Source organism: Pyrgilauda ruficollis, unplaced genomic scaffold (genome assembly GCF_017590135.1).
Source record: "Pyrgilauda ruficollis isolate IOZ18807 unplaced genomic scaffold, ASM1759013v1 scaffold42, whole genome shotgun sequence".
Lineage (NCBI taxonomy): Eukaryota > Metazoa > Chordata > Aves > Passeriformes > Passeridae > Pyrgilauda > Pyrgilauda ruficollis.
In genome coordinates this window covers 4,151,462-4,223,550 of record NW_024525712.1, presented here as the reverse complement: position 1 = coordinate 4,223,550, position 72,089 = coordinate 4,151,462, and positions in this window count along the sequence as shown.

The window sequence follows — 72,089 nt, the reverse complement described above, 5'->3', positions numbered from 1 at the left end:
ACCACCAACAGGCTTTGGGAAATATATTCAGAAAGCTTAAGGCTTTCTTTTAAAGCCTTAATATAATTAATTGTTGAATGTTAATTATTGAATGGCTCCAAGTTCAGACAGCATCTCCAAAAACCTCTTTTACTCTAGCACTCAGAAGGTCTCTGTCAAACATCCAGAGCAAAGACATCTGAAGACATCGGATGACACTGTTGTATAAACCAGTCTGAGAAACACATTTGGAACTAAATAAAGAAGGAAGAAGGCAATCTCTAAAAATACAGAAATTTAGAAGTCTAAAAGGTTGCAGAATATATTTTTCATCTGTCGCACAGACACACAATCAAAAATGAGCTAGCAGAGGGGGATGTGTGTGTGTATTTTGACCCTCAAAACATCCAGTTGTGATATTTTTTGATTCTAGATATCAAAGAAGCAGTGGTTCTTGTATTTTCTGATATAATTAATTAAATTTTGCTGATCCGAATTAGCATTGCAGAAGAAAAGCTGAGGCATTTTTACTTATTTTCAATATTTTGAGTGAAGGACTTCTACCAAGTAAGTGAAGAGAATTTAAAGTAGAAATGTGATGTTTATCAAGGAAACTAAGACTAGAGAGAAAAGGCTTACCATGAACTATGTCATATGATCAGTCATAATATTACATTTTATATGCCTTTTTTTTTTTTCCCTTTAGTTTTTTTTAATTTTGGATTTGGAAAGTGGCTAAATTTTAACCATCAAAGACTGACCTAAGCTCATTGATAACAGACCTAAATAATTACTTAATACTATATCAAGAAGGTATACTTCAAAAATAAATGGTGCTGCTTTCAAGTGAGATTGGCAATAGTATTAACAGCTACAAGTGCCTCAAAGATATTGTGTTTTGAAAAGGAAGCAGCTTAGACAGCATGTGCAAATGGTTTACATATTCAACTTCTTCCAGGGTACCCTTAGTACTTGGTTAAACCTTTGCAAAAAGCAGTCTAAAATTGTCAGGGTGTCTCAGTGACCTTTTATAAAGTTCTGGGAGATTTTGTAGAACTGATTTTAAAGAAATCACGTTTCAGACTTCACTCCTGTTTCTGAATATGCCTGCTCAGGTCCGAATGTTATAGCTCACAACTGCGCCTGCAGAAACAGCGAGCAAAACAGAGTCTCTTAAGAACTCTACCCTGGGTTTTTCCTGCAAGTTTCCTGCAAATTTGCCTGTGCTGTAGTAGTCCGCATCAGCAGTTTTTGCAGACAAAACAGACTGAGCAATGACATAAAAACTGGTAATTATGGGCAACTGAGTCATATCCTTCCTATGTAAACTGTCCTTAAGCTTCCTCCAACTGAAGTTCATCCACTAAAACATAAAGTGGAACAAAATGAGGCCATGTGGGATGTGATCCCTATTCCCTTGTGCACTAACTATGCATAGACCGTGAAAAAATATTGTATAGGCATTTTGTAATGATTGTGCATAAAAAGTGTGGGTTTGAGATTGCAGCAGTGATCACAGCTGGTACATGATTTCCAGAAGTGGTGAACTTGCAAAAAGCATATGTGAGTTAAAATATCCTGCAATAGTTCTGGGTAGTCAAATCCTTGTACTTCTGCCTACTGATTTGCTCAAGGAGAAAACTAAAAGCAAAACCTTTGACATATTGTCTACTTTTCCTGAGAGATGACTCTTACAGCAGCAGGGTGCTGGCTAATGCACTAATATTGATTCATGGATCTACCACATTGCTCTGTAATTTTAAGATGCTTTGACAGCTGACATAGGTCAAGGATCTTTCTATTACCTGGCAAAGATGGGTGTAGACTACACAAGAAGACTACATAGAAGCTGTTTTTCTAAGTTACCTACTGTTATACTTCATAAATGATTCTTGCTACCTTTTCATTTAAAGTCTTACAGGTGCAAGGTTTTGCTGCCAAAAGAAATCCCCTTAGGCTTAACAAGAAGTAAAGGGGTGAATTTTTAATGCTGTGATTATTTAGTGAGCTTCTGCTGAGTTTTCTATCATCATTACTTTAGTTTGCTCTCCTTGGCATGCTTTGGCAGTGGTAGAAATAATGGCTAAATATAGGAACATCCAGAGGCTGGATTTGTATTACTGCCAGAGCAGCAGTAGAAGCAGCAACAACAGGCTATTGAAAGTTCTCAGGATTTGCTGAGGTATGACAGAAGGGAGAAGAGCAGACAACTCTTCTTTCTTCAGTCACATTTTTATTAAATCTGTCCTAAGTAATAATAAAACAAGCCAATAAGCAGTAACATTGACCATTGTTTGCGGTTGTCTGTGTTTTTAGCAGGGATGTCACCTCACAAAGTTGTGCCTTGTGACAATTATCATCCTTCCACACCAAGCTTAGACATGGGTTTTGGTGAGAGCACACACCAAGATTTCTTCTCAACAGGCAGTGCAACGGGTGTCACCTCTTCCTGAGGAGGACATAGCTTAGCCATGGAGATGCAGGCTATGCTGTGACAGGACAATAGAATAATATGTCTCCCGTTTTATTTCTGGTACAGATGAAGCCTTGGAAGGTACCAAATGGCATAGGAATGTTTTTGGCTATTCCATACCCTGCAAATTACTTCTCTCCATTAAACTCTGGCATAAAGGTTCATTCCAGTTTTCTGGTTAAGGGAACACAAAGGGATGAAGACCTTTCAGAAGTGAGGAAAGGGAAGGAAAGGCAACAGCTAATTTTATTCTTCGATTTACCTTCTTTTTCAGGCATACATGGGCATCTCAGCCTGTGTAGAGGTTTTTCAGCTTTGTACAGTAATGGAAATAGACTTAGGTGTACAGAGCAAGAGAAGAAGCAGAGGACAGAGAGCTGGTCATGCTGTGCTCTCACTTAAATAGCAGCCTACTTTGAGTGGCAGTGTACTAGAATAAGACTCTGTCACAGCTGTCTTGCAGTGCTGAAAGTTCAGGAGAGAAGGATATCAGCAATGAATGTCAGGGATGGGATGAGGTTTAACACAATCAAGTTTTCCTCTTAGCACTAAAAAAAAAAAAAAGGAAAGGAAATTCATGTATAATCATAAAAATACTTTTTTTCCTCACCTTCCATAATCAAGCATATGAAGATTAGGATATGTCTCTAGCTTTTGTACTTCTTGAACACATTAAATTTCTCTGTGGGTCATATACCATCTTTTCCACAGGATCCATCTCTTCTCTGCTCAGTAGAGCTGTACAAGTGAGCAAATGAGTTGCCTACATGAAAAACAAGCTTGGTATTTCTTAACTTTTAAATTATTCAAGTTGCCAGCATTCATCACAAATTATTTAACTTTACAGTAGCCTTTTCTGTACACAGTCTTTATACATCTGTTAAATACAGTGATCCTGCTTTAGAAACAGCTTTTAAAGGGATATAAATTAGATTTTCTTCACTTTAAATCTCACTCCATCTCTACCCATGTGTTAAGAAGGCTCAGTCTAAATGGCATGCTGAGGAGATATAGAGAAATGGAAATTAAGTAACCAATCTCTTTTATGTTACACCTCCTTCCGGCTTCTAAGCATGTAAATTATAATGAGATTACGTTTCACATCAGTAAAGTGGCTGTAATTAGACCTAAGTGACTGCAAGCAAGCCTGAGTCACAGTTCCTCATGCATTGCTTCTTAATTTGGCCCACTTTCAAATTTATCTGATCATCACATCTAAGCTTCATATCATTACATCTAGACATTGCACAAGAGCTACAAAAAAAGCTGAACCATACATGAAGCTTTCAATTATGTTTGCCCTTAGCTGTAGAGAAACAACTCTTTCCCTTCCCCACACAAGAGATAACAGAGGTACAGATTAGGTAATACTGTGGCCTTGGAAATAGGGCCCAAAAAAGATTTAGTGACCACATTTTAATGGCAAAAAGAAATAAATTGTGAATTATAGGACCACAAGAAAGTAGTTTGTCCTAAAAAACCAAAAGAATGTAAAATATTCTGCTTTTCTGCTGCTTTTTGCTATGCTGATGGATCTATTGCACATTGTCCTGGAGACAGACTCAATGAATTATGTGAACTACAAAAGGGCTCCCCAAAGTGGTTGTATTTTGTTTGGGTAGTTTCATTTTTCTGGTTTATAATGTGTTCCTACAAAGAAGTGCAGTGGGCTGGGCAGATGTCACAATGGAGGGAGGATAGTGGTTAAAGCAGTTTATTGCTAAGTACAAAAAACAAGAATGCAGAAGAATAAAATTTTATTCTCCAGAATTGTACCCTGTCCTCAAAGATTTGCAAACTTATTTCATTGCTGATGTCCATGTGATATTTTTTTCTCTTTAGTCAATTCTTCTTTCTTTAAGGTTGGGTTTGCTCAGAGAAGGTCTGATTTAGCCCATGTAAAAAGTGGAGATGTGCAGCTGTGGTGCATGACTGGCAGCCCAGATGACCTTACTTGCCTATGAAAACATCGGGGTCTCTCAGGACTTCACGGGTTTAAATTTTTGACCTAACACATTTGAAGTTTTATTTAGTGACCTAACTCATCCTTTTGTATTCCAATCCAAGTTCTTGGTTCAATATTTCAAAATACATTAGTGTATACACTAACCAAACATAATACTGAATCAGAAACTCAACTTTAAGAAGATACAGCCATCCTTTCCAAACTGGAATATTCCCAATTTACTTCAGTCTGTTTTGCATTAGTTCTTGAGTGTTCCACTGTCTCTAATGCAGAATAAAACATTTCTCCAACCAACTTTTTGGAAGGGTAAATATGTAACTTGAAAAAAGCCCACATACAGAATCTTCAAAGTTCACCAAGTCTTCTTTATGTGTTGATATTTATTAACATCTAAATCCTTTTGGATTAATATCATGATTCTAAAACACAATTTATCCTAATTCTTTTACAATCCTTAATTCTTTTAACAAAAATGTTGCATTGTCTCTTACTGATACCACTGTATTCACATTTCTGTGTTGAAGTTATTGTTTCAATTTGCTAAAACTATTTTTTCTAGATTCAGGCATTCATGTTCTCTTTTAAGCCAGAATCTGGGCGTTTTTTTTGTTGTTGAAATTTTGTTAAAATAGGGATTTGGATAGTTTACTGACTAAATTATAATTTAGACGAGTAGTGCTCACTGTTTTATGATCTCAAATCTCTCAAGATAGTTTTTTTTTTTTTTTTCTTTTGACTTTGATAGAAAAGAGGTTTGTTTTTGTTAGTCACTGATAACAGGTTACTTGCTTTGCAACACATACAGCAGCTTCCTTGAAATGTAGTGGGAAGAACAAAAGTTTGTGGTGGACATCATGTGACAGGAAATTCAATTTTGATCTGCCTTTTAAGTGCATGAGGGAGAGAAGAGAACCTCTGATTTTAGCAATCCCAGAGTCTCTAATAGCTGTCAGAAAAAATGATACTAATTAAAATTAACTATGTTCCTTGCCAAGTGGTGAGGCATATGACTGCACATTAGTCAGGAAATGGATGATTGTGTACATTAAAGGCTTCCCTTCTATTTCCATCTCTGTAGACTGGTTTCACATTGGAGTAGCTCTATTTTCTGGGTTGGAAAAACATGTGATTTTCGCTGACACAGTCTTACATGGGTGAACATCACAAATAACACCTGAATAGTCCAGTCCTTTGGAAACATAAGTAGGAATCTTCTCTGTGACAGTACAGCTGCACTACTGTAAAACAGCAGTTAGAGGTATGACATTTATTTTCCTGTGAAACTCTTGCAATTCTCTTGCCTAAAAAGCAGGGCGTTTTCTCTATTACCTTCCTTTTTTATCTGCTACAACACAGGGAAATTTATGGAAACAATACAGAGCTCTGGAAACTGAGATTCAAGCAGCACAGGTTTTAAGAGAAATAAATAGTTCCTCTTTTCATTTATATTTGCAAATACATATCCTAAGAAGAGAGCAAGGGGAAAGGAGAGAGATGATGTCTTCCTGATGACAGCTTTCTGGATGGAATCTAAAGTCTAAAGCACAAGAAAATTTTCATTAACATTCAGATTGCATGTCATTTTGATTCACACTCCCTAAGCAAGTTAATTTGGGCTGCAGCCAACCTTCTTACAGTGTGATGACAACACAACAAGCTTCACCGCCTCTTTTCATTGCTAATGATTCCTTGAGTGACAGTCGTGGTCTCTGAGCGCGGCACGACTCTTCACCCTGCAGCGACCTGCAGTGGCAGAGCTGCCTCTGCCCTTGGCCCCCGCTGGGCTCTCTGCAGCAAGGACATTCTACCATGTCAGGACGACAGCAAAAAGGGGGAAGGTCTGCTCAGGACTGCACTCAGAGAATCTGTGCTTTCTGTGCGTGTTGCTGTGGCATAAAAGCCACAGTGGGTCATCTGATCTGCTCCCAGTGCCTCCACCCTTGCAAACTAAACAAAAAAGGGACAAAGCAAAAAAATCTTCACCTCAACACTAGCTTCTTTGTTAAAACTGTAACTGTGACTTGCTTCCCTCTCAAAAGGAACTATGGAAGCTTAACACTCACCAAATATTGCAAATTGTTGATTGCCACTTCAAGATTTACTAGCATGGGAAATATTTTACCCACTTGCTCTCGTGTGTAGGTGCTGTAATGTCTGATCTGTTTCAATCCCTTGCCTTTACAGTAACAGTTTATTCTAGGGTCTATTTATCTGTCTATATGTAAGGTGTAGTTATTCTAATAATTCTTGAACTCACATTCATAAAGAACAAGGACTATTTTGGAAATCCTAAATATATGATTGCTTATTGAGAAAAGCTGGGCATCATCTTCTCAGGGTTTGGGAAATTTAAATTTATGTGTAGGTTATAAAGAACTCTGTAAAACTATCCCTCAAGGGATTGAGTCTTACTGGAGAGCTGCTGCAGTACCCTCAAAGTCAGTGGAAATGTATGGGCTATTTATGATCTTTGGATTGATTACACACCTATAATGGCCCCCAAATCTCATTAATTTCAATGGACTAATACTGTAAGCATGAAAAGAAAGTCTCTAGATCTGCAAATATTCAATACTATGTGGGAATATATACTTGGTTGATAATTTTTCTACTGTGTTGAGAGTTCTGGTGACATGAATAGAGACTTCACTAGAGCTCCAGCAAAGCAGTGATGAAATAAGAAATATGTTCACACTCATAGCATCTGTAAAAATGAAAAACACTTGTTTAAGACTCTTCTCCCTGACATTCTTATTGGTTGTTCTACTTCTGAAACCCAAATATTATATGTTTACTAGTAAACCAAGTTGTATTTGGACTTATTCTCTGGCCCTAATAATAATTGCTTTATTACTATAGTCCATCCTATTTTTCCTTCCACAATATGAGTAATCTGCATATCCCTGCTAAACATGGTCCTTGGGCCATGCTTAAGTCACCATATGTGCCAAAGAAGAGGGTGCAAGTAGCAAGTAGTCCACAAAACAGTGAGGTGATGCTCTAACAATTTAAGCATACAAAAAAAAAAAAGAATTCTAGTACTCTTAGGGATATTGGTACAAGGGAATTTGCTTATGTATATGTGTGTGTGTATACATACATGCAGAGATGCATACTGATAAAGGTGAAAGCAATGAGGACAATAAAAAAGGAGCTTTGTAAAGGTGAGGACAATGTGCATATCTCGGTTTAGTGTCATGTCTGAGGGATCTCTTCCACTTGTTGGGGAGTATGAGTCCTCCTGTGTCCGTGGAAGCATCCAAGCTTGTGATGCACTGTCAGTAATAGACAGACAACCAGACCATTTTTTCCTCTGGTTGCTGTTACTATGAATTTCCCTAATGGCATGACTGGTTTCACAAGTTACAGGCAGCTTTAGAAACTGTGTCTGTTTGCTTACAAAAGCAAGGGACTAAGTATTATGTAGAACACCCACATGAACTACCTGGGAGGTCCACTGAGAGCCAAGGACTTGTATTTAAGTATAAAAATACCTTGAGCACTGACTTTGTAAATACGGGCAAATGAAAGAGCAATGGAGACTCATGAGATCATATTTTTGCCATGTGGAACACAATCATGTTTCAAAACCTTTGCTTTTCCAAGCAGGAGTGTGCTGCCATCCTTCTATTGCCTTTGCTTCTTTTATATCTGGCATTAACAGCAGGATGTTTTGGCTTCATATCTGGAAGAAGAAGCAAAGGTGGAGCAGCTCCAGTGTCAACATCCAGAGCCAGATTCAGCACTCAGAACTGTTACAATTTATAGTCCTTTCTAGCACAAAGCAAGATCTGTGGAGCAGCTGATTATACATTATTTTTCAGTCATAAAATACTACTGATAAAAATACTCTGTTAATAGTGAATGAAATATATTGTTTTGCATGTAATAAGAATTGTGTTTTATTTGCAGTTGAGGAAGGAAAGCCAGAAAGGAGTCGTTTGGACATTTTCACTGTTCCTAGGCAAGGTCATGATTTTTCCACATATAATATCTGCTAGGTAAAAGTGACTGTTCTTACTACATTTGGCCCTGCTCCAATCTTTGCTGTGCAGTTTTCTTATTTAGAATTGGGGGTTTAATTTTGCAGCTTCTTTAATTTCCTTTTTGATGCAAATATGCATAAGCCATTTCTGTGCGCACAAGAATTTTAGCATAATAAAAGCCAATAGGGTGAATCTCTAGTTACTAAACAGACCACAGATTTCATCCATTTCATATCAAGATCTGAAGTGCGGATTGCTTAAAAATGCATTTATTAAGTCTGACCTACTTTTTAATCTTCAATATTTCACGTGGTTTCTTTACAATGTGGGGAGCTCCAGGATCTGCGTGCTCCTGCCTGCTTGAACTGAGGTTGCTTTAGTCAGTATAGGGAAACAACGTTCATTTCCAGTAGGCAATATGTCTCAGTAGACTGTCCTCAAGGCTGGAAACTGGCAATTCTTCAGTCCAAATTTTGTTGGTAATGCTGTCTTAGGAGGGTTGGTCATCTTTTCTGAATCTTTCTATTTGCAAGCTTCGTGTTTCAAGTGCTTATATTTACAATGGTACTTAGAAAAACTGATTCTGGCTAATGCTTGTCATGCTCAATCTCTTCTCAAACCAAAAATGTGCAGAAACTGATTTACTGTTATCTCAAAATAGTAGCAGCTTTCATAAGTCTTACAAAAAATAATTGCAGTATGAATGAGACAAGTACTGGAATTATTGAGAGAGGAAATTAATATTGGCAGTCCTTTGCCTAGTTATTAAAAATCAAACAGAAGTAATAACCAAAATTTATAAAGTGTGACTAGAAAAAGGAAAACAGTAATCAAGATTAAAGAAAAACACAGTATTTAAGGTGATGAAATAGCAAACAAAAGAAAGAAAAGAGAGACAAGATTGCTATTTGCTACTAAATGTGACGCAAAAGCAAAGTTCAGCAAAATAGTATGCTAATTTGAGACGTGTCTTGGACATTTAAGTAATAGGAAGATGGCACCTCTTAAACAAAATATATTTTAAGCACTTAAGCCTGTACATTTTTAAGCACTCTGAATTATATCACTTTGCCTAAAAACTGAAAGATTCTTACTGGATTTATGCATTTCACAATGACAGTAGCTGATGCAATGTTGCTTCTCCTTTAATCAAAAATTATGATAGAATGATAGTCTTTATTAGTAATGAACAGATGGAGAAAACATTTTTTGAAATTAGTTTGAAAGAATATAGCCAAGATGCCTCTATATATAAGATCTGAGGTTTACCAGTGTAGATACTTAAGAGAAGCAAATTTCAAATTTACACACAAAAACTATATTTGTTGAAACCATTTCTTGAAGTCTTAGACAATCCCAGATTACCATATTACCCGCTTAGTATAAGCATATATGTATTTGAGATATAATCCCATTACTCTCTGAAACCAGCACTGGTTTTATGAAATGGAAAAAACTCCCTTACTTTGTTCACTACAACTCATCTGTCTTTGTCTTGCATATTCTCCCCGTATTTCCATGTATCTGATATCTGGAAAAAAAAAAAAAAAAAAAAAAAAAAAAAAACCCAACAACTAAGAAGCTTCTTAAGAGGATGTACCTACTGTTAGAGCAAATTGGTTTTGAAAGAAATCTGAATTCAGGTGATTCAATTTGCCCTTAAGGTCAATAAGGGCAGGTAGAGCTAGATCTGAGGAACATGCTGAACCTCAACTCTCTTCCTACTCTTCCTAGAATTTGTTACTTCAGCAAAGGTGAGCTGTGGGCAATGGTGCACTTTTATGCAATAGCATTGGTGTTACATAAACAATGGCCCCTTTTGCAAAAAAAAGCCCTCAAACACAAATACTGACCTTCAAGAACATTGAGCAAATATCCCTATATCCCTAAAGAGAATGAATCTATAACATTGAAATATAGCAACAATGTAGACAAATATTTTCAAATGGCTATTATGCATATGTAAATAATACTTATGGAAAAAAAATAGAAAATTGAGTACCATTTATGTTGTATAAACTATCTGAAGACACTCTTCACTCAACACTGCTGTTTTATTGCCCATAAATTTTGGAAGTATAATAGCCCAAAAAAGTTGTTAACTTGGTACACAAGCTGGTATGCAAAAAAAGTATTGAAAGTCTTTTTTAATTTATCTGATTTTGTTTCATTTTCCCTGTCTCCAGCTGTTATTAGCAGGCTGGCCTGCCTGGATTTTAGATGGTGACAGTTGAGAATAGTTTGTTCTTAGCCTTGCATTGCAGGGCTGACAATATTGTTCACTATGTGAGACACTGTCAGCCTTATTTCCACCATTCTGTTGGTGAGTGCTTAATGTCTTGTGGATCAGCAACAGTGATGTCAGCTGCTAACCACATCTACTTTTCTGGCTGTTGCTTGTTTTCTCGCTGATCAAAGACTTTATTTGAATCTCTGCTTGACAGGACCAAGCCAAGAAATGAAGTTAAAGCTCTGTGCTGCCTCAGAAGTAATATGATATTTCCCTTAGATATAGTGCTATCTCTAGCTCTCATGGGTACATTTGTTTTCACAGAAGAAGCGCTGCAGTCAAAAAAAATACAGGGTTTAACTATCATGGTGAGATATAAAACCCAATATAGGACATATGCTGAACTAGAAAGAGGTTGCACTGTAGCACATATATTTAAATAGACTGAGAGTTCATTCTCATGAAACTGCTGTTCATTGGGGCTGCACGATAACAACATATGCAACCATCAAAGCACTTCTCAGCTTGTTCATTCTGACATGGGGTATGTGGCAAAGATGCAATCTGGTCCATAGTAAAAGTCAATGTATTTGCTAGGATGCAGACATAGCAGTTTGGTTATGACTGCATGCTTCATTGTTCACAGAAGAAACGTGTCAAGTGTGATTGCATTCTTCATGCCTACTGTGAAGTGTTCAATACTTGAAATACGTTTATTTCTTTTTATGGTCTTATAATAGAATAGGGTGTTTTTATATTTTAGTATAGAATGAAAAACTTTTGCTCTTTGTATCATTATTTTATAGCTACTAGTGAATTTTGAAGTAGACAGCTGTGTGTTTATTGCAGTACAGGCCATGGTACTGCAGTTGAGTGGTAATTAGCAAGCAAACTTCTTCATTCTCATAACTAAAAATCTATTTCACAATGACCCTGATGAGATGATATGATTCCTTGAAAAATTACTTTTGTTGGTGTCTCATATTTTTTCTAAGCCAATAAACCAATACTTGGTGTTAAACTCTTTTTTAGAACTGTTTCTGAACCAATAATTTTACAGTTTGCTTTCTACATTTATGACTGAGATAAATCAATGTCATGTGTTGCATACACACAAGTGGAAAAGATTATATATTAATGGAACCAGGGATTATATATTAATGGAAGCAAAGAGATTGCCTGAACTTGAAAGCAATGTACCATTAAGGGCAGAATTAAGACCCTGATTTCAAGCATGTACTTTGCTGTGGTTTTAAGAATTCATTCAGTGTTTATGTCAGGACCTTGAGAATGATTAATAGTTTATTTGCTTTCTGTTATGCCAATAATTTTGTATTAATAGTAATTTTGATACCTTGAAAGACCTTTTTTTTGGAGGTACAGATCCATGAAAGTGTATAAGCCTGGGACTGTATGACTGTCAGGCACATGTACTATTTTGTATAAATCAGGAAGTGAATGGCCTAATTTTATAGTTTCTGTCACAAAATAGTATAGGATATATTACCTCAATGTTGCATAATTTAGCCATTTATCCATTCTTTACATTAATACCTTTTTACATATAGCTCTCCATGTTATCTTTCCTTTATTAAAAGCCTCTACTTTGCACATGAAAGTTTCTATATAATTTTCAGGTTTTTTTAATAAATCTTGAGTAGTTCTCATTACTTGAGAGTTTGCAACTTTGATTCTTGCTCACCAGACTGTCACAGTACAACAGCAGAAGCCTGACTAGCAGCAGAGGCTGTTGTTTCTTATTTGAAATGTGACTCAAAAAGATTTTGTCAGTGAAAAGGCTGAAAATGGAAAGTTGCATTGGAAATCTTCTTCCACAAATAGAATAATATAGACTTCATTAAAGGGATAAGCATCCAGAGCTGTTGCTATGTTTCTCTTAAGAGACCAGCAGGAAGAGGAAGACAACTTAATTATGTGACAGTGCTCTTCACCCAGTATCCAACGAGAAGGAAACAAATACACACACATTCTATTTTTTTTCCCATGAATTCATCAGTCTTGTACCACCCCTTGATTTTTGTTAGAAGCCCTTGTGGGAAATTGCGTTTTAAATTATTTCTCAAGCATAAAACTGGGATAGTTGAAAGTTCTGCTCAACAGAATATGCCCTAGACTTCAAAAAGTTAGGATCAGTGGTGCTGTTTTCATGCACAGGTGGTACAGAAACACATTTACTTTATCCCAAGAAGGTCAGTGGACTGATGATGGAGGGTGTTGGGGGAAAAGGTCCCCTATTGCTTCTTGGTGGATCAGAGTAGTTACAGAAATATAATCCTCCTGAGATCTAATATGTGGTCAGTACTGGGGAAGAGAGAAGGATTTAGTAGATTTACAGCTCCTGTATCTCAAAACACTGCTGTCTTGGACAGTTTGTAAAAGATGCACATAATAAAATGAATCCCTTCCCCTGGCACCTGCTTCAAGTCACTGGTTCTTTGCTCAAGGCCATGCTAAAAGTCACAGCCTTAACCTCAGTAAACTTCAAAATAAATTGCTCTAATAGGAATGTAGTCCTCCTTTCTAAGAAACCATTCTCAAATTCAGGAGAATGTCCTTCAGGTCTGAAAACCTTCCATTGTGAAGATTTTTCTGCTTTGTTATGGTATGAGGAATATGAGTGGGAGGTTCAGGCTGTAGAACAGAAGTTTCCAAGCTCCTAGTAGATTAAAAGCTGATTTGTAGTAAATGTGTCCAGAAAGTAAGGGGAAAGAAAAACAAACTAAACAAAACCATATAAACTATTTTTAAACACAAAAGTAAATAGAAATAATATCTCCTCAGAAGCTGTGTAGAGTTTCAGCTTCCACTTGCTCAGAATCTCTGTCTAATCACTTACTAAAACTGCTAAGCACTGGAAACCTCATTTGCAGGAGCGCAGCTGTAAAGGAAATAGCAAAAAAAAGGAGAGCTTAAAAGACAGTAGAGTTTGTGCTTGAAACTTTGGCTTCCAGTTGGCTTCTTGGGTCACTTTACTTCTGTCTAGTATTCAGGTCACAATATGTTAAGGTGATAGCAGCAAAAAATCCTCCTTTGTTCTTGACAATGATTTCTTTGCAAACAAGCTATTTTGCATCTATACCAGCGAAAAACATGCCAAGGAAGCAGAAAGCTAATTGACAACCAAATAGGCTAATTTGAGTATGGGGTACCCAGAATAGTGTTATGCTCTTTACTCTTTGCTTGCTGATTATGAAGAATTCTACAAACAAGAAGACTGAAGTTGACCTTCTCTTCTGCTAGGACCCACACCTCAATGCCTTAATTCCTTATCTGAACCAACTCTGAAGAAAGATATTACCAAAAAGAAACTGAGAAGCATGGTTTTCATACAGGTCAACTAACTCCCTAGACACTCATTTCTAAAGGCAAACAGTCTCTTGAACTTGCCTATTTAAAACAAATAATAGCATAGCTGATATTATTTTAAGGGGTATATTAAAGAGCTGGATAAAAGGTGTATCTTTAATTAAGATGTACCTGAGCCACACAGAGGGGTTAGATCCCTAGATTTAGTAGAAATAGTACACGTTTTCCTCAAAAGGCCTTGCATTCATCACTCTCTCCCAAAGGAGGGATGTGACCACAACACGTCTCATTGTGACCTGACAGAAAAGAGAATAGTGAGAAAAATTCTTATTCTATATGCTTTTCTGAAATAGTCATGACCCTTAAACACAGCTCTAACATGAGTGTATATGTCCACATGTCTTCAAGGAGCAATCTTGAATCTTTCACTGAATTGATCCAGTCCCAATTATTTTAATCCTTCCTCACCCCCTGAAAATCAACCATGAATGAAATGCCTTTGTAAAAGTGCTTTCCCTATAGATTGAATTTGATTGGTATTTTATTGGTCTGAGAAAGAGTAAAGATAGACAGAAATCAACATATACATTCCATCAGGCATCCAGATATTCTGTGCCACTAATTAAATTTGGTTTAAAATGCTCACCATTGGCACAGTCATGCTCATCATCTTTGATGCCCAGCAAAGGCACAGTCTGCCCTGATCCTGTTCAGAGACAGTGTGTATGACACATTTTAATCTAGAGACTACAAATTTTTAACCTAAATAATTTTATGACTCTGTACTTCTGTGATTTTAAATCAGACATGGACACATGTAATTTGGTGGTAACTGATCCAGGATTTCTCAAGTGGTTAAAAACCTTCATGTCAAACACATATGAGATAATTTGATAATTTAATCTCAAATTAATAAATACAAAATAAATCAGAAAAATATATTTTTAAAAAATCTCTAATGCCTCCTTAACTATTAAATCCTGTAGTAACAAGTCAAATGCAAGTTCAGATCCACAAGCTTAGTTACCAGTGGGAACCAAAAGAAAAAGACAGAGAACAGGGAGGAAGGAAGGAAGGAAGGAAGGAAGGAAGGAAGGAAGGACCATTGTCACACATCCTTCATTAGTTAATATCTATTTATCAAATAAATCAATAAAATATTACTGAAAAAATATTTTCATGATCACCCTTTTTGTTATATATTAGGCCTGAAAGGTAATAATTATTTACAAAAAGATTCAAATATGAGTTCCACAGCTTGTGCTAGTTGGCTGAACTTCTTAAAGAAGAAGAAGAATTAATGTTCTAATATAGTTATTAAAAATACTCTGTGGTCTGATAGTCTTTCTCTACTTCAGAGGCAAATCTTTAAGTCTTGTTTTAGTCAGGGGAGCTTTTTGAAGTTATTCAAAGTACAGATACACATAATGTATTGCACATAATGTATTGCGCATAATGTATTTTTTAGCAATAAACAAGCTTTTTAAAATTCAATGAAGGAAAAATACATTAAATGAAAACTGAACAGATGAAAAACAGAAGCAGTTACAACAGTTGAAAGCAGCCTTTGTTATATTTTTGGAATTTTGTGATGACTTTAAAAAGAACTATATATTTGGCCAGAATAACTCCAAAATGTCTGTATATATGCTTACCAATTATTTAAAACCATTGCATGTCTTTTAAATTGCTTCTACCTACAAATATGCAAAGTGGTGTTGGACACAGTGGTAGAATCTGAAGACAAGCAGATTGAAATACAGCCAAACACTAAAATAAGTCTCTGCTTCCAGGGAAAATATGTATCTTTTGATGCTTACTCAAGTCTTTTATGTTCTCACACCAGTGAAAAAAATTAATTACCAAACATTTTCTTATCTTAGACACACACCTCAGGTTTAAAATGCTTAAAATATAAACAGGAAAAGGAGATGTGCTGCATATTACAAAAATATTTTACCCAGTAGCAAAACATGGTGAATGTAGCCAGAAGACTGAAACAAAAACCAAAAAGGCAGAATGTAAAATAAAATATTTTTCTGTCATTTTCCTGTGTATGGGATCAGTGTTTTATCATGGCAAATTGTTGGTTTGTGGTCCTATTTCTCAAGTTTAACTTCAGCTAGAATTTAAAGTCCAGTGCTGTTATCCTGTCAGTGATGGAGGCCAGCAGCATGCTGGCTTGTGTCTTCATGGGCACAGCCAGTGTATGAGGTAGGGCTTGCCCTTCCATCACTTGCCACTTAGACCACACCTGGGAGCTGGTTTGGGCCCCCAGTTCAAGAAGGTCACTTTAAAACGGGAGCACAACAGAGGGCACCAAGACGTTTGGGAGTCTGGAGCATTTATCTGGTGAGGAGAGTCTGAGAGAGCTTGACTTGTAGAGCCTGGAGCAGAGAGGGGCTTCAGGGGACCTAAGAGGAGCTACCCAGCAGCAATGGGGAGGATATCAAGAAGGCAAGTATTTAGTGAAGTGCATAGCAGGAAAAAAAAAAATCAGCTATTAAAAACTGAAATAAGGGGAAGTTCTGAGAGTAAATACAGAAAAATTTTCACTATGAGCATGTTTAGACAAGGGACCAGGCAACCCAAGGAGCTCCCGGATCTCTGCTCTCAGAGGTTTCCAGGACATGGCTAAAACAGCTCTAGGTAGCATAGTCTGAATTTGGTGCTGGTCTTGCCTGAGGAAACACTGGAACTAGTTGAGTTCCCAATGTCCCCTACAACATGAATGGTCCTCTGTCTGTTTCTAGATCTGCTGCTTCTTTCAGGATTGCTGTAAAATATGCTGCTACATTTTGCATAATACTTCCTTAATACATTAAGTCCCTGGAGTAAGGAACATAATTCAGATTTCCCTCAGTCCCTTGAGGTTGCTCTGTGCTCTTGAGGGAAAGGGACAGTTATCCAAAAGACATATTAAGATAACTATGTAACTAAAGTCAGTGATTTAATGCAGGCTTTCACATTGATTTCCATAAGAAACCATGTTTTTTCTTGAATTCCTATTGTGTTATTTTAATATCACTATTTAATCTCACCTTTTTGTATTCAACTTCTATGTTGTTGAAGCAGAAAAGCCTAAGACCAGATATTATGGAATATCCTGAGTGAACTGTGATTTTGCAAGAGGCCATCAGTCTCCTAGCACAGCCCTTCGATCCTTCAGCCAGTCAGAAGGGTGGTTTTGGTGTCAGCCGCAAGGAGGTGGTGACACAGGTTTCACCACTGGGTTTTGCAGGGCTTCACTGAGAGCAAAGAAACAATGATACTTTGAACAGCAGCAAACCTCACATTTGGAAAATGCTAAATCCATATGCCAGAAAAGTGGCAGCTTTATCTTAATGAGGATATGATTTTCACAGCATAACAGGGGTTTGAATACTGGGTGTCCCCAGCTTCTGTTTTGGAAACAGTGGTATTCTTTTGTTGAAAGCTTTCAGTAGCCCTGTTTTTGAGGCTCCAGGGGAAATCTTTGAATACTCCAAGTGCAAAAAGTAAGAACCAAATCCCAGGATTTTACAATGGGAAATTTTAGACAGTATTAGCAACACTGACTCCACCTTCAACGTAAAAGGCTAAAGAGATAATGTGCAAAAAGATGGCATTACTTATATGCAATACTGTTTCAGAGTCTTGTGCCAGCTAAATATCTTCATGAAAACTGTACAAGAATTCTCTACTGTGGGTTTTACAACTGCTTCTGACAATTTTCATTGTTAATGTTAATGACATTTTTTCTTTTCACTGACAATCTAAGCCTATACAATATTAGGACTTGGTTATGATAGGTGTTTTACACTCCCCAAATAATGCATTAGGTGAGAGAAAGGGAGAATATGGGGGAGTGGAGCAGGAGCGGATAACAATAGAATGTGAACATTTCTTTTAGTGACTGGCTCACCAGAGAGACATACAGTCTCAGTGGATGAATTTTAGCCCTAATTAGGATGTTGTCAGTGGAATAGTTACTGTCCTAATCAGGAACTGTGGCAGACAAGTGGTTTGTTAGACAGGTTGTAAAAGATAGACAATGCATAATAAAGTCACCAGAGACCAGACAAGGTATTGATGATGATCCCAGTGCTCTTTCCAATGCTGCTCTTTGCATTGAAATTTTGGGCTTATTCTTCTGATAAATGTGCTCCTTTCTGTATGACTATGACCTTTGAATGCCTTTGTTAACATACAACACACTTACATTTGATGCCAGGATAGCACAAAGAGCCTTACAGGAAGACTGGTGTTATTATGTATTGTCATCTGCAGAATAATCATGCAAGTGTGCCAATGACTGTAATTGTTGAGTGGTTTATAGCGTGACCACTTGGACTCGGTTTTACAAGTGGTTTTGTGCTATATTTCAATTTAGGAAGATTGTAGGTATCTCACAGTAATAGAAAAACAAGAAAAACAAACAAACCCCAAAAATCAACCATTAAAATGGTTCCAATGCCCATGGCAATAGTATTTTTATGAAGTTTCCTTAGGCAGAACTCTTTAAGTCTGGGTGCACCAAGATTCTGGGGAGTAGCAGACAGGAAACCTTAAATCTTCTACCTAAGGCTGCCTGAGATTTTTCAAATAGATCTTACAGCTGAGCTCTCTAATGGCCTAATGTACTCAGAGCTTGCTTAACCACCTAAGGGTAGGAAACCTCTACAGACAGACCCAGACAGACTCCATCAGTGGGCTGAGGACAACTGCAGGAGGTTCAATAAGGCAAAGTACCAGGTCGTGTGCTTGGGTCACAACAAGCCCAGGCAGTGCTGCAGGATGGGGGAGGAGTGGCTTGAGAGCTGTTCAGTAGAAAGGACCTGGGGGGGCTGCTGACAGATGGCTGAACATGAGCCAGTGTAGGCCTGGGTGGGCAAAAGGGCAATGCCATCTTGACCTGGACCAAGAGCAGTGTAACCAGCAGGACCAAGGAAGTGGTCATCCCCCTGTACTTGGCAGTGAGGCTACACTGCATTTACTTTTGGATCACTCACTTCAAAAGGGGTATTGAGGTACTGGAGCATGTCCAGAAAAGGGCAACAAGGCTTGTGAAAGGACTAGAGAACATGTCCTGTGATGAAGAGCTGAAGGAGCTCATTTTGTTTAGTCTTGAGAAGAGAAGGCTCAGGGGGGACCTCATCGCTCTCTGCACCTCCCTGAAAAGAGGTTGCAGTGAGGTGGGGGTCGGTCTCTTCTGCTGTGCCTGCAGTGAGAGGACAAGAGGAAATTACCTTAAGCTGAGACAGGGGAGATTCAGATTAGTTATTAGAAAAGAAATGCCACTATTAGAGTGATCAGGCATAGGAATAGATTGCCCAGGGATGTGGTAGAGTAACCGTCCCTGGAGATGTTTAAGAGGTGCCTGGATCTGGCACTGGGTGATGTGTTTTTGTGCTCTAGGGATTAAAATGGCAGTGCTGGGTTGACAAACTTGATGATATTAAAGGTCAGTTCCAACTTTGATAATCCTATGATTCTAACATACAAAAATAATGGTAATTGCAGCAATTGTGGCAGTGAGAAAACTCAATTAGTAATATGTGCCAAGGAAAGTGGGTTCATGCACTTTTTCATGTCAAGAACAATTATTCTGCAGCTACCTAAAACAGAAACAAAGGAAATTATCTGGGTAAAAAAAAAATCCATAGGAAATAGTTTTTATCCTGACAGTATTGCTGTGAACATTTCCCATCTTTCCCTCTGTACATAGAAGGGATGTGTACTTGTTAGGAAGGCAGAATTTAGGTTAGGAAGTTTGTGGCCTTTAAGGCATGCCGCTCATGAAGACTAGACTCCCATATCCCATCTCATCATATAAGGGCATTTCAGGAGCTTACACCTTTAATTGGTAATGGTAAAACACATGGCAAATACTATTTCAGGTAGGGTCATTCATCATAACTGGGAATATGGCCACATGGAATGTTGTCATCCTCTGAACAAGAATGAATGAATTAATTAAGGTGGACTTTTTAAATCCTTCAGTATCCAAGAACATTGATCTACTTTGCCTTGCTTTATTTCTGAAATTCTGTATCAAATAATGTATGAAATTATTTCCTGTTTTCCTTATTTTGTAGTTGCTTCATTACCCATTTTCCCTGCACTGCATTAATAAAACTGCTGCTTGACCTTCTGTCTTGATGCTCAGACCTGTGGGAAATCAGCAAATTGCCTAGCATGACAGCAGACCATCCACTAACATAGAGGAAGCCCTAGGTGAAATAAATTCAGCTTCTGATACCTGACCTGGCTCACATCCATCAAAAATGATGTGCAGAGAGTGTGGTCTTGCAGACAGATGAGTCCAAGGTGGTGGAATCATTTTAGAAACAATTCTTCTGAGATAAATTACACCAAGGACTGAATGAGAAACCATATGTTGTTAGGATTACGGAAGGCAGACATGGAACTGGGAGCCACTTTTCCAGTCTGTGAGACTTATACTGCTAGCAGATGGGAGCTGAGAAATATGAAGTGGAAGTTGGTAGACCATCTTTCTCAGACTGATATCATCAAAGGTGTTAGGTGTGGATGTGTCCAGGACTCACGGTCCAAGTCCTGCATCCACACAAGGAGAAGTGCACAGTGATTTTCACACTGAGATGGATTCAGACAAAAGGCTACAAGGATTATCTGGAACATAGAAAACTTGTCTTTATTGTGAGAAATTGAGGAAGACCAGTGTATTTTGTCCTCTTGTATTTTGAAAAAATAATTTACTAAGGGTCCACAAATCTCTCTTCTTTCCATTCAAGTATTCTGCCCTGGAAATCAAAAGTGTTTGTGTCTAAGAAGATTAAAGGTTTCTGATATGGGACATATTTTTAAAACAGGATTGTGATAGTGCCAAGTCTGACATCTGGCTATCTGACACTAGAACAAATTCAAACAGAAGTAACTTCAAACTTGTCGACATTGGGAAAGTAATATTTTTCAATCAAGGTTGACTCAGTAAATTTCTTAAGATTCTGTTCTAAGTTAAACATAATTAATTCAGACTCTGTAGGCAAAATCCTAGATGGTTGAAGACTGATGGTAAAGTCAGTATTACAAATATATAATTGATAAATAATTAATCTGCTAATTTTTACTAGCTGAAAGTAAAAAGTAGTAGAAGTAGTTAGCTGCCAGCCTGCCCCTGCCTACCAAGCACCCACAAGTGGTCCCATGAAATCCTCCCATTAATGCCTCCTTCAGGTATTATTAAAAAAAGCAGTGTATAGGTCCAGTGGAGGAAAAAATTAAGTCCTGCATTATCTCCAGAGTTAATGGTCAAACAGATCTTATCATGGAAGGTGACAACATCACCACTGTGAGTGACAGACTGTTGTTATTTACATACAGCTCATTTCTGCCTGGTGAAAACCCTGACATGGTGGTGAAGGTCTTCTACTGGCTCAGTTGCTAAGAGATAGGAGGATTTGCTTTGATGCAGATAATAAACAGCTGTTTACACAGTATGTTTGCACATGCTTTAAAAGGATCACTTTGATTATCTGGGTTTTTTCTTACTGGTTGCACTGTGTTAACATCTGTCAAACAATAAATCGCATTACCTGAAATGCATTAATATTCATGAAGATGCTATTTTCATCATGGGAAGGACATGAAAGTAAATCTCATTAAAAAAAATTTTAATATCTTTTCTCTTTTGAGGAAGTTTACCTATTCCTCACATGATTTCTTCACCCATATGTGTTTATTACTGATTTTATCCCTTAACTCAAAATCAGACTAAGCGTGAATAACTCATAAATGGCTTCATGGATTTCTTAAGCCTTGAGGCCACAGGTTATGATTGTGCTGCACACAAGCCACACAATTTCATTAATTAGTTAATGGAATTGACATATTTATGTCTTTTGAGTGATCTAAAGCAAGTCTTTTGAGAATGGTACAGCCAATCTGGTATGAAAGGTCTTAAGTGAGAAAGAAAACACTGTATCTATAAGAAGTTATTCCTGTGCTTAATCACACTTAAAATTTAAAAAATGTACATCTTAACTGCAGTATTAACTTAGCTTTGCTTTCAGACACTGAACAAGTTTTAGTGCCTTGATCTGACAAGTTAGAGCACGTGGTATGTGGCAATAAAATTGGAGATACACCATCTTTGTGCAGCTTTCTGGTATTGCTTAGCAAGTTTTAGAATTATACTCTCCTCCAAAAATTTACTTGGAATCCTAGTGCAGCTATACATACCCTGTGAACAGTGGGTCACTGAATTTCTTTCTGGATGTCTTATCTTTGCTTCACCATCACCATTTTGGCAGTATTATTTCTCCTGGATACTGTGGCTATCAGCCTTTGGCCAATATTTATTTGTTGTATGTCAAGTAGAAATGTGCACTTGATTGCAATAGTTTTTGCCCATTTGGAGCTTTACACGAGCAGTTTAACAATACTCCTGCTTCAATGACTTAAATATAAAAGCCTGATTCTGTAATTCTCTGCTTCTAATGGATAAAAAAAAAAAAAAAAAGCAAAGTGTGTTCTCTTAAAAACAGCTATCAGTAGTAATTTAATATTGTACACAGTAAAAATGTAAAATTATCTTAGTGTTCTATAACATTAATAGTTTCCAGGGCTGACAGACCTAAAGTAAGTAAAACAACAGCTCTTTCCAGTTTTCATATGAAAGCTTCAGCTTTTTATTCCCATTGCCTATTTACATTATTCTTTTTAGCAGAAAATAATTGGTTTTCAGCATACTAGTTTTTTTTTTTCCCACAAGCCTACTAAACTGTAATTCATGAATACTTACTGCAGAGAAGTTGATGCTTTTAATTTTAATTCAAAAGAAAATTTGATGTCAATGAGAAGGATTTTTTATCATTGAAAAGAATGCACATATTCTATAAATGGATAAAAAAAATCTCAGTCTTTTCTCAGTCTCATAATTTAGTTTTCTGATAAAGATCACTGGAATTTTCAAAGAACTATTGGAGATTATAATTAATACTGTTTTCCTGAGCACATCTCTTTACTGTATGCTTATTAGCCCTGAAATAAGCATTTCTGTTCTGTTTGCTCTTACTGATTCCCAGACATCCAGATTGTGATTCTTACCAGCTGGTTATTTCCAGCTAAGACACTTGATATCTCAGCAGTTTCCAGAAGTTAAATGTATCTTTTATTACAATACATGTATCACAAAAATATGAAGTTGGGTTTTTTTGGGTTTTTTTTTGTTTTTTTTTTTTTTAATATCCATGTTCAAATGTGAGGAGTTCCATGCATTGCTGTAGGTCATTTTACATATTACTATGCAACATTTCATTAGCATGAGCATAAATTTATTATGCAGGAATAGAGATTTTCTACACTTGAAAGTTAGTTTAAGTTAATTTTTGGAGTAGGGTAAGGTATGAATTGTAAGTGTGATAACTATTTCTGTCCACATGCTGAACAGTGAGGTACGAGGGCTGGATATTTGACCACAGGATTTCCTTAAAAAGGTTTTATAATAACAGAATGATGATATGTAAAGATCTTATAAAAATTGGCTGCAACTTGAATCAGTATCAAGACTGTTACTGTCTGTTTTAATTTTAAAAAAAACATGTTCTTGCTAAAAGAAAGTGACATGAACATCATGTTGTTGCAAGATGGATGTGTTTGACAGTGCATTTAGCTAATGTCTGTGTCCTGTAACAAACACAGTGCACAGCTGGAATTATCTATATCTTATAGTTATTATTCTGAAATAAACCATAACTCAGCATGGAAATTATGCACAAAGAAAAGAAAGGATCTATTGTTTTTCTTTTTCTTTTTCTTTTTCTTTTTCTTTTTCTTTTTCTTTTTCTTTTTCTTTTTCTTTTTCTTTTTCACTTTATATCAAAAGAGGTAGCAAAGAGATGTGTTGCAGGACATGCTTAATATATTATGATACTGCAGCTTTACCCTACTTCTCATGGTGGGATTGAAGCTTGTGGACTTGAAAACCTCATATATCTAGGCTCAATATAAAGGTCAGGCAATTTGATAGGGACCTGCAGTAGACTTGCATCAAAAGTACTACTTTTAACAGTGTGATTGCCAGTGAGTTTTTCAGTTTCCTTTGTTATCTGATCTCTGGAAGAACAGCTCAACATTTCACAGCTTTTGATTTTTACTTTCTTACTGCTGAGGATGTCTGGTAGCTTTAAAAAATACCTTATAGTGGTAAGAATCTTGAATAATCCACTGTCTCTAAAAGGCAATGCAATCTGGGCTAATCCAGGAGATTTAAATGGCTTTCAGGAAAAACTTCAGTGAGCACCATGTTGTGTTCAAAGCAGGGGTCTGATTCCAGCTTCAGCAGTTTGGCAGGAGGTGGGAGCATCTCAGAAGTGCCTTGGAGCTTTGAGTTACCAGCTCTGGCAAATCCATTACCTATGCCAGAACAGAGCTCTCCTTGCTGAGCTCGCCTGGCATGGTGGGTCCTGCTGGCTGAGGGAGAACATCACCTGCAAGGAGAGAGGGTGGCTGCTGAGGGCCTGCATTCTGCTGGGTATGGGGGCTCCAGCACCCAAATGCAAAGTCTGAAAGCGTCTCTGGATTTCCAGTGAGTTCAAAGTAACCTGGGATGCAGCACTGAAAACTTAGCCTGGTAGAGAGCAAAGACACTGCTGGCTGCAGACACAGCATGCATTTTTGGAGAACAGCACCCATGGAGACAGAGGCTTCATAGTGCAGTGGGAATCACTTTATAATGGACCTGATATGTTTTCCCTGAGTTTGTCCGGCTCCCTGCTTCAGGCTCTTGCCTCAGGGGTAATGCAATCTGTTTTTATACAGCAGTAGAAGTCACCTAAATAAAAACCTTCTCAGGAATCACAGCAAATGTTCAAAAATTATAGCAAAAACTACCAGACTGTCTTGCAGAGAGGTGTTTCAATGTCTTGGTGTTAGACTTAGCTGCTTGTGAAAATGCTGCAAAAAAAAAAAAAAAAAGAAAAAATTGGCACTAATTTCTGAGTCTCAGCTGTAGTCAGGCTGTGTGCCTGAAGCTGACACTTTCTTGTGTCTACTGTTTTGAGGTGTCTTCATTAAAGGTATATTTGGCTGTTGCATGCATGAAATGAGCTTTACTAGCTGTGTCTATGCAATATGCTCTGAGCAAAGACAAATCCAGGGAGAAAAATGTCTTTCCTAGTTTCTAGAAGCTAAAGAACAATAAACTGGCATAATCTTGCTGATTTCAAGGAAAAGAAAAGTTGAAAGCAGCAAGCAGAGCCTACCTGCTTCTCCTGTGACACCATCTAAAGTGTTTGAAGACTGCATCAATTTATTCTCTTTTATTAGGCAGGGACTTGGCAGAGAATCTACTGCTTTCCTTTTGTTACCTTGGTGCTGAAATGAATGTCACAATTTGGCATCTATTCTATTTGAGATATAACATTGTAATAAGCAAACGAATGATGAATCTCTAAAATTATGTACAAAGAACTTACTCTGGTTAAATGTCTTTATTTGGTATTATGTGTCAACTTTAATTGTGTTGCTCTTGTCTTTGTCTAAATTGACTAAAATTGCTTTAACTGATATTATATAATAACTTTCAAAATAACCACATTTTGTTACAGCATTTAGTGCAAAGTACTTTTCTGCACAGTGCAGCCTCTGTTTTTGTAAAAGCTATGTTCCCAGCCACCTGGCAGCTCATTCTCAGTTCATGCACATTTGGTTACAGCTGGCACAAAAAGCAGAGTTTTCCAAGGACACTCTGCAGACTTGTCCAGTGGAAATTATAACCTCTATAAAAATTTTCGTGATCAAATTTTGTTTTCTCAGGCCTGTTTTGTCAGATCATGGTCTTGGGTAGAAGTAGTGGAGTCACTGATCTACTAGGGTGGCATGCTTAACTAGAATTACATTGAAGGTAAGCAAACAGCTTTTAAATAGCAGAGACTTCTCCTTCTGTTGATTCCGTTGCACGGTCAGCATTAAGGACATTCAAATATTCTCATAAAGATAAGCTGCCCACCTCCCAGCTTTTGTTTTTAAACTTTTAAATTTTTGGTGGTGTTTTGGAATTTGCTGGTTTTGCTGGGATTTTTTACCATTGCAGAATTTTAATGACATTTAAGATTTAGCTGAGGGGTACATCCAGAGACTTCAACCCTTGATAGTGTGCCAGAAAATTAGGAAAAGTGTTAAACCAGTACAGAATATCAACCTCAAAAATAGTATATATCATGTAGTTAAAAATAATGAATATTGCTTTAAAAAAATAAAAAAAACTACCTTATAGCCTCAGAATATGTCCTTGTCACATTTAGTAATATTTTTCTTCAGGCATGTGATTGCAGTAATTCTGTCAGGCTGCCAGAAGGGTGGAACTGTTGCCCAGGAAGGTAACATGATTTGTACAGACCAGTCCAGGAGAACAGTGGCATCAGGAGAAACAGACTAGAGGCCATCAGAGCTGCAGGTAAATGTCTGAGCAATTCAGTAACAGATTTTCCACAGTCCTTCTGATCCTCACAGGAGCACTCAAGGAGCTAAGATCCTGTGCAGTGCAAACACATTAGTGGAGTCCTCATTGATTACCTAAACATATTGACAAATACCTACCATGTTCTTCCACAAGTATCTTTTTACAATACTCTGACTTAAAACAACAGTTTTGGATTAACGTTTGGATTATTTATACTGTATCATATGTTAAAACATATAATTTGAGATGGGAATTGTGTGCATATGCAGTCGGATAATACAGATATACAATCTGTCAGTCAGAAAGTTCTCAAGTTGTACAAATTGGTTCAGCTGCTGGGTCCAAGGCCTTGTTTTGTTCATGCTGGTATTTTGAGATTCTTAAGTGAACAGAAATTGAACTCACAGTAATGGTTTGCAGTCAAGTGGGGAGTGTAAGTTTTTTTTCCTCACTTGCAAGACAGTATAAGTCGTGAAAAAGGCTGCATTTACAAAGAGAGGTGCAAGAAAGTTGTTAGTGCTCTATAAATCAGGCAAGAGAATCAAACCAAATTAATGAAATTAGGAAACTCCCACTGCTTTTGTTTCTCTGCTTACACTACAGTATTATAGAAATCACAACAGAAGTAGTAATGACAATTTTATACAAGGGAAAATTAAAGTGAAAGTCTGCACACATTTTTGAAAAGGAGCCTATTTGAAATTGTAAAATCAGCCTGAAGTTTGAAGACGAACAAGTTTTAGCTTTCATATTTTTCAGATTCTGTACTGCATTAGTGTGTAACTCTGAACTTCACATAAAGTGTAAGTCTTCCTCACAGTTTAGTCAGACAAAACAATCTTTTTCCAGCCTAAGAACCATGGCCGCTTCAGGCCCCAAAAAGTATTAACAAAAGCAAAACTAGGTAAATGTGATTGCATTACCTGAAGCTGTAATTGGACAATTAACCCCAATATGAAAATGGACCAAACTTATGAAAGCATGAAATCTCGTGACCCATTGTTTATCTTGGGCACAGCCCTGGCCAGGCCCTGGTACTGCCCAAGGTGCATCCTTTGAAGGCCCTCTTAATAAATACCTGCTTTATTCCTTTAACTCTGTCTGGCCTCTGTTATAGGCAATTCTCTAGACATCACAAGGAAAAGTAAGATTTCCTGCAAACACCTTGCAGGGCACTTCTGGGAACAGTCTAAAAATCACATTATGCTATAGTGGTGTGCTTTGTGCTTTTTGCTTCTGTATAATGAGCCTCAAATTAATAAACCCCCAAATTAGTAAAAAATAACAATTCAGAACAAATAGAAATGAGAATATCTTTTCAGTTGGGTGTTGGATTTTTTTAAACTTGAAATGATGAATTAATATATTGCATTGCTAAAACTTCTCTCAATGACTGCATATGAACCCTTAATTTATGTGATTTTTTTTTATGCCCAGTACTTCTTAGATATTGTTTTAAAAACTATCTCCATCTCAGTTTTTCTACTTGGTTGCATATATATAAACCAGAAGTAATGCAGCTGAAATTAACAAAGCTCCAATTCTGTAAAAACAGCCAAAAAGACATAAGAATTAACTTTTGGAACCTCTTTCTCTTCCATTTCATGGTGGAGTAAAACCACTGCAAAACTATTGGATTAACTTGAAATCTATGTAATTTACATGAATACGAATAGAGAGTAGAAAATTTTTATTTTCAATAGCTGTGATAACTGTAGCCTTATAAAACATATGCTCTCCATAACTCCTGTCCATACAGAACTGGAGTACATAAATTACAGATTACAGTTCCAGTAGAACTGAACCTCTATTGCATAGGTTACTACTACAGACCCAAGGCTATGATTTGCAGTCAGATTCTTCAGTTTAAGGACTGACATGAACATGCTACATGCTTAAGGTCTTATGTAGTTGTTTTAAAACTAGGCAACATGATCAGCGGATTCTAAAGAATTATTCAGTTTACCAGCCATCACATATCTATTTCAAAATGAGAAAAACTGATTTTCTAGTCTGTGTTAGATCTGCACTGGGAAATTTAGGGGGGTGTCTGCCAATATAACAGAATGGTTTATTAACATCAAAGTGAAATGTTTCAGAGACATGAGGCAGCACTGCCTCCTCCTGTTCTAGCCAGCACCAGTCTGAATGAAAAGGCCAGTCGAAAAAGCAGATAGAGCTTGGAGCTGATGTACATTCTTTTCCTCCTCTTACACAGATTACTAATCTTTTTATCAGCTTACCCTCACCTTGTCCAGCTGCCTTAAAAACAATGAAGTGGAGAATTCAGAGAGAAGGCACAGAAAAGGAAAAAGAGGCTTTCAAGGAACTTCTCAGAAATCAAGTAAATCAAATTGTCTCTTACATTCTTTAGTCTCTCATATGAATGAGAGAAACTGTCCCCACACCAGGAATGTTGAGAAATTATTCTCTTTCATGTAATAGCAAATGTTGATGAAAGGGAATTGGACCAACCCTGGATACATCACTACAAATCACTTTGGAATAAACAGGCTTAACAGTTAGGGATACTTTGTACATAATACTGATAATGTATAGTGATATTAATAAAAACAAACATCACTGCTTGAGATTCCAAAAAATGTATGGAATTAAAATATTTTTATAGGTTATAAATTAAATTTTAATGCATAAGAAATGTAGACATTATAGTATGAGGACTCAAAAAACCTGAGTGTGTTTATCCAAACTGCTTATCCACAAACCTTCAGAATGAAATGGTTAATTATTAGTCCATTTATTTTTAATATGATTAGTTATTCTTGGTTGGCCTTCCTCATCCATTATTTCCTGAACCAGTACTGAATATTTTTCTTCCAACAGCATTTAAGGAATATCTGTATATGAAGTGACAGTGCTATCTCCTTTTTAATTTTTTTTCCACAATTCTAAGGAAAAAAGCTTTGATTTGTGATTTACCAATGTTGCTATTTATTCACAATTTCAGGCTTTATATCTCATTCCACTTTCCATAACATTTTCTGTGAATGTTATCAATGAGTTTTCGGTCCTTTTCTTCCAAATTATTTGCTATTTATTTATTTCATAAGGAAGTTTCTCACGACTTTGATCTAAAGTCACACTACCCATAGAAAAAAAATTACTTTTAACTTTTCAGTGTTTATAAAAATTCTGCATTACTAAATCTAAGTGTTTAGGTTTATTCTTGTCCGAATGGCTGATAACTAACTTAATCTTTTAGATTCATCTGCTTTTCTTCAAGATATAATTTAGCAAGCAGAGCAACACTCTGTTATCCACTCAGACTGAAGAGTTCACCAAGGAAACTGTACACAGCCAGTGTAATTGCTTTCTCTAACACCATTTCAAAGGATGAGAGAACATGCTGGAAACTTTAGGTCATGTCTTATCCTGCTATCAGCAGCATGCAGACCCTATGCATAGAACAGCCTTATTGGCCATGGCTATTTGGTGAAGCCTAATCTTAGTCTATGATTTTAGAGATCTACTTATTTGATGCTTCACTCTTCCCTGGTTGTGGTGATGGATGCCATAATGCACTCAAGAATTATGAATTTGTTTCAGATCTCTGAAAATCAATGGTTATGTCTTTTACCTAAAGCTGATTCCATCTGCCAGGGCTTTCTACATAAATGTTCTGTATCATCTTGCTGACACTAAGATTCAATTTATCAGGAAGGTGGAAAATAAGGTCTTTTGTACTCTGAACATCTGTAAAGCCAATGGATATTTTCCATGGCTCTGACAATGTTTGTATTTCACATTTAGAGAATATCCTTCACAAGGATCATCTCATTAGGCACTTTAAAAAGAATTGCACATTATCACCACAGAAGCTCCATTCAGTCCACCTTGTTTTGGTTTAATCTTAACTGTGTCAACCATTCAGTTCTAACTGTTCCAAGACTATATCATGGTTTGTGTCTCCTGATGTGAAAGGATATGAAAAATCTCATCCATGTCTCTCTACATCAGATTTAAGATACAAATTTGAGAAGAGGTGGAAATTTGTCCAAATATTGTACAGACATTTCCCCCTGTTTTCAACACTGCCACAGTTCCAGAGTCTCTTTTGTTTGCCTTCAGATTAGCTTCGTTTTATAAATAAATTTGTTCTGTATATAAAAAACCTGATTTGCTGCACCAATACAATGTGGTTTTAATCAGTTTTAAACTGATCTGCTGCACCAATATAATGTGGTTTACTAGGCTACAAAGTCACAGACAAAATAATGGCTGTGTTGTTCAGATTTGATATTAAAGTTCTCTTTCCTTTCTTATGATAAACCCAATGACATGGATATTTTGTGAATGTATTTGCCCTCAGCAATTTCCTATTTTAAACTCATAAATACAGTGTACTGTATAAGAAAAAACAAAACAAAACAAGACAAAAAACCACCAACTTGTCCCTGTGCCATAAAGTACATATATAATACACAGGGTTCTGTGGAGGTCACCTGAAGTGCATGACCCATTTTGAATTCCTTCAGTTTGCATGATTTTGTCAGGCTTAAGCTGATGATTCTGACAATATTTCTCAGCTTCCTAGGCTGAACATTTAAAACTGGCTTCCTACTGCTTTTCATACTGATGCTAGCTTTCAACTTGATGAAGTGAAGTCATAATTAAGCAAAAAACATCCCATAGATAATTATAAAATATCACTCAGCCTATCATTTGAGCTGCCTGCAGGCATTTTAGATGCTTGTTTTTATTTGTGTTATGTGGCTTTTCTATAATACTAATGGATATATTTTTCCCGTACATCTTTCTCTAATTCCTCTCAGATGATGTCAGTTTATGAGACTAGTTTAATTCTCTTAGATGTCTTTCCAGGACTCAGTGACCTCACTCTGCAGGATTGGGCATTTGGAATGTACAAGTGTGCTGTAAACTTCCTGCCTCTTGGTATCAGCTCTCCCGAGGTGCTTTCTGCAAGTCCAAATCTGTGAGTGAAGAAAATGCAGTGATGCCAGAAAACTACTCTGAAGTGCCTGATGATTCTCAGAAGCTATTTTTCTTGTGGGGTCATTCAATTATGTCTGAAATCAGTTCAGTGACTAATTTTGGTTTGCAAGTATAAAAATAGAAAATGTTTTGAAATTGAGGGTTGTACTGAAACTGAAATTTGAATACATTGAAGAATGGTTCCAACTGTGGATCTGGGGGCTGTTCCATTTTTACGTAAATGCTGAGACTGCAGACTTATGTCAAGACTTCCCTGCTGAAAACTTCAAAGGCATTCCTTCCATGCAGAGAGTTTATTCTAGAAGAGTGGAAGTTCCTCCCTGAGGTTCAAAGGGTCATTGCTAGAAAACTCATTATCTGTAGGGACTAGTGACTTGAGTAAAAATCTGAAAAATACTATTAATATTGTCCATGCTCATAAGGTTACAGGATGTGGGCATTGGTCAAGAAATTGAATAAGGGGTAGAAAATTTTTGGGGGGAGGAAGAGGGAGTGGGATGAGATGTCTGAATGTGTTTACAGTATAGAGAAAGAGATTTTTCAAGTATGGCAAAAATTTTTTATTCAAAGCATCTAAACTTGATCTCAAAGCCAAACCGAGACTGTGTCAAAATTTTTTAAAAGAGCTATCAAGGAATGAGGGAAAACTTATTGTTGTTGGGAAAAAGAAAAAAAAAAAACAGAAGTGGTGGAAAGTCATCCAAGTATATATTCACTAAACTTTCTTTCTCCTGTACTTTGTACAGAGACAGATAGGAGGTAAGATGCCTGGTGTGACAAGACTGGAAAAATGGAGTTGAGGTTAAAAGCTTTCTATATATACAGACTGCTCAGTACCAGCAATACTCCTTCATTTTCAGAAAATAATATTCTCTTCAGTAGCACTGCCTGCTTCAATATCTATAGTCAATTGCTTGCTCCTTGCATTCGATGTGCTCCTCTACTCAGAAGCACTTACGTCAAAAGATTCATTAAAGTTATAGCGTAATTAACTGTATGTCTTGGTACCACCACATACAGCTCCAGAACACAGAACAGTGAGAGCATAACTTTCTTCTGCGAAAAAGAAAACTTACTCAATGGTTGATGCCACCTGACAGCAAGGCACAGAATGACTCCCACTGACCCAGCAATCTGACATTTTTCTCGTGCATATTATATCCTTAAAACATATCAGAAAATGAATGAGCATATAAAAGTAAAAAACCAAAGAAGCAAACAAAAAAATTCTCAAAAGCATATCCCACCCAATTTCTCACAGACAAGGATAAGAAAGCAAACATTTGGCAGGCATCAATCAGAGTGCCTGTCCCTGAGGTCATTTAGTAGAAGTGAAACCTGTGAGAACCTCTGGAGTTCAGGACCTATGTATACTGCATGCCCAGGCCATATCTGTTCTCACAGAGCTACCTATCCATGCTAAATCTAGGGCACAGATTATAATGACAGGCAGTCAGAATATTTAATTGGTTTGTACGTTCCCTAGAGTAGAACAATTTATATCTATATTAGTCAATTAAGCATTTCCAGGTACTCTTATCAATACTAAAGTATTTCTGGAATGACTGCTGACACACTTTTGGCCAGTCTTTCCAGGCAATCTTCCCAGAATTTTGTTTGCAAAATTTGTAAGTTAACATAGGGAAGGAAATGTTCCCAAAAATCAGACCAGATATTCTGGAGAGTGAGCAGAGACAGTTTGTTTCCCTTTAGTCTTGGGAAGACAGAATAGGTGCTGGCACTGTGTTAGTTAACCAGCAGAATGAGGTGTGTTATCTAAATATGCTGATCCCCTGACCCACTACTGAGTCAGAAGGAAAAATATTGGCCATTGTATTTCTTGCACCTCCTGTGTGGAAATGTGTATTTTTTGCATACTTGCTTTCTTTATGATCACATTATGGTTGAAATGGTGTTTTTTTCCAAATGTTTTTAATTTTATTTTTAATTTTACTATATTCAATAATTAACAAAATTATATTCAATAATTAACAAAAGATGAAGAAAGATTATTGGCACATTTACATCTGTCTATGTGTATAGTTCACAATCAGTAAAGATGCAACTAAAACTGTCTCTTCAATACCTTTGCTGTCAATGGAAAATGAAAGCTAAAAGGTTGTATTTCAAACTAATGAATATTAAGGTTGTTTTCTGGCTATTGTACCAGTAACAAGTAACTGGAGTATCAGTAACTACATGGGGATATAACGTGTGGTTCACAGATTTATGTTATACACCTCATCATGATAGTATCACAATTTATTAAAAAAGAAATTAGATTGAAGATGTGAGTTATGATTGAAATTAATTTTAAATATAATTATTATCATCCATGTGAGACCAAAAGTGTTTCTCACCATACACATTTTGAGTTGAGATGGAATCGCTTTTATTCCACTCAAGTTTTTTTACATTCACCCCATATGAATGTAATTACACTCATGGGGATCCTTCAACCTCTGTATTTTGTTCCCTCAACTGCAGCCATAATTTTGATATTACTTTAATAATATTTGTTCTATTGTTGTATTTGTTCTATATTTGTAATAGCTTGTAATAGGCTCCAGAATGATTTCACAATCTAAAATGTACTCCTCCAAAGGATCTGACAGAAAAGTGGAACTATTTGCTACATGGAAAATAACTTCCATAGAGTCTAAAGCTTTTAAAGTTAATGATACAATACTAAAATATTGGAGCATCTCACTTTACGACATGAAAAGCCTTCATCTATAGTATTCTAACACTGCAATAGTTTTTAGTTAAATGATAATGGCTGCTGGTTGTCACTGTTTCTTGACTGAATTGTTATAGAATGTTATCCAATTTTTATGACTTTTAAAACTTATATTTTTTTATTCACATACTAAAGAGCAAAAAGAAGTATAAATTAAAATCAACAAGTTAAAATAACTGTGCTATAACTCCAACAGAAATACTTTGATTCTTAAAACTCAAACAGTTTCCAAGAGACCTGAAAAATCACTTGGAAAATGTAAGTGGAGTGTCCTCAGTATAAGACATAAATATTGCCCACATCTTTTTGTTCTGAAGATTGAAAAAGAAAATATTAAGGGTTGCATTGTATTGTCATAAACAAACTAAATTTTTTTCATGTTCTCCTTCATTTGTATTTCATACACCAAACTTAATTCTCAGAATTCTTGAAATTTATTGTCAGTTGGATCTAAACATAGAGGTGAATTAAAATTTTATATGTGGCATCTCAAGATTAATCTTGCTATGTCCTCACAGATGACCGTGCAGTTTCGACACATGTATAATGTCATGGCATTGGCAGTCAGATCCCCATCCACGTGCTCTTTTACTGCCCCTCCTCAACAGGATGTTGAGGGTAGAAAGAAAGGTGAAAAAGCTCAAGGTTAGAGATAAATACAGATAAATCACTTGCCAGTTACTACCACAGGCAAAACAGACTCAATGTGGGGGCAATTATGTTTATTGTCAAGTAAAAAAGATTTGTACAAGTTTATCAATTTATCAGTTTGAGAAACAAAGATAAACTGAATCAACACCTCCATCCCACAATTTTCTTTTCCCCTGTAAGGCTCAATCTCACTCCATTGCCAAGGTCTACCTCCCCTACCCCATGCGGTACAGGGGGATGGGGAATGAGGGCTGTACTAAGGCCATAATAGCTCTGCTCTACAGCCCCTTCACTCACACTTTTCCCCTGCTTCTGTGTGGGTGCTTCCATAGGCTGCTGGGAAACATCTCCTTCACCATGGTCCCTCCATGGGCTTCAGGGAGATCTCTGCTCCAGCACATGGACCATCTTCTCCAGTTCCTTCTTCTCCCATCTTAGTGTTCCCAAAGTTGTGTCTTCCATTTTTTTCCCCCTGCTTCTCTTTGTCATCTGGTGATTTTGCCACTTCTTAAGTGTTTTCCTCAGTGCCACTTTCACTGTGTGCATGGGGCTCAGCCACGTCCTGTAATGGGCGGTTGGATCTGGCTGGATCTGGCTGGAACTGTCTGCGTCCAACTGGGGCAGCCTCGGCTTCCCTCACGGAGCCACTGCTGCTGCCGAGGCCTGGATGTCTGCAACCCATGAAAATGTCCTGTGCTTTTAAATACTGAAGTTTAAATATGCATGAGGTTTTATTTCTTAAAAATGTCAAGGTACAGTTGAATTTTCTTTTCCATTGTTATGAAAGAATTAAATATCTGTATTTGTTTTCTCTTTTTGCACTTATTAAAACTCTCTTCTTCCTTCTTCTTTCCTAGAAGTTCATAAAGCCTCAGAAAAAAAAAGAGGCATTATTTTTTCCCTAATTCAGCCTGAACATTCTGAATGATCACAGGATCCAGAAATGAATGGATTATACTGCAAGATGGTGTAGTGTCTTAAAATCAGAAATGTGGTGCAGTCTATGATTCTATGACATTTTAAAATAACTGTGTAAATACCAACTGATCAGCCATGATCTTTCTAAAACTTTCCACCCTGAGAACTCCTAAATGAGTTTGAAATCCACAGGCACAACCAACACAAAACAGCTGAAAATTTTATTAAAAGGGTACGATTATGAAGGTATTTATAGGGCATCCTCTAGTTAAATCTCAAAGAACTAAAGAAGTAATTCCATGCAGATACATGGCTCAAAACTGCAATCACATGATACATTTCTATCTTTGATCACTAATTAAAGGGTTTTGTTTCTTTTCATTCAGCACTAGTTTCCTTCTCAATTTCCTGCAGTCATTCAGGTTAATCAATGATTTAATCATGTTATCCTTCCATCAGTTTAGTCTCAAATCCTTTTGTGGGATTTTTGCAGTTTAATAGAGCTAATTTTCAAGTTAGAAAGATCAGAAGAGATGGAGATTAAGATCTATCAAGAACCCACATAACTATCCAGTATTGACTTGCAGTCTTGAATGTAAAATCTCTGACTTTCATTTGAGATCTTTCTGTCTGTTTTCAGGATGCCTTCCCATTCTGTCTGAGAATCTTGTTTAGGGAGATCATTTTTCCCTTGCTTTATTTCTCATTTCCCATGACAATCTTCAGCATAGTAAGAGCAGGATTAGATATCTAATGACATTCAGAAATTGCACTGAATGCTCAAAATTTCCAACTGCATCTGCTCTATTAAAGGGCCCTGATAATGTCCTGTCCAAATGTAACAAGATGTAGGACTTTCAATTCACACTTATTTCTGCCACCCTTCCTTTAAACACTCTTCCTCAACAATAGATGATACAAGGAATAAATTCTTACACTGATGCAATTATATGAAATAGAATGAAATAATTCTGAAATAATTTGTTTGAGGCTCAACATTTTGACAGTAAGAGGCATTATTGTATAAATGACAGCACAATTGTTACTTACCTTAGGATCAGACCTTGCATTTCCTAGTGTTGCAGAAAGCCACATGGGGTTTGGCAGTCATCTTGATATTTCACTGTATTTTTTTAATCCTTCTTATGTCTTAATAGTGAGACAGGATTAATAGGTACATCCAATAAGAACAACGTATTTTATCATAGATTTAAGCAGCAGTAATGATGTTTTCTTTAGTCTTTCACTGTTTTCTGATAATCCCTAATATTTATTTATTAATATTTTTTAATATAACTACTTTCCGCATGATTAGAATCACATTTTTAAATGGGAATAGTAAGAATAGAACTCATCACTCTATATGTATAGCAAAGCTTGTTTTAGTCCTGTTATATTACTTTGCATTTATCATTATCCAGTCTTGCTTTTCAGATTATCGCCCAATCACTCAATACTATAAGATGTTCCTGCAAATTCCACATATGATTTTTAGTTTTATCACCCTGAATAATATATAAATAAACTTAGTCACTTCAATATTTGTTCCTTTTCTACCTCAATATAATCAAAACCAAATCCAGGCATAGATGCCACTGGAGTCTAACTGGAACTTCTATTGACAAAACCTGTCATTGACTCCTACCTTTTGCTTTATCCTTCAAGCAGGAATTAATTCAATTAGACTTTTGAAAAGACTGTTAATAAAATAGTCTTTCAAGATTTCAGGGTTTGCTGTAGCTCATTGGATTATTTATTTCTTCCAAGAACTCTTAACACATCTGCAACAAGTGATTCTCTGTTACAGTATCCAAGCTATTTTTCCCCTCATCATATCATAGTTACCTAACATCTACTAATTTTGCTCATTCTTATAATTTCAACCCCTTTATTTGGTATGGAAGTTTTACTTTGTTTATTTCTTACTCGCTAGACATTACTTTACAATTTGACATCACATTTATTACCTTCCAATCCCCCACATACTAATGCTGTTTTAAGTGTTAATGTGCTCTGAAGACCTTAGTGCTTTGATGGTTTCTTCAGGTTTTTTGATGACTCTTTTTTTGCCATTCTTCTTTTTTTATTTAAAAACAATATCTTTTGTTCCTTTTGCTGTTCTTCTGGCTAGTTTCCTTTAGAAAATTATTCGAGTCTGGGAATCCTTCTTTATATCAAGGAATTGGTTTAGATTTTCTAGTATGAGCCTGTATTTTCATTTAATTTAGTTTCAAATTACCATATATCTTGGTATGCAATATATTTCAATTAAGTACAGATCACAGACTGCTTATGTGTTAAACTGAACCTTCAAAAGATAAAATAATTGCATAGATGTACTCAAACATTTAGCAGAGCTGGTAAAAAATAATAAATACTCATGACAGGAAATTTCCTTCAAACCTAAAATCTGAAATGAGAACTACAGAATACATGATTAAATAAAATAAATACTAGCCAACTCTAGCTTATATATGAATTTTAGTTTTGAAAAAAAAAAAAAAAAACAAATAAAAAACTAAGCTTTTCAGGATGGTTCTTAAAGGATGGCAATTTCCTCTTTAAGCAAGCAATTACAAGCAATTCACTGACTTCAAGCAATTACACTGACTTTTGAGATACCTCTTAACAAAATATTTCCCACAGGTATTTTACAGAACTGTAGGTTTTTCAGGCTGTAGCGTCTGCATTCGAGTTTTGCTCTGACTCCCTTAGGCCAAAAGCTCATGAATCATTATTGTACCTGCATGCTGAGAAAGGCAAGAGGAGCTCATTCAGTTTATGTGGGCTGATTCATCCTCTCCTTCCTTATTCCCTTTCCACAAATAGGCCCCAAAGTATTGTTTACTCTAACTTCTTCTCAAATTCTCCCCTATAATCCTGCAGATTTTCTCTTGGTAGAGAAGGAAATTGAAAGGGACAAGAGGTTGACTTGTTGGGGATTTTTTTACAAAAAAAAAAAAAAAAAATAGAGGGGGGTTGTGCACGGAAGACTGAGTAAGAGAGGAGAAAAGCAAAGGATAATACCAGGAAATTTGAACCATGTGAATAGCGACAGAGATAGCTGGTGTGTACAGGTGGTTTCTGTGCAAAACTTGAGTACTCCAGACAGCACAAGAGTGCCAGGAAAAAAATAAAAAGGGAGGTGGGGGAGGAGAAGGAAAGAGGGGTCACTTAAAAGTAATTAAGAAAAATCTCTTTCTGGTTTCAGTGAAAAAGCCTAATCCTTTGCAGCATTCGTTGTGGTGTCTTCTCCATTTCACTTTGTTTCACTTACTTTTAAAACTGTATTTTGTTTTCTGTTCCTCAATTCAAACACACGGAGAGAGTGACTGCTAAATACATTGTGAAAGTTTTAGTTGCCAATTAGAAGACAAATATGGACAGTTATAATTAACATCTATTGGTTGTCAGTGTCTTTCTGTTAGATTCTGTTGTGCATAACTTAATTTCCTGTCTTTCCTTAATATACATAAAAATCCCTCTTTTTGTCTTAAATATTTTTACATAAATATTCCATGTTTCATACAAATTATTATTCAAAGCCATAGTTTGTTTCTTCCCATGCAGTTAATGGACAAAGATTTCATCATTAACAGGTGCATACAGCTGTGAAATATTAATTCTCTTTCAATTCAGAGCAAGAAGACAAAATTCACTGACTTTTACAGATGCTAGTTTTGAAAGCATGACACTTGGAGTGACACTGTGGTCTTTTAAACGGGTCTCAAAAATGCTTTACCCTGCATCATGGTGTCAGAACAAATTACCTTAGGTTTTCATACAAATTACACAGTTCAGTAAGCTGAGAGTACATCAATAGTCCAATTCTTGCATATCAATTAAAACCTGTTAGCTGGATGCAAATGTTTGAATTTTTTTTTTACTTTGAAGATGCATTAATGTAATAGATTTGTGCGGAATTAGTCACATATATAATATTAGAAAGCCTCACACTGTTTTTCTTTCTTTCTAGGTTTTGCTTTGATGATGCTGAAGAACACTTGAAAACAATTGATGTATGCAAATTTCTGCATCTTTTTCTGCATCTAATTAATTAAGCACATCCATTTCCCTTGGGAACCAACTGTCAACGCTGATAAATAAATAATACACCAGATTTTTCATGCTGTCCAGTATCTCTCATTTCTATGTATTTTTATAATTATATATATAAACATGATTTTTCAAGTGCCAATTCCAGTTGCTAGGTTTTAAAAGTCCTATGAAGACAGGTACTAACTAATGTTTTTGTAGAAAAGACATGCTCTTTTCCGTTTTCAAAAAAACATAACCTGTGCATGCTTTATAACCTGAAGCATCTCTTTTATGCTCCTGAAAGATTTTATTCCATATGCATATTTCTTTTCCATAGGAATTACTTTTAGAAAAGAAAAATGCCTTGAATGTTTTGTGTGCACTCTAGACCTGTATTGTTTTTGCATGGTCTGGTTTTTGGTAGCAGGTGAGGAGCCGCTGGAAGCCCCTACCATGTCCAACAGAGACAATCCTTGATGGCCCTGAAGATGGACATGCTGCTGGCAAAAAGTGGGCCAATGAGAGAGGCTGGTAATGCCTCTGTGATGACATATTGAAGAAAATCAAAACAAAGTTGCACAGTGTTTCTTCTAGTCAGAGAAGAGGAGGAGGTGAGAACATGCAAGGGAAAACAACATGGAAGCACCAAGGTCGGTGCAGAAGGAGGGGCAGGAGGTGCTCCAGGCTCCAGAGCCAAGATTCCTCTCAGGCTGTGGTGAGATCATGGTGAAGCAGCTGTGCCCCTGCAGCCCATGGGGATCCATGGGGAATGCAGAGATCCACCCTCAGCCCATGGGGGAGGTGCCACACCGGAGCAGGTGGATGCCTGGAGGAGGCTGTGATCCAGTGGGAGACCCGGTGGAGAGAGGGCCCTTGCTTCCAGGCTGGAGCAGCCTGTCCTTGGAGGACTGTACCCCATGGAAGACTGACCCACGCTGCAGCAGTCTGGGAGGATTGTCTGCCCGTGGGAGGGAGTTCATGTTGCAGCAGGTGCAGTTTGGCTGCTGCTTGTGAGTGGACCATGCTGGAGAAGTTCACAGGGAAATGTCTCACATGGGAGGGACCCCACAGTCTCACAGGGGAAGGATTCCTCTCCCTGAGCAGCAGAAGAAAAATCTCAGTGATGAACTGCCATGACCTATCTCCCTCTGATGTCTGTGGCAAGGAGGGAGGGGCTGGGGAGGGAGTGGTGTTTTAAGGGCTTATTTTACTTCTCATTATGCTCCTCTGATTCTGTTAGTAATAAATTCACTTTGCAACCTTATGTGGAGCCTGTTTTGCTCCTGAAATGTTTTCTCCTGGTCCTTATCTCAACTCATGAACCCTTCATTATTTTTTTTTTCCTCTTCTTCCCAGCTGTGGCAGGGGAGGGTGAATGAGTGACTCTTGTGGATGCTTGGTGTTGGGGCAGTGTCAAACCATGACAAGACCATACTGGAATTTTGTCACACTTATTAGCTAAACTTGGGACCTCACAAATTCAGAGAAACCCACTAATAAAGAAGATATTTTCTGCTTTAAAAAGAAATATGTACCATATACTTTTACAGTAATCTTTTCTGGTTTTAGTGCCTCTTGAATTTATTTCTCATAAATGACCTCATGAAACCTATCTGAGAATATTAATGATGAAAGCTGCTTGAAATAGTGATACTCGTCATGTTCTCATCATCCTCCTGTAAAAATGCTGTTAACACAAAAGTCTAAATAATTTCCTGTGCTCAATTTTCTGGAATATCCATTTTTCCAAAGGGCAAAGTCATATTCTAACCTTCTATTTTTAATGGTAAGAATAAAGGTCAGGTTGAAGTCAGTATCCATAATAATATTTTAAACTTTACTTTAGAAACTGTAAATGAAATGGTTAGAAAGATTTGGTTTTGGTTTAACATGGGGGTAAAAGAGAACAACAAGCACTTGGAATTTTCTATTGAAACTATCCTAAGCACAATGTGTGATAGACACCAATGCCGAAAATGGTCTTGCTATTTCTGTGGATGCAGATAGAATGTACCTAAGAAAAAATATATGCAGATCTTCTGGAACCTCTAAGGCTCAGAAGGTTGTAATTTCAGGCTGTGCGTGAGGTGACTTCCCAATGGGAAAATCTATTGCCTTGAAAAATGTTTAATGGATGAGCTGCCCACCCTTGCTCCTTTGCAAATATGTTGATTTTAAAATCCCTCACTTTGGTGCTAATCAGTTCTAGCTCCACTGAGTTTAGTAGAAATAGTCTCCATCTCAAGGCTAACAATGAGCTGAGAGGCAGAAACATATCTTGCTCTGTTAGCTGCATTTCCTGCAGGATGAAGGAGTCTCAGCTATGGGTAATACATGGGAAGATTCTTTAGTATCACTGTTGAAGTAGGGCTACAGCACTGGGAGAGCTCAGGACCATCCCAAGCAGGCTGCCTTCAGAAAGTGGGCTCCAGGGATGTGGAGAAGAGAATAATGAGAGTATTTGGAGGATGGCTGGGGTTGATCAGTTCATCCTGTCTGACACTGGGCATTTATATGAGATGTTAAAGAAAATAATGCCTTAATAGTCAGTGTACCAAAGTTCTTATTCAGTACTCATATAGTGGGTGGGATTAGGAGTCCTTCCTGTCGTATTTCCTAATGGTCTCTTTTTCTCTTTAACAGAAAACACCTTTATGTAAATAACCATTCTGTGTGAGAGAAGTGCATGAAGATCAAATTGCAATTTATAGAACAGAAACATATAATCATTAATATTGGAAAAGACTTCCAAGATCATCAAGTCAAACCTTTGACTGAACACCTCCATGTCAATTAAACTGCTGCACTAAGTGCTACATCCAGTAATTTCTTGAACAATTCCAGGGATGGTGACTCCACAGGTTGATGATTTACTGTTGTCTGGGTTGGATCTTTTTTTCTTTCTGGGATTCTGTTTCCAGTAAACTGTTCTTAGGCCTGTCTGCCTCCTTAAATCTCTTTTCTGTCTGTCTGAGATGACTGTAAATCAGAGGAGACCTTGCCAGGATATTATGTATCACAACTCACACAATGAGGCAATTCCTGTTATTCAGCAAGGCTGTCTGAGAAGAGGGCTAGTCAGGGCTTACAACTTCTCAGCCTTCCCAGAGGCAGTGTCAGACAATTTGCCTTGCAGGGCACAGAGCCAGCTTTTCTCTCAGCAGGGCTGTGTTCATGACTCCCCAAGATGCGGAGATGAATCACCAATGTGTCCTGGTAGCCAAGAGGGCAAACTGCACCCTGGGATGCATCAAACACAGCATCACCAACCTGTCAAAAGAGATGATTGTCCCTCTGTATTCAGCATTGGTGCTGGAGTGCTGTGTGCAGGTCTGGACTTCATGTAATGCCCTGGTCCACTTGGTGGGTTTAGGAGAAGGTTTCGGGGAGGTTGCTCTCCCTGGTATCCAGGGACAGGACAAGTGGGATCGGTTCAGATCTGCTGCAGTGGATATTCAGATTTGCCATTATGAAGAATTCCTTTGTTGCAATGGTGGGCAAACACTGGAACAGGCTTCCTGGATAGGTGATTGGTGACCTGAACCTGTCAGTGTTTAAGAGGCATTTGTACAATGTCTTTTTACAACATGGTTTAACTAATGGTCAGCCATGAAGTAGTCAAGCAGTTGGAGTAGATGATCATTGTGGGTACCTTCCAACTGAAACATTCTATTCTATTCTATTCTATTCTATTCTATTCTATTCTATTCTATTCTATTCTATTCCACTAAATTCCAGGCAAAAGCCACAAGCAGGCTTTAGTGAGTACAGCCTCAACTGAAGACTCCTGAAAAAAATGCAACACTGTACCTCAAGTCTGAGTGGTTTGTTACACATGTCAAGCTGCAGGTAAATTAGATATACATTTTTAGTCTGTTTTCTGTTTGATGGAAACCTTTTTTTACCCAGAAGAGATTGAATGCTGAAAAGAATTGTGTGAACAGCAGGAGTGAGTAATAGGACTCTATATTTTTTTCTGGGCAATACCTACTTACTTTGGCCACAAATATCTTCCTGACCTTTTGATACAAGCTCATCCAACTCTCAAAAATTAATGAAAATGTTCCCTAAGTTCTCTGTCTCTTTATTGTCTCTTTATGGTGAAAGTCAACATATATTACACTGATGGCTGAAGGACGCATGCTTTTCTCTAGGTTTTTAAAAAGGTTTCACACCTGTATCTAACAATGTGGAAAACTGGGTGTATGCTGAAGCCTGCTGCTTCTTTTGGCATTGAGCAAACACCTAGATTCATATTTCCTTTATTGTAAACCTGTACACATACTAGGGCACTTCTGAGTCCTTGCATATCAATTAGCACATCTTGTTTTCAGACACTGGAAAGTCAACAACACAAAAAACCCCTCTTTACAATGCTAGATTTTCAAACATCAGAAATTTAAGTAGGAGGAGACACTCTGGAGGACATGAAATCCAGCCTCCTGCTCAAAGTGGGGCTAGCTTCACAGTTAGGCTGGATTACTTAAGTAGTTTTCCAAGTAAGTATTGAAAATCTCCAAGAACAGAGATTTTGAAACTTCTCTTGGCATGCAGTGCTCAACCACTCTCGTATGATTTTTTTTTTCCTTATACTTAATTGGAATTTCCACTGTTGTGACTTGTAACTCTTACCCCTTGTTTTTACTTCTGATGACTTCCAAGCCCTCTACAGATGTTGCTTGAGCACCTTGGGGTGGAATAGGCTCTGCTGTTTGGATAAACTTGTGAATTGCTTGTTCAAGACCAATCATCAACTAAAAGTCAGAGCCCAAGGTCAAGCTGTGTAATTATCCACAGAAAAATTGGCATTTCTCATTCTCTTTTAAAACAAAGAAATTAAAAAATAAAAAACCCACAACATGAGTGACATTTTTTTTCTTCAGACATCTATGATTACTTATAAGAGTTGCACAAAGTGTAGTTGTCAAACAAAAAAAAAAGTTTCAGCTTTTCATTTTTTTCCCCTCTGGAATAGTTTCCAAACTATTCCCATAAGCTGAGAATGTCTTTGGTATTTGTAAGTATTTGCTAAAAGTCTTTTAGACTTTTCAGATTTAGCAAATTGGCCAGATTGCAATTTGTTTCTGAACTGTTCACCTCAACTTTTTACTTCTGTGAATGTCTGATTGTTTTTTCTTTCTGAAGGCTGTCAAACTTTGCAGACAGTAAGATGACTGGCAATCTGACTATAGCGAATAGGAAGGCAGTGACATTCATTACAAATTCCTCAATGTGTCAAGATTTACAAACATACTCATGAATACTCAGCTGTTGTCTGAACATCTGCTAACTGTATATAGATTTATTCTATGAACCCACTAAACAGAAATCATTCTGGTTTTTATGGTCAGTACCATTAATGTCTCCAGCAGAACATTCACCTGAGGCACTGGCTGATCTCAGACTTCTCCTAAACACAGCTGAGCCCAAGTTCCAACTGGGGTGAGAAAAAGGCTAAAAACTTTCTTCAGGAAGATGAGGCAAATATTTATAAATAACTTGATCAAAAATATCCAGGAAGCATTTACCAAATCTCGAAACTGAATTCTACTGATCCCAGCACAGAGCTTTGCAAATAATTTCAGATGCAATTTGTGTTCTCCCTAATTTTTAATAGTTTTCTCCCCAAAGGTAGACCATTTTTATTTAATAGACACAATGTACAGGTTTCCTGCGGATTGTACGCAGCCTGCTGGATTTGTCAGACAATATGTCAGACTTGATAGTACAAGCCAGCAGTTTCCAGTTATTCCCTCTAAAGAAATAGTATTGGTTTTGTGTTGTTTTTTGGTTGTGGTGTGTTTGTTTGTTTTTACTAGGGAACGGGAAGGAAGCATTATAGCTGTTGAGATGGAAGGACAGAGATCTGTGGTGAAATGTTAAAGCTGCCAGGCAGGGTACTTAAAGGCAAACAAAGGTGCTTTTCAGCCTGTTGGGTTGGTTGTTCCCTGGTTGGGAATCCAGTGTCATGTCTCAGAAGTCCCTCAGGGAGGGGCACACATACTGCTGCAGAACCACTCTTGCTGAACGCCATGTAACAGAGAGGTGTATACAGAAACAGAAAGAATAGGAAATTTTAAAAAATAATAAAAAATCCTACCTCTGCATATTAATGTTTCAAATTGCTGCAGTGTCCCAAGCTCAGCTGCATTTTGAAATTTTTTCAGAATATTGCAGTAGCTACAGAAAGTTAAAAAAAAAAATCTTAGACTTCTTGTGTTTCTTTCTGATAAATGCTGCAGTGTAATGATTCTGTCCTGCATTCGTGTACCTCACACAGCGTAAAAGCCGACAGACTTTTGTTTAAGAGGCAACCTCTATTCCTTTGGGTGGAAGAGCCAAGACACCTTCAGGTCCTGCTGCTGTCACGTGTGGTGCAAGGTCCTAGAAGTTTAATTTTTATTATATCTGTATTAGTTCAAATTCTGAGATGAATTTGTGTTGTGGGTAACTGTTAATCTAATTAAGGATTTTATTTTAGCTTCCTCAACAGACACGAACTCTACAAAAAACTGATGTGGAACTGGTTTATTTCTTTTCCTATTGGAGAGTTAAGTCCAAAACCAAACCAGAAGTCCAAGTGAATTCAAGCTTTATCCACACAAAAATCCTAAATTATGATTTGTAGGATATAAAAATAATTTAATTCCATATTCATTAACTAGTAATATACTTTTGTGGTGGGAATACTATTTTTCCAGTTGCTCACATTTCTTTGACATTCTGCAAAGTCATCTGTCTCACAGAAGGGATATCTTCTGTCTGGGTCACAAATATTTCCAGGCAGTAGCAGAACCCCAATTCCTCTGTTGTATAAAAGCTACAGAAGCAAGCCCAACCTAAAGGATGCTCTAAATCAGCAGTATCAGTTATAGGTCACTTAACAGCTTCTGTTGTCAAGATGAAAGAGGTCTGAGTCACAGGCATGCACACACAAGCACAAGCGTCATGTCACCATAACCTCTTTATATGCTATGTCTGGAATGAAGAACAAATGTATCCATATTTCAACCTCTTTTTCTTGAGAAAATTACAAAGGGACCAGAGACACTGTTGAGTGAGAAACTATTACAACTGCTATGTAGATTTGACTTTATACTCTGCATTTCTTTAATATGAATTTAGTCCTATTGCTGTAATTCTTCTCATTTGATGGCTTTTACACCTCTCAAATATTTGTAAATTTAATTCTCTGCTCAGCGGCCTGTAAGCCAACCTAAACATACTTAAGAATTGTAATCATTCCTGTATGGAGACATGAGAAATGAGATACATCAAGCTGCCCTAGGTAAGGCTGCTAACAGAGTACTGATGAATGGTGACCCACATGGGGAAGGTCATCTAATGTACAACACCTGCACATTTCTGCTTATCATTTGAAACTGAAATGCCTGTGATTTTCCCCCTCTTCTCTACTCTGTCTACAGCTCTATATTGTTCTGTTATTAAAGGAAAATTCATTACACTTCTAGATATTTTGAGCAGGATTTCTTTTGTTTTTAATAAATATTTCCACCCCTAAACAAAAGTGTTACTCAGGATATTCTGTGCTATGTGTTTTCTCACTGATGAGGAGTTGCCTTCAGCAAAGATGAAGCTTTGGAGGGGATACCATGCAAGAAAACTTTTCCTGCAGAGTATATTCACAGTCTGGTAAAAAAGGGAGAGATGGAATAAACTATTAGTAAGGGAAAAGCAAAGCATCTCAGCTGCTTGTCTTTACCAACCTGGCTGTCACAACAGTGAAAAAGCATAAAAAGGATAACAAACAAATTTGAGCAGGTGACATTGTTTGGAAGTGAGAGAGCTGGATGGCTTGGTAAAAGCCTTAGCATCTATCTGGCTGTTAGTCAAGGGTTAGGCATGTTGGCACCTGCAGCCGATCACCTAGTGGAAAAGAAAACCTATCACTCTACTTTGCAGCTGGAGGAAATGTAGCAGGCACCATCGGGCTTTACATCATGGTGTCTGGAGCCCTGGTTTGGATCAGCCTCCTTGTCACTTCTGAGGAAACATGCTGTTATCATTTTGTAATCCCGTGCTGTTATTTGTAGCTCCTGCTTGGGTCTGTTTTGTAGTCAAGTAGCAAGCTCTGGGGTTGTGACCTTTTTCTGTATATTTGTATATTTTCTGTACAGCATATGACAGTTTTTCAAGTGCTGCAAAACTGTGCAAAATGATTAACAAATTATTGTTTGTAATGAAGAGTAAAACTTAGGAAGGAGATAGAATCTCACTTTAGAATAATTTCACTGGTTATAAAAGGTAGGATGTACCCATTCCTTAGCTTTGGGCCCTATTACAGACATTGGTGGTGTTTCATAGTATGCCACAGTTGAATAAGGCCTAGGGAACTACAAGATGCATATCTAATAGAAATCAGAAATATTTTCTTTCTTATCATCTTCTTACAAAAAATGGCTGTTCCAAACAAAATCTTTATTAATTAATTCTTGACAGCAAAATCACCATCTCCAGATAACTGATTCCCACATCTGGATTTCAGTTGCAGCTGAGCAGTGAAAGTAACATAAGCCTCCTCATGTTGTTTTGAAAGCTGTATTTCATGGTACCATCCATTCTTTTATAGTTTGGTTACTGGAGAACCAGAACTTTTTATTTAATTATTTTGATGGCTTGCATACACATCCAATTACCCATCCAGGATATTTTTCCTCTTGTTTAAGGTCTCTATCCAAGCAATTAAAATAGCAAGTGACTTTTACAAGTATCTATAACTTAGCCTAATCTTTTTTTCTCTCATCTTGATGCAAATCATCTAGTACTTCTTTACCATAGTGTTATACAAGCTTAAAACAGGTGCAACAGCTAGAATCATGTTCACTGTTGCATTGATACCTCCACTAGAGAAAACTATAACTTTCTTTTTGGGGTCTGCTGTATATTTAATTAGATATGCTTTTTACATTTTAAATTGCTGTTGCAATCAGATGAAAGTAGTGATGAATATAAGTGTATTGCCTAACACTATGCTGGGCTTATTTTTTAGAAGAAGTGCCAACTGAAAATATTTGCCAGCCTTTACTTGGAATACTTTATGTCATGCTACCATCGACTGTACATCTATGTCCAGTTTAATATGACATTCTGCATTCAAAGGTCAGCAAAGAATTAATGGGTAGCAGAGAAGCATCCTCAGGAAACATAAAAAGTAAAAATGGAGCAGAGAAAGAAGATGAGCAAATAGTAAAAAAAACCACAAAAAAAACCCCTAATTCTCAGGGCTTGGACATACAAGCAAACTTGTGTGTCAGCAAGTTTATGGTAACTGTCCATGTGTGTGACCTAAGCCCCAGTAAATGCAAATACTGTCTCAGTAACAGAAGACTAAGCCAACTTGAATTAACTTGAATTAACTTGAAGTTTTACATCATAGACATGGATGGTCAGCTGATGTGCAGGATTTTTCTTCCTCCCTTTACTTATTTAGTTATTGGGGTTTTGCCTCATCTACAAAGGTAAATGACACTGAGATGACTTAAGAGTTTACCCTCTGCTGTTGTGTGGACAGTTTAGCTGCTGCTGATCAGCTCCAGAGATACTGGCGTTTGTGAGCTGACATGTTCTAGGTAAGGTCAGCGCTGGTTTACTTCAGGTTGTTCCTGCTTGTGAGCTTTGTGTCTGTGTGGGCACTGTGTGAGGTGATGGCTAAGCTTATCTAATGTCTTTTTCCTGGTAAAAGGGTTGTTTTCTCGTTCTCAACTATTACTCCTGCTACTTCATGCTGCTCTGGCACTGCCTGACCCTTTGACAAGCCAATTCAACTCACTGGGCTGGCAGACAAAAAAAAAAAAAAAAAAAAAAAAAAAAAAAAAAAAGCAGAAAGAATGGAATATTTTTCCTGTTGGCTTAATGAACAAAATTGAATCAAAATTCAGTAGATCTAGTGCAGCTGCAGAAAAGAGCAGGGTCATGCAATTAAGGAGACGGGCAGGGGAGAGAAGGCAACTCTTTTTATTTGAGAAATCAACTCTGTCTTTTTGAACTGCATGGTGAGTTGTCGAGGAGCATAACAAAAGTAAAGGAAAAAAACCCTCTTTTTGCTGTTACTGGTGGATATTGAAAGTGGAAAACTCAAAAACTGAGGCTTAGGAAATGCTTGTCTCCCAAAACTTGATTAGGATCAATGCATAGTCTATGTTTGGTTTAACAGAATTTCACCAAAGCACCAGTTCATCCTTACCACTGGACATTGTTGCCTGGTGGTCAATGAGGTAATTTTCTCCTACTAACATAAACCATAGAGCTTAACAGGTGATTTCTTTCCTAAAAATAATAGAAACTCTATAGATACACTTTAGGAAATTGTTTTTTGGGCTTTTTTTGTTTGTTTGGTTGGTTTTTTTTGTTTGTTTTTGGTTTTTTTGTTTTTTTTTACTCTGTTTAACTACTACAATAGTCAGTTTCTTGAGGAGACAACTGCAAGGCTGAACAAATTACTTTTCTATTCCTGTCTTAATGTTCACTCACTTTTTTACTTTATCACAATTTCCTGAGAAGAAAGATCTGATCAATTCAGAGCTATTTTCCCACTAGCTGTTCCTGCTAGGGACATAGTGCAGTACCTCCTGTGCTGACCACACCAATTAGTTTTGCCTCCTGCCATTCTTTACTCTCAGACATATTAGTAAACCCCTGCAACTCTACTTTTGATATTTTGGCCCTTGGACATGTGCAGACAGCACTGAAACTAAGCACTTTTTCATCTCAAGTTATGCTCATAAGTAGTTTCTTCTCCTGCCTCTTTGATTATAGAATTCCTGTAAAGAAATTATTCTCAGATCTTGCAAGAGACCTTGGCACAAATCCCTGACCCTTTTTTCTACTCTCTTCTAGGTGCTAACTTTTGAACATTAATCTTCATCTTTGATTACACTTACCCATAACTTCAGTCACACTTAGAGTATTAGCTGACCATAATGTCTATGCACTAGTTTACAATATGACTCTTTAACAGAAATGCCTCTCACATAATAGCACAGCATATCTAAATCAAGTTTGCTTCAGGCCTGGTGAGTGACACCTTCTATTTGTCTCTTCTTCACTCAACCAGATGTCAACAGAGAATTCACCTTTGTTTAACCTTCCCTGCCCTCTGCTCTTCCTGAAGGGGTTTACTTTAGCTATCAGACTTTCTCCCTGAAAACACTTTGACAATAGAAATCTTGCATTACCTTGTGATTCTCCTCCTACAAATGAGATATGTGAATAGCCATTGTTTCCAGTTTTGTTTGTTATTCTCTGGTTTGCACCATGAGAAGAAAATAGTGCAGACATAAGAGATGAGAAAATTAGCCACACATTTTTTGCAAGGAGCACCTTCTTCTGATAAGCCAATTTTGAATAGTTAGTGGGCTTCGATTTCTGTTCTTCTGTGCAGCAGTAAAATTGGCCTGGAAATGGTATTTCAGTGCCCTGAACAGAAAAATAGTTGGAATTTCAAGTAAGAGCAAAATGCAAAATAAAAATCACCCAGCTTTTGGAATTTGACAGGCACTCATCAAACTGGACAAACTTGGACTTCTGAGTAGACATACTTAGTAAACATAACATACAGCCTGTAAACATAGTGGTATTCTTATGGCAGAACTTTGCCTGTATTTTGAATATGCCTCTCCTTTCCAATTTTTCATTGGGAGTTGTCTTTTTTTGGACTAGCTGAAGTGCAAATGACTTCTGTTACAATAAGAGAAAATGTGTGTACTTTTGGTCCTGCTAAATGATATTCACACGTGTTTAGATGATGCACTAAAAGATCAGACCTATGTAAACTTTAAACATTTAACTTTGGAGCTAATGAGCTTCTTGACATAAAAAACTCCTCCTTTGGAGCTCAGAATTGAACTGGTTATATATACCCATGATTCAGAAGTGACAGGATTAAAGAGAAATATGCTTTGGCATGGTGCAAAACATGAACTAAAGCCAAAATAACCTGCACTGTGTCCAGAAGAACTTCCTGTTATAGTGTCCTTTGATTTTACCTTAGAAATTAGTATCTCAGACTCCTTAAATAAAAATTTACCTGGATTAGGAAATATCCAATTGCTATTTCCCTGCTTCAGCTTCTAAGGACAAGTGGTTAATTTCCAATAATTTATAATTTTTGAGCTTTGCTTAACTCAGGACTTCACAGGTTCCATCAAAATGTTCTGAGCTAGCTCCTAAGGTGCTATAAATTGGCATAATTTAACTGGGGAAAAAAATATGGTCATTACTGATTGATTACCTTCTCTTTTAACATACAGGTGATTATTGCCAAAGATATTTGATTAAGGGAATAAATTTTCTTCTAATTGATTTCACATTTAACCTGAACATCCTTATCTAATACAATAGCCAATATAACCCCAGTCCAGGACTAGATCTAACAGTGCTCACTGACTAACGACTGAAATCTCATCAGCTCTAATGAACTTGGAAATAGGCCCACGAAAATTAATAAATGATTTCTTAAATCATTGCCATTTTACTAAACAGGTACTTTTTATCCATTGTGCATTTATCTCATGCAATTTTTTATCAAATATATCAGATTATTATAATTCTGCAGCACATTACGATTCTATTTAAAAAAAAGTCTAAATTTTTCATCACTGGTTTCACTCTTTTGCTTAATATAGTTAGAGGATTGAGGCTGATGCAATGTCTCACAAAAGCTTTCCATCTTTTTTTACTTCAGTGTTTGTTGTGTATTTCTGGATCTCCTTCATTATTTCTCTTAATAGTGGTGGTGCATGCATCTCTTTTGTCTGTTCCACCTCTTTATACTACTATTACTACTGTGAATCTGAACTGGAAGGCTAACTCCTACTCCTGGCAAACGCTGACCTCAGGGCTAAGTATTTGAATTTGCAGCACTGAGTGTTAGAATGAGTGTGAGACCAACCTTCACACTTCAGAAACTTGCCAGTTGGCAGGTTATACTGCCTGTCTGTTTCTCATTCTGTTGTGCCCTCTGCAGTCTGCCACCCCACATCCCACAGTCTTTTTTGTCAACAATTTGTCAACCTAATAGTTTGTACCTGAGAAACTGCCTTATGGCCCATCAACAAGTATTGAAATCCACAGAATTGTTGTTCCAGTGAGATAAAAGTTTCCAGTATGCTTGGCCAATGAAATATAATCAGAAATATTTGTTGTAGGTTACCAGACACTTATGAAGAAAGGAGTATGTGGGCATAGATTTGCTTTAGGTAGTTCTGTGCTTTTCTTATGAGTTATTTTCTAAAACTCATAAAAATAAATTGAATATAATTATTTAGTATTGAACAAAACCAAAAAAATTACAACTCTGCTTTAGGTTCTCCCAGCTCTATATCCTAATAATTTTGAGCAATAACCTCAGAAAGCTGAATCTTGGGGCATTGAACCTCCATTTATTGATACCTGCTTGTCTGCAGTATACTTCTGGAATCATGAACAGAACAGGCACTGTAGAGGTCTCTAAGTGTTGCTATGAAGTGAACAGCTGGATAGTTTTGCTGGTTTTTTTTTTTTGTTTTTTTTTTTTTTTTTTTTTTTTTTTTTTTTTTGGTTTATTTTGTTTTTTTTTTTTTTTTTTTTGTTGTTGTTTTTTTTGTTTTTTGTTTTTGTTTTTTTTTTTTTGTAAAGAGACAAATACATGTATGTATTAAGCTCTGTTGGAGCTTGGAGAGTGAATCAGTTCACTTTGAATCAGAAGGTGAATCAGAAGATACCTTCTAAGTCTTCAGCTCGTTCCCTCTTAAGGTTCTTTTGGCTGTTGACTGTTGACTTCAACAGCTCTGATGGAGTCTTTTGTGGTGGGGGGTGACAGAATGCTGGAGCAGGCTGTCAAGAGAGATTTCAGAGTTTCTAATCTTGGAGATATTCAAAGCCTGACTGGGCGTGGTCCTAGGCAACCTTCTACTCTGTCCAGTGGGAATGGGACTGGATGATTTCTACAGCTGCTGGCCAACCTAAGTGGTACTGTGGTTGTATAGATCTACTCTACTTTGCCACACCCCTGTTTTGCACCAAGAAATGCTGAATTGAGAGTTTTAGTACCACTGGGTTGATATGCAAAGAACAGATCTGGGGAAGAATTTTTAATGATTTTCCCCAGGGTAAAAAATTACAGTACCACTGGAAATCCAGAGCAGCATCTGGAATAATTTCAGCTCAGCACTTCTGCCTGCCTGGGTGAAGAAAGCCCTTGGTGATTCACCAGGGTGTTCAGAGCTTTCTGTAATGGCTTTTCATTCTTACCCACATTATTCACACCACAGGCTTAATTTGCCACCATATGAAGATTTTTTTATTTTACTTTCAGAATCCTTTTCATGTTTTTTGTTTGTTCTTCGATTTTTATTTTTCTCCAGTGGATACCCTGTAAGTAACCAGAAGATCAGTTCTGCTGTTCTGATCTGAGGGAGTAGCTCATACTGTTTCTCTGCCAGATAAGACTCCTGAAGGTTTACAGGCAGCTGGAAGGTTTTTTTAGCTTTTGTGACATTAACTGAAGAACTGCAAATGAAGTGAGGACTCTTACAGAAAGATGGTTTCCGGGGAGTCCTTCCAAGTGCACCAAATGCCAAAACTGCATCTGCAAATACCAAAGCCAGAGAAAGAGATAAGAGTCACCATGGTCTTCAATAAGAATTTTTGTTGAGGGTTTCCAGTTTTAGGCAGAACTTCCTGAGGCCTTGAGGATGTGTGCACAATCATGAGAATATTTCAGTACAAAGTAGCTTGCACCAAGTCTGCTTCTCCCTCTCTGATCAGCTTCCCTTTTAGAAAAAGGCTTGGACAAAATATCTCAGTTATTGCATTCAAAGCAGGTGACACATCAGTTTCAGCCAGCTCCAGAAAATGATAACATTTATTTTGTAAAAAAGAGTCTATGATCTGAATCTTTCTCCTTCTGAAATTCTCTTAACAAAAGAAATTGAACAAGAAAGGTGATTTCTTGTCCTTGATTACGATAGTGTGCAGCTGTGGCCCTTGTAACAGTGAAGTGTGCTGCCTGTGATGGATGTACAGCTTTACTCAGGGAAGTTGGCTGAAAATACTTAAGCATTTTGCATGGGCAGATGGAATGTGTGGCCATTTTTAAAAAGAAACAAATGCATGAATTTAATTACAAAGTGATTTGACAAGTACTTGTTCACTCATTGCATAATTTTCTAAAGAAACTTGGTACAATTAATTGTTTCAGAGATGATGTTAAATAAACTTAATAAATGTCTTTTTGTTATCATATCAGAAGTCTTCATGAAAAGGGTTTAAAGTGCTTTGGTTTTGTTCTGCTATTATATGCTGATCACTTTGGCAGCCCTCGGATATGTTAATGTATTTAAAAACAAAAAGGGGGAAAAAAGCAAGCCTAAAGACAGTTTATTGTACATTTTACTCACTACAGGTATTTTGCCTATATAGGGCTCACTGGTGAACAGACCAACAGTCCAGACAATCATGAGACTCTTTGCCTTGATTGAAATTGCTGCATCTGTGAGATATAGGTCAAAGTGACAATTTGAAATGTCTGTAGTAAAAATCAGATTTTTTTTAGGCTATTAATGTAGGTACATAAGCAAAATGGCTGCACTATTAAATTCGTCACCCATTAACACCTGTTAGCAGCTATTAAGGGTACCTGAAACTTCCCAATTCTACAGTGAGCACTAAGAAATCAGAGAACCTCTTCAAGAATTTCCTCTCTGTGAAATTGGTAGTTCTGGATATATTTTTATGTTCGATTTTAAAAACAATACCTCAAAATGTATTGTTATATTTTGAAAGCGAAAAGGAACTCATTTGTACCTTGCAAATAACAAGATAATGCCTCTATTATTTGTCACTAAGACTCTGTGAGAGCTTGGCATTTATTTCCATATATGTATTCATTCATTTTAGTGTCTCTACCTTCTTATTCTTTCTAAAGAAGTTGGTGGCAAAATACATTAAAAAAAACTATTTTACCTATATCTGCTCCATTATACTGGCATTTGTTCTAATCAATGTTCTCTAACACTATATAATCAGGGGAAAAAAGGAATCTCCATAAATTTGTTCTTATTCTATCAACATTTTGTTATTATCCTTAGCAATGCAGTAGCAATTTCAGTCTCATTGTATACTTCATATGTACTCAACAATCTCATAATTAAAATGAGATTTCCCTTTAACTACGTATCAAACATAAAAATGTATTTTCCCATAGTCATTTTGACCATGTATTAAAATATTCCTGAACTGGCTTTTCTTCAAACCTTGGGGTTTTTTTGCAAATCATCTCAACCTTGGTCTAGGTAGCAGCAAGAACCTTCTCAACCTCCACCTCTGACATGATGCAGACTTAAAATGAAAGGGGAAGGGAAGGGAAGGGAAGGGAAGGGAAGGGAAAGGTTATCTATGGATATAAATAAGGTAATGAATATTTACCTTCAAACCTGGAAATAATTTCATGTTAAATAAGGAAGAGCTTGTAATGTATCAAATTCTTCAGCACAAAATTAATTCAGCTCCTCATTTCCCTTTTTTTTTTTTTTTGGCAGTTTTACTGAGGAATTGAAAGGGTTGGGACCCTGAGAGCACCAAGTGGCCTTCACTGCCCTGACCAGCCCCAAATGGGTTACGTGCACACACGCAGATGGTGTGAAGTCCCCTCAGAGGATGGACAGACTACTGCAGGCACACCAATGTGCCCTGCTGAGGACACTGGTAGATTTGGGGCAAGGGCTCACTTCTTCTCAGTGGTTCACAGTGTAGGCAGAATAAATGTGTTATGGATTACCTTACAGTGCAAAATACTCCTGTTAAGTAATTTTACAAGTGGAATTAATCTGATTTTTTAATGAAAGAAATTTAGCAAAGAAATTCTTTTCTGAATGTTCCATAAGCAAAGGCTGACTTTTCAATGACAATGGCTTTCTTTATTTAAAAAAAAAAAAAGTTTATTTCTTAAACATGTTTTTAAATTAGGTAAGAAACAACTATCTATTTTCCATTTTTGTGGCCTGAATACCTAAAGAAACCTAATGATTTGAAGAGACACTTTTTTGACTCTTATTTAAGAAAAATCCTATTTCATAAATAAGTTTTGGCAAAAGCTTTTAATTTAATTATGTAGATTCTGTGATAGTTGTCTTCAACAAATAATAAAAAAACCTCTTACTTTTCTTTTTTTTTTCTTCTGAAGAAAGCTTTTTTTTCAAAGCCGAGAATGCCAAAAGAGTGTTGTATCTGACAACCTGGATATAGAATTCCCCCATGTGGGTGGTCACTTGCATCACTCACTATCAAAGGGCTATTATTTTGGAAAACATTGAGTCTTGGCCCTCACAGATATTTACTTTGATATATTTTATAATGCAGGACATGTATTTTCCCCGTATTAATTTTTGTATGAACAAAGACATTCCTCGTTGAAAAGAAACAACACGTATTTGATTGAAAATAAGATCCAAAACTACCATCACAGTAATGGAGAATTCCTGGAAATCAACAATGAATATTTTTAATTCTTATTTACACTCAGTGCAAAGCAGCAAAATTTCTTTTTGGAATGGTTAAGAGTTTAATGTGACTCACAATTTCTACCTGTCTCCTTTGAACCCTCACTAATTTTCTATTTTGATAAATCACTCCGGTGTCACATTGTGGCAATAGTGACAAATAGGCAATGGGTCCATTTTTCTATGTTATGTCCTATTTACACAGTTGATGATCATGCTAGCTTTCTTGACTGCAGCATTTTGTGTAAGGATCTCATGTTCTGCATATAATCCATGAGGATCTCTAAAAGTCCTGCAATCCCACGTCAGGATAGGGTCTCTATCCTGTGTGTTTGACCTGCACACTCTGAGTGACCTCTCTTTTTTGTTTGTAGATTGATAACTTTACACTTGGTAGTAAATATGTCAAATGATAGCTAATCCATCACACTTCTAGGTAAACTGTTCTAATGATTGATTACTGCTGATGTTAAATTGTTTGGTTTATTTGCAATCTGATTTGATCTGCCCTCAGATTCCAGCCTCTATGGATTATGTCAGATGATAATTCAAAAGTGCTGTTAAATCATATATTTTTTGTCTCATGAACAACTTATAGATCATTTGAAAGACATCTTTGGACATTTTCTATATTTAAAGGAGTGTTTAATGAAGCATTTTTTGTCATGATCCTTTTTTTTATTTATTTCCTCATTTCTGCAGACTTTCTTGTTTGTCACTCAGCTTTTCAGGTACCTGATACTAGAGCTAAACACTGCATTCCAGTAATGTTCCTCCTATATACAAAGGTGTCATATCTCTCAAATCCTGTATATAATTTCTCACTCACACTGAGGGATTGCAGTTGATTTTCTGTCTGAACTACTCTATTGCAGGGCCACGGTAAGTTTATTACCTGACATAACTCTTAGAATAATTGCTTTTCAAAAGACAATCTACCAAATGGGGGAAACCTGTGATCCTTATTCCTACTTGTGGCAAATCACTGTATTAAACCTTATGAAAAAGCGGAAAGAGGGCTGGTCTTTGAAACTGTTATAAGATACTAATAGGATCAGGTCTTTCTACATGTGATCGCTTTTTGAAAATACTTCAGTGAATTTCAACTCACTTAACACCTTTTGTCTGATTTTTTTCCTTGATTTCTAAATATTAAAATACTATGAGCTACTAATTTAAAAGTCAGTGTTTATTAATCAACTTCTAGATTTCATTAAAGAGTTTGTATTTCCTGGTTAAAACCCACTTATTATAAAATAATTCACCTTTAAATATATTTTGTGCTCAGCTTCTAACCTGACGGTTTTAGCTTGAAAGTTAAATTACTTGTGTTACAAGTGCATTGTGTACCTGTAAACCCATTTAATAATATCACCTTTTTGACATCTCATTGTCCAGGATTTCATGTGTTTGCAGCTTCTGAAAGTTTTTTAACTTCATGGAGAACCCTTTTTCCTATTTCTTCCTGAACTCTTGAGATTTATGACTAAGATATGCTGATTTTGAATGTAACCATCCTTTCCCGTGTTGCAGAATCCATTTTTTGACTTAAAGACTCAGATCTCTGCTGGCTTGGACATATGCCTGCTGCCAGTAAGATATGGTAACATAAGAGCTTTTCCTGACATTCTAATTCAGTATTAGCCTAGTCCTTGTGTCAATTAAGATAGGCTGGAGGGTAATTTATTTCATCCTAATAGTATGATTCCTTTCCTATCCTCCATGCATTTGGACTGCTTCCAGTGTATTTTCTCCTTACAGCATGTCAGAGCAGAAATGAAGACTAGAAGTTGAAATTATCCCTTGAGTAGGCAGTAAATCTCTATACAGTTTTTTGTTTTCTGTTTAAGGCCAGAGAGTGATTCTTTCAAATGTTCTGACTACAGTGGGCAAATTGTCTGCTTGTATTGCAGTTAAAGATTTACAATTTGACATGCCTTGTTGGATATCGACTTGAATGATATTAGACCTTGAAACTTGTGTACACAAAATATGCTCATCCCATACTCTTCCAACAAATATATGGATATATCTTAGCAGGCAAACAGAAGTTTAAACATGAAGTCAAGTACAAAGAAGAAACACATTTTATTCACAGAATGAATGATAGAAGCATGATAGTGTTAAATGTGAAAATATGACAATAAAATGAAACTGCTGGTAGTGTTCATTCTCTCAGAATTAATCAGTAGTATGAAATTTAAGTTGGCTGTCTGCAACCTGTCTGTTCTGCTGATTGTTTTAATTGCCTGTTGCCTAATGTGAGGAATCAAAGGGACATACGGAGAGAAAATTCTGTAGTCAGGTAAGCAGTTTCCTTTTTGCAATTTAGATGACAGAGTGGAGTGAATGGTGATAAGTGACATATTTACATTTTTTTTCAATGTAAAAATGTCCACAATTAGGCTGTATTCATCCACACTTCTGATGTCTCTTGTGTGAAGAAAATCTGTGGTATGTCTTAAGTGCTGAGAAAGTTCAGTGTAGTATTTTCTGGCATTACTGTTGCATTGCAGTGTGATTGAAATAGAGTAGTGAATCTGGCCCTGAGAGAGCATATAAAGCTACAGACACTTTAGGTGGACTGAAATTGTGCTCCAAGACAGATTTTTATGCATCCTGAGCTTGACTGATATCATATGGAGTTATCTACTCAAAATATTTCAGCAACAATCAAAGTTCACCAAAATGTACTTCCCTCTGGTGCTTACAGTATTTGTACCTGGTTTATGCAAGTATGACTACTTTAGTAGTCATTTAATATCACATTTTTTTAGTTATTAATGAAAAAATTTAGAGCTTGACTGTGGAGTTTGGAAAGGGGTCAAAACAAAGTATACATTAATTTGTCATAGTGGTTGTACAAAGAAGTCATTGTGCCCCTTTCTAGATGGGAGTGAAACCTCATCAAATTGAGAAGGTTAACTCCCTGTACTCAGGAAGATTTTGTTACTGCCCAACTTCAGCTCTTATCATTACAGACCACCAGGAAGGGAGATCCAGCTCACTGTCCACTGGGCCCTTTGACCTTCCTGCTGACTACAGGTGAGTCTGTGCCTTCTGCACGTGTGCATGTGCCTTTTATTAAATACCAGCACACTGGGAAATAAGTGGAGACTATAATATCCTTTTAGTTTTAGGAACACTGAGAGGAGAAATATGAGAAACAATTATCTAGATTAATTTCACACTTTGTTAAGCTTGATTTAAGACAAGAAATCTGTGTTTAAAAAGCACAGTGATTTGTATTTGAAAATTTTTGTATGGTAGTTCTCACAATCAGTCATTATATTATCACTGTAAATAGCAAAGATAATTTTGAACAGAAAGTGCCAGAAATGGCAGATTAGAATTTCCTTTGCCTAGAAGTCACATTGCCATCTTGTTTCCAGCATTTTTGTTTTACACACTACCTATGTAAAATTAGAATTTATCTATGACAACGTGGAAGTTAATTCTGGAATAAATGAAAAATAAGTTGTAAGTATCTGCAGTGAGGACAGTGAAGCAATGCCATTGCTATTGGGCTGAGAATCAGGCAGAAAACATCTACAGAAAAGTGTAATGTTTTAGATTGATCTTTTGCATATTTTTGGTACAAGTAATTCATACCCATTTAGATTTAGTCCTATAGCCATTTTAATCCGGATGAACTTTATTTCTTTGAAGTAAGTTTAGTGAGAGTAAAAATATTTGTTCATTGTGAAATTAGTAAACCTTACTGAAATCAGTGACAGCCGACTGAATAAAGGAAGATAGAAGATAGAAACTTAACCAAAGAAAGGTTTTAAAGATTATATACCTTTGTATAGATTTTTGTTATTCTTTCCTCACTATACTGAATAATTTCAGCATTAAATAACCTTTTGATGACAAATTTAACTAACTCTTTGTAAGTGTTTGAAAAAGATTCTCTAAGCTTTGCTTGGTTCTACAAAAAATGTGCAAGGAAACAGCAAGAATACTTTGCTTTGATGAGTATATGATCTTCTCAATTTCACCAGTTTACAAAACCATATTAGATGCTATTTATTTGCATGCCACACATCATTTTCAGTGAAATTCAGTCTCCTTGCATCTAAAATTTTCAGTAAACATATTTTCAGTTCATAGTTGATTTGACAAGTGCTATGGCATTGACTTGACGTGCCCTTCCAAACGTTCTCAGGTGTTCCTACATGAAACTTATTTCAGGACACCTTTGCCAGACACCTGATATGTTAGTAGGCACTGTATCTGAGGAAGACAGGATTGCTAACACTTACTATTTTGCTAGGACCTACAAAGTGCAGATCATAACTGTCTGTCTGAATGTTTCTTGGTAAATAACAAAATCTCTGCCTGCAACTCTCCTTCTTCTAACTTAGGGTTTAAATAGGTTGACAAGTAGCAGGAGTAAAGATGAATTTGGAAATTACATTTTAGCTTTACACTTGTCCCTATGTTTGACTAAATGAAGAAAAGTTAAATTGGTTTTCCTTTAAAATCACAAATCAAATGTGGAAGTTACAGAAGAAGGAATTATTTGTGTATCTATGATGCACTAATCCTGACTGAAACAACTGCCACTCACAGAAGATAACTGCTTTTGAAATAAGTGTTACCTGTACAAGTTTAAAGTTGCAAACTGTAAAATACCAGTGTAAAATACCAAAATGTCAGTATTCAGTGTGAATAATGTACATGTCCATTTAGTAATAGTGACCTTGTACTAGTGTGTTTGCACAGGTGAATACTTCTATGACTATATGACTGAAGTCTGAAATTACCTGTTTGTGCTGTTGCTTAAGAGTGTAGCAGAGAATGTGGTTTCTCTACTTATTTACAAAACAGGGAAGTTGTTTTCAGTTACACTCTGTACTTTTCTACCAAAAAATTACAGATGGATACTTTTACTTTGTTTAAAAAAGCACTTTTGAACTGTTGGAATTTCACCCAGGGAAGAAAAGATTTTATCAATTCAGCTTTATAAGGATCTTATGCTACATACAAATAGAAAGGTATTATGTTGTCTTCACTTTGGAAAAGAAAAATTTTGTACATACCCAGCATGAAGGCCTGCAGAATTGTCTGACAGCAAAGCCGTCTGGCATTCAGAGCACAGAACTCTTCATTGTCTGACATCCTGGAAGCAGCCTGCTTAGGATGGAAATTCAAGCACCCTTTAATTTCACAAACATTTGTTATTATCTTTTACTGTGTCCTTCAGATACTTTTCTGCCTTTCACCCTTGGAAGTCCTCTAATTAGTCATGGAATGGACAACTAAAAATCAGAATATAGTCCACGAATATCTTGGAATCCTCCCATAATTTTTTACACTGTTCTCTTCCTCTACAAATCAATTGATTTTGGTGGCAATTTTACCTAATTAAGGGCTAAAAACCTTCTGAATAAGGATCTCAGTATCTTGGCTTAATTGCTTCTCTGCAAAAAATTGTTTAGTTTAATGACTTCTCTGTGAGTACACACGTTTTTCTTATTAAGATGCTTCTTTTCTTCTCTGGTGTTGTGCATGCAGCATTAACTGAAAGGTGAGTGGGCATTGTGCTCTCACCAGAGATTATGTGTGTGGTCAACCACTTATTCATTAAAGGCTCTATTAGAAAGTAGAAGAGCTAACACTGGAAGGAAGGGTAAACCCTGAAAGATGCAATCAAAATCAAATTATGGCATTTCTTTGCTTGTCAGTATTTTTTTTCAGAACTAGCATCATGAGACTTGGCAAGAATAACAGTTACCTAAATGCAATTCCTGCATGAATTAGAGGTCTGCTGCAAAGGAAGCAGCACCATCAAGGAGAAACTGCAAAGAATGGTAATTATAGATGTCCTTGACTAATGGCTAGGGGTGAGATAAATGGCTTTTCCTTGTCTCAGTTTGTGCATATTCCTTTCTTCTGAAAGGGAATAGCTCTACATGGCAGCCAAGGGTTACAGTGTGTTTTGGTTTTTGCAGCTGTAAGGTATTTTCCTGATGCACATCTCTGCTTGGAAATTCTATGGCAGTACCAGGTATTTGACAATGGTCAGGCACGTGGATAGAAGAAAACCAGGCAAAATTGCTAGGACTTTGCCAGTGAAGAGGGAACTTTTAGCATTTAATTGTTGCTTACTTTTCTTACATACAGTATCTGCTGGTTGTTTGCAGATCAATATTTGAATTTTACACTTAGAGATTTATGAGAATTCATGCTGTATACTGCCCAGCCAGCTTACAGAAGATCTATGTTGCTGGTGCAGTAAAGCCTCTACTAACTTTTAAGACCAGATTTTAAAGCAAAGTAGGATTTGAAAAGCTCTGTCTTAATTTAGGTAGTTCACATCCCTTCAGATACGTAAAGGCTATCACCGTGAAGGGTTTCAAATACTGATGCCTAATCCTCAGATTCCCAAGGATATCTGAAAATCTGATGCTTGATTCCTCAAGAATAATATACACAGCTGCTGCTGGCATTGTTACTTTGTACATTCATAACCTTTTTCAATAATATGGTAGCTCATTGCTTGCCTTCTTTAGGAATAAAGATTCTTTGTGCATAATTTATTGTATAAATAAATAAAGACTTGTGCCATGTTTATTTTAGCCAATAGTTGTATGCTGCTGGACCTGTAATATAAGAAAGACATTTAAGACTTTTGTGTCTTGTTTAGGTTTTTTTTCTTTAGCTGGAAAAAATATCCAGTATATTTTGTCAATCCCTTCCTCTTTTAAAGCAATTAGACATAAAAATGCATGAAGAGGAGCTGAGACTACACTTAAACCCTGTCTGATGGAAGGGGGATTGCATCACTGTTGCCTAAATGTCTATCTGTGAGCAACTGGGAAATACGAAAGCATCAGCACTGCTTGAGATGAGGTGAAATAGATTAATATGGGAATATATCAAAGCAGTGGATGCAGAGAGGAGCAGAGGGGAAAGGGGAAAAAACCTACTGAAGCAGAAACCTTCAAAATACTGGGAAAAAAACAGGGAAAACTCTGCATCCATGTTTTATATCAACTCTGTTGTGTGTCTCTTTAATGGATGGTATTTAATGGACAGATGGGGCTGTTGAAAAGGCCAAAATACTTATGATTTTTTTTCGAGTAAATAAAGTGCTTCCCCTTTAGGCATTTTTTCATTCCAGTTTTAATGAGGCTTCCCTTCACTAGTGCCAAGAAGTGCCTGATTTGCATGTGCAAATTCAAGATTAATGTGTATCTTACTTTGTAAGATTTAATAATCTGTTGTTGCCTATGAGGAATGTATTGATTTTCTTTCCTTCTAGGATTTTGTGTTATATGCTTAGATGACTTAATCACACAGGATTTTTGCGTCAACTGTGACTATGTGTTTTTGCAGGATTTTAAATCAAGTGTTAATTTTATTTTAAGAGAGTTTAGAAGCCTCCATGTTTTCCTTTATTTTGTTTTTTTTTTTTTTTTTTTTTTTTTTTTTCCTTCTGGGCTTAAAAAAACCCTAAAAAACCAATGTAATTGTTTGTGTTCAATGAACACACAGTATTTTGAGACTCTGTCTCTCAAAATAGCTATTCAAATTGGAATCCTGTAGAATTTTATAATTGCTCTGGACCTCTGAGTCATCTGCAGAAATATTTTTAATGATCAATAGACCATAAAACTCATAACTTTTATTTGAGGTCCCTCAAGAACAAATTGATTCTGTGTTTCCATATGATTAAGGAAAATACCCATCTAGTTAGGGATTTGCATTAAAAGGTGAAGAAATAGGGAAACAAAGAGCAATTCTGATTTGGAAGGGTGAAACATCCTACACTAGTGTGGGATGTGCAATAGTGCAATAAAATTATTAAAACTGAGTATTTGATTAATTTTTAGTGTATCCTTCATACATATGATCACAGCTTCCACCTGAGAAAGTGAGGGGTAAAGCAATTGCCTGCAATTCCCTCTTAGCACTTAGATTAAAGGCTTATACAAAGAGGCAGGAGAAAATTCATTAACTTGGCAACCACACAGTTTTACCCAATGCTACTGATGCTGCAGCTGGAATATATTCATGTGTAACTTAGAAACAAATTTCACATTTTAGTATTAGTGGCAGGTGAGTTGCATTGGTAATTCCATCCACTGCAGCCTGTCTAAAATAACTATATGCAGCAATTCATGCATGTAATTCAGCTACCTGATTCATTAACATTTAAACAGTCTGTTAGGCAATGGCCATAAATTAGATGCCTTGCAGATCCTTGGCAAAAGTATGTTTAACAACCATCAGTACACTAAAGCCTTGTCAAGAAAAAATTGCCTACATGCTATGCAGTAACAAACAAGAGTGTTTTGTGTCTGCCCTTTTAGGGATGGCATCTAATATCACTGGGGCCACAGAAAATACTGTGATTGTATGGAAAGAGGGAAAACACACTGCACTTAGTTACAGGTAAATGCTAGTGGGACTATCTGTGTCTGGAAAGAAACAGAGATGTAGGGTCTAGTCCAGAATACTTTTAAAGCAATGGAAATGTTCCTATGGATGGAAGATAAAGGATTCCAACAACAACCCCTCACTGAAGGGAATTCTACTCCCTTGAAACATGTTCTTAGCACCATTATGTTCCTATGAAATGAAGTAGTGGAGTGAGGTGGGAACACCTCATCCTGTTTTATCCCCCAAGGGCTGATATCCCCATTTCGCATCAGCCATTACAAGCTGTTTAGAATTCTGTACTATGGCAGTGGGCTAACTCCAAAATGACTCATCTTTGGATATTCTCCCTTCTGTCACAGCTCATTCACAACTGTGCCTCTACCATTGTGTCCTACTTCCTGCTTGGAACTCACCTTGGACAGAACCACCCCATCACCTTCAACTTTCCCAGTGAGTATGTTCAGTTCTGGCAACGAGCCATAGCACCGGGCTGAAGGGTACACAACTGGGCTTGTATATGTTACAAAATCCTGCATGTGTGCTGCATACCCTGGGTTATGTCCTGTGCCATGAGGGCATGAGAAGGAGTTTAAGGACACAAAACTCTGATGAGATAGTGATTAAGGTATGGCAGAGGGAGTCAGACCTGGGACTGATATTGTGTTCTTCAGACCAGCTACACTCAAAACCATACTGAAGGGCTTTTTGGACAAGAAGTGGCATAATTCAATTTCTTTCCAATATGGATGATGAGGGAAAGGGACCAAGCCCTTTTACAAGAAACTAATTCAAATCTGGATACAAGAAAACAATATTATGAAGATTTTCACATCTATATGCCCAGTGGGCTTTAATCATTTGACAAACTACACAGGGAATACTAGTTTAAAGGTAAAAATGGAGAAGAAAAATTTCAGGGAAACAAGAACTTATGTCATTCCTGTGCAATATGTATGACTCTTTATGGTGGCTTGCAACCAACAGAATCCCTGCACTTACATCATCAGTTGTTACTGTGGTTCCAGTTCTGGAAACAGTTTCCATTTGTTTTAGTACCAAATTATGATAACTGAAATGATGATTGTTTCATTACAATATTCATTACATTTAATAGATTCTGGCCTGTTGGTGTACTGTTATTCCACCACAGAAATTTACCTATTTTTTAAACCCAAAATCAACTTGTGAACTACTGGTAGGTCTGGCATTTGGGTTGCTTCTTTAATACTGGAAGAGGTACCCACACAGTTTTCCCATTATTGTGTTGGACAAGCTGAAGATCACTTTTCCAAATGACTTTTTGCCTCTTTTGCCTTTTTCCATTGCTCGGAAAGTTAGTTTTAGTCCTAGGGGCATTTCAAATCAACATTTTTTAACTTCCCAAAGAGCAAGCCTGAAAAAGTGTGTTAGGACCACCTGAGTGGCAGCTTAATGCTCTGTTCTAACCTCATTAACAGCTCAATATATTGCTGATCATTAGGACAGACAAGAGTGTTTCACAGGCCACATGCAAGACCATTTTTTTCACTCAGGAAAGTTCTTCACAACATTCAGCTGATCAAATCAATTGATTTTACAGAACAATATTTCGTGGCAAACTCTTTGAGAAAGTGAGGCTCTGTGGCCTTGGGTTTGATTTAAATATATATTGTAGCACCCACATTTGGAGTTTACTACTGCCTCTAAAACAAAATGCAACTTGACTCTGGAGAAGTCCTTGCTGTGTTTTTTATAAACTTTTAGATTCCACAGATGTTTTAGACTTGCTAAAAGTCTTAAGAATTTTTTCAGAGTGTTTTAATTCTTTACTACTACCATGAATTTTTATAGTTCTACTTTGCTGAACTTTTTCAAGATATTTCAAAATATTACAAAGTACATAACTTTTTTATTACTCTGACGTTATTGGGCATTTCTATTGTCTTGTACACTAGAAATTTGTTTCATAAACTATACTATTTGTGGGGAAAATATGCAGAAACAGAGACATTTGCACTAAATTTTTGTGACTTCTTTTCCTCTTTGCTTTCCTTCTCTATTGTATTTGAGGTATCGATTAGATCTGTACGACTAGTCCATTTCTAAATGGACATAACCTGTTTTTACTGGTTAAATCAGCAATCAGGAAGAGTTTTTTGATTTCTTTAGTATTTTGTACTCTTTAGAGACTAACCTACACAAAAAGAATTTGTTGGTTCTGTGGACATAATGCATGGGTGATATCTTCTCAATTTAAACTTCTTTCAGACAACTGATGTAGTTCAGTGAATTCTGGATTAGTCATCAGTTTTGGTTTTGACAGTGGATGAATACAATCCTTAAAAAGGGAAAACACTAGAATATATCTTTGAGAACATAATGATGCCAGATTTTGTTAGATTTATTTTATATTAAATTTCAGTGCTTTATTTGTCATGACAGACATGATCTCTGGCATTTAAAAAAACAGTATTCTAACAGTTACTGACTGCCATGGAATAGAGACACCCATAAATAAACATCCTTTAATGTCTCGCTATTTTGTACAGTTTTTTTTAAATTCTCTGAAGGATAATTGTATTTTTCTAGTGTGCATCTAACTACTGATAGTTTTAGAACTGTTCTCATAAACAGTGTTTTCCTTGTAATGCTTTCAAATCTCTGAAATTAAACACATTTATTGCAGGAATAATTCTGCCTAGGCACAAGCTAGCATATTTTCAGTGAAATAAGTGGAAGCTTGCAAAAATGTATCAAGCAAATTGCTTCATAATTTGCATTCCATAATGTTAATACAAATTCCTTTGTCATGAAATATTATCCAGTTTCTAAAATTATCACTCTTTCTTGATGCAAAGCAAACATATTTTTCAGCTTATCCTTAGATGTGGGAAGAGAAAGGCATAGAGTGCTTATTTATTACTGAATGTTCTTATTAACACTTAACGTATTACATTTGTTGTATCTATCACCACTGTGTTTAGAAATATATCACAATAGCCCCAGTCTCCCATAAATAAAATACTATTTAAGCTATTGAAAAAAAAATCATATGAGAATAAAGTATGGGTATTTACTGGATCTGAAGTTTATTCTGTGGGAATGCTTGGCTCTTTGCCTCATACATCCTAACTTCCTAGGTCTTTGGAGATTTCCTTTTAAGTTTATCATGTCAACCCAGACCACCTGCCTCTGTCTTTCCTAGATTTTTCCGAGTTCCTCATATTTACCCCTTGGAAAGTTATTACTGTGAGTTCAGTGTGGAGATGGGGGTTGTTCTTTAAACTGAGGAATGGCAGCATTGTCCTCAAACGCTGCTGCCTGTTGGGTTCTCTGAGCTCTCTGTGCTTGCAGGAGCTGTAACTCTTAGAGCTGGGAACACATCTTGACCTACAAGTACGACCTCGTCAGCTGCTGGTAAGGAGCAGCCCTTCCACACATCTCTCTTCTATCTTTCTTGCTCACTTGCTTTCAGTGAGTGTTCATTCAATCCTGGGTTATGGGACAATACAAGCAACAAAATAGTGTCCTATGACTAAGATCAGGATTCTGCTGTGGAAGGAGAACAGCAAGAAACAGGAGATTTGTGCAAGCAGGTCTGTTAAATACATAGGAAGAATAAAGGAGAACAACAAGGGGACAAAAATAAACTGATTTGACTATTTATCCACTGGAGCTTGGTATTCCTCATCTAATATAGCTGATGGTTTCCATAATTTATGTTTGAATAGACTGGAATTTGAAGTTTCTCTAGAAACTATCACATCCTAACTCCTTCCTCTTTGTGATATTGGGACTACATTGAAGTTTCTGACTAATTTAGTTCTGATTTACATTTCAGTCCATATTCATCTATGACAGCTTAGCTCTGTAGTTCACAGGGTTTTCAAGTAGCCTCCTGACCAGTCCGGAAAATGCTGTATGGGTTTTCTGTTGTTGTGTTCTTCAATTAAACTCCTGACTATATCTCAAGTTTGATATTTTAAAATTATTTGTTAATCAAAAGTTACTTCCAAAGTTGTTCTAGTTTTAAAGCAAAAGTGATTTTTCACAACAAAAAGTGTCTTCATGCTTATATCTCTGTGCAACGCCTGAATTAGCAAATCAAGGGGTATTCAGTTCACACACTGAAATTGGGAAAGTTGTTAGCTTTTTTTCCTTGCCCCCTCCTCCTTTTTTTAGCTTCAGATATTTTCCAAATCTACAATAAATGATTTTGTACAGTGGCTGAGTCTTAATTTATTCCATTTAAATTATTTAGCATTCATGTATACAATATTGGAACATTTTATTTCAGGATATAACATTTATCATGGACTTTTTTTTTTTTTTTCCCAAGGAGAAATGCATAACTCTCAAGATGAAGTTGTTTGTTACACTTTTTTTTTTCCATATTTAGCTTGTTAAATCAGACATTAGTGGTATTCAGTTACAGGAATACAGGAATGAAGAGGCCCTGCATTATCAGATAACTGAGTTCTGTCAAAGCTCCTGGTGTACAGCGGAATCATACACAAACTGTAAAAGTAAGGTCGTTGTGCTGGCTGTATTTGACATTCACTACAGGAGAACCCAAGTAGCATAGAACAGATGCTCTAAGTGAGAATGACATCATGTGTCTGCAAAGGTAAGGTTTCTTTTTGCCTTTAGACATTTCTTGAGACGTGGGAAGTGCATTGAAATGCATATTGTTTCAAATGGCTAGGAAGTGTGATCAGCTGTTATGGTGGAAAAAAGACAAATACTGAAACATATAAAAAAGGAGGCAGGTATAGCTATAGTAAAAAAAAAAAAAAGGGGGAGGGTTAACCTTAAAAAAAAAAAAAAAAAAAAAAAAAAAAAAAAAAAGCAAGTCATATTTTTATAACAAAAAAGATGGAAACCAGTAATAGAACCTGACTGCTGTATTCATGTAGCTCAAGGGAACGGAGGGAGAGATGGGACTGAACTTGTCCCACACTGGTGAGCAAATCAAATCCTGGTGCATTTTCATCAACTGTCAGAAACACAGATATTTCTTTGGGGCTAGGCAGGAAATTAGGCTATTAAGTTACAGCTTTTTCACAGAGCTCTTGTCATTCTCTTCCCCTATTCTACAGATGTTCTATCAAAGCAAGTCATTGTGACCATTTATCTTTCCAAACTTAAAATACTTTTTCCAGAGCTAATTTTTTCCCTCAGTAGTTGAGGCCTTTGTAGTCTGTGTCTTGCTTCCCTGATCTTGTATGGATCTAAGATTAATTTGCACTAGCAAGGAGTTCAACAACAAAATCAATTTCAATTGGGTCAGGTGAGGTCACTCCCAGCTCAGCAGTGTGAGGAAAAAAAAAAGATTATTATCATTCTGGGAACACTACTACTTTAGTATGGAGGGGGAAAAATGTCTATTAAAAACCTTTACAATAATTTTCATAACACTGGAAACTTTTAATTTTTTGTTTACTTCCTGCAACTTTAGTGTAGTCATCTCTATGCAAATAATTTGTGTTACAGAATGTTTTTTTATTCCTTAAGGAGAATTGAATAGAATTTATTAGCTGACTGGTAGCATTTCACAAAAACCGTGGTACTGTCAAGCTAATACAGAAATACCTTTGATAGATCTTTTTATGTCCTTGGCACAGAGACAATGTAAATTAAATAGTAACATTCTGACTGTTAGGTATTCCATGCACCATATCACAAATAGGTAGTTTTAAAGGAAATTTAATTTACAGCTTAAAGGAAATATTTTACACAAAAAAAAAAAAAAAAAAAAAAAAAAAAAAAAAAAAAAAAAAAAAAAATTTTAAAATTTTTATTTAACATTTAATTTACAAGGAAAGAAACCCCAACCTGTTTACAGAATCTGCTCTTTAGTGTCTATTTTATATCATAGCTTTGAAAGAAAAAAAGAAAAAAAAAGTAGCAGTAGCTTAAATGCTTAATCAAGCATTAGTGTTTAATGTGCACTGGACCTTAATTATTTGTTCCATCAGGTAGAGATTGCCAGTTAAGAGAATGCACATGTGTATTCCATTTAATTCACACAGTATCAGATTTTCAGGTGAATTAGAGCTGTATGTTTCCTTTAGGACAGCTGTGCAAACTGGTGCTAACTAAAGACCTGCTCCACACAGGCTGAGAGGAAGGAAAAGCTGCTTAACTGAAATTGCTGGGCCATGCTTCATTTCTGCTTTATGCATCTGAAATTTTTGTGTAATCTATGTTGAAGAGTGACAAATATCTTAGTATTTTTAAGTTAGAATCTGTATTTTGATGTTTGGGAAATAAATACTTTGGATTTAATGGGTCTGTATATTTAAGTCCAGTAGAAAAAAAAGGGAGTGAAGTAAATTAGGAAGATTACTTTATGGAAAAGCAATTGTCTTAAAAAATAAAAGGAAGGTATTGGAATAATTTCAGTTGTGCTGTTGCAGTCCTGACTTCAGGTGTTGACCTTAATCAGTTTCATTATATGCAAAAAGATTCAGATTTTCTGGGTCAAATTCTCCCCAAGTGTATTTTTCCTGAAT